The sequence below is a fragment of the Trematomus bernacchii genome, unplaced genomic scaffold (genome assembly GCF_902827165.1).
Source record: "Trematomus bernacchii unplaced genomic scaffold, fTreBer1.1, whole genome shotgun sequence".
Lineage (NCBI taxonomy): Eukaryota > Metazoa > Chordata > Actinopteri > Perciformes > Nototheniidae > Trematomus > Trematomus bernacchii.
The window spans coordinates 19176946-19234821 of record NW_022987648.1 but is presented as its reverse complement, the minus strand read 5'-3'; the positions used below and the strand labels follow the sequence as shown (position 1 = coordinate 19234821).

Below are 57876 nucleotides of genomic sequence, written 5' to 3'. Positions count from 1 at the left end.
CTGTCACCGGTGTGATCATTCTATAATACACCATTTAAGCCCGGGGGAGAAATGCTAACGCTAACGCTAGCATCGACGATCTTCTCTACTTCATGCTATCTGCACAAATGGTTGACATTAAACATTAAAACGACCAGGCAGTTCAGAGAGAATCAAAGGAAGGCAGGCAGGCAGCTTTGCATGACATTCTTCAGGACGTGTTTCATTGTGGTGATAGTGAGGGTAGTCAATCGTTTTGTTGACAAGACAGTAGTGACGGCCATCTTGGTGATGTGTGTTGTTGACCAGAGATGTAGTTCATTGAGTGTTTCACACAAACAAATGTGTTACTTCACAGTTTTACGACACATTTTTTTTTTTTTGACTTGCAAAATTATCTTTTAAATTGACAAACATCATATGTGTAATTCGTGGCACAATTCAAACGGGATCGAAAGATAATCTTTCTCTCTCCATTGACTTCAATACATAATTTTTCCGAAATAAGGTCCCATGGAGGTCCACCGGAAGGGGAGGGACTTCGCCACTCTATGGTCATTGGAGCGAGGGGCGGGGCGAAACTCACGAAAGTGATTTCAAAACAAAAGCACTCGTGTGCTCGGAACGATGATAATATTATAAACAAGGGGAAACTAGGTGAATTTAGCGATCACAACGAAAACGGCCAAGACACATATTGAGCCCAGAAAATGAATGTTATTAAGGGCTGTAAATATAATAAGTCTGTGTCTAAAATGGACAACATCGTTAGGAGATTTAAACTATACAGCGATTCTGCACTGCGGCCAATTCAGCCGTCTCTCTCTTTTGTCAATTCAGCTGCTCTTCATTTTTTGTCCTGCTATATTTGATGATCGATACAAATATTTGTTATCATAAGTTCTTACTAAAACTGACACTGTTGGACTCGGTACTAGTTTGACTGCTACCAGAAATAAAATGATCACTTTTACTGTGTACTTTGGAGTCCCCCTCCATAGAACATAATGCATGTTTTCTGCTATCTTTGAGGAATGATACAAATAAAATGTTACCATTAGTTCTTAATGATATTCATACTGTTTGACTGTGTATTAGTTAGCCTGCTACTAACAATACATTGAAGTACTTTTACTGTGTATTTTTTTGAGTAATCCTCTGTCAGAGTCATACTGTACATAATGCATGTTTTCTGCTATCTTTGATGAGTGATAAAAAAAACATTTTACCATTAGTTCTTAATGATTTGATACTGCTGGACTCAGTAGTCTTACATCTACTACCACAATACAATGAATTACTTCTAGTGTGTTGTTTAAAAAATCCTCTGTCAATGTCCCCTCCTGAGAACAAAATCAAGCCACTTCTGCTAAGTTTGATGAGGGAAAAAAAGATTTTTGCCATTAGTTCTTCGTGAGATTGACACTGTTGGACTCAGTACTAGTGAAACTACTCCCACAAGTACTATGAAGTACTTTTACTGTGTACTTTTTGAGTAATCCTCTGCCAATGTCCCCTCCTAAGTACAAGATTGCATGTTTCTCTGCTATTTTGAATCAGTGTTAAAACACCTTTCTTCATGAGACTTATATTGTTGGACAGAGTATTTTAAGAGGATATGACATGATATCAGCAATACTTCCAGTCAATACTCCGGCAGCAGCATTTTTACACCTTGGAAAGTCTTCAGAGAATGGCCTTCAGCAAAGTGACAAACCCTTGTGACTCTTGTTGGCCTCTTATGACAATGCTGTCTTTTAAATAGGACTATTTCTCTACTCCTAGTTCATTCCTCGCAGATTCTTCCATCAGTCCCAGTCATTGCATGTCAGTCAATAGAGATTCGAAATATGTGTCCAATTCAACAAAATGTTTTTTTGTGAGTGAAGGCCAGAGCTAAATTATAGAGTGTTTGATTGTGTGACAAGGTGAGAGAAAAAAATTCCACATCCTCCTATGAAACGTATTTTATTTACTTTTCCACTTATACTTACTTGTAATAAAACATTTGCATGTTGAACTGCTGGATATCTTCCCCAGCCTCAAGGAAACACAATAAAATAAATGGATTCATAATTTTTTTTAAATGATAAAAATGTATAAATGAATAATGTTGTGTGCCAACATTTCAAATTTAAATATAAAATGAAAAAAAAGTTTACTTTTCTCACAAAAACCTTTCTAAATTAGAGTAAATTGTAAAAAAAGGTTTTAGTCAATAAACGTTTTTCTGCCTAAAATAGTTGAAATTGAACGTAAACTATATCTAACACCACATGCATGGCAATTAACCCATTTTTGCCTGCTATTTAAATTGACTTTGGTTGAAGTTAATAACAATATTGATATTATATAGATATATATATAGATATATAGCATACCATTGATGCAGTCTTTCTGAACACTTTTAAAATAAAATACTGCAAATGAAGAATATTTGTAATGTTCTGCACAGATAGTGCCTTAACTTGAATTTGAAAACACGTGGCAACTTTATTAATACAGCAGATGAAAAGATTTGTGGAAGGATAAATTCTTCATGGGCTTCAATGGCTCTCTAGATAAAGGGCATTTTATGGTTGCTTGTATTATCCTCAGATAGTGGTTTGTTTAAAAAACTAGTGACATTTGAATAAATATTGAAAAAAGGGCTCCAAAAAAGGCGCATATATCCTGGCCGGCTTAGCCAGTCTGTATTTCTTCAAGCACCAAGATTCATAGTTTATAAAGTAAAATTCTGGGCCATTGATTGTGTAATTTCTCCAAACACATACAGTAAAAATGCCTGTTTTGAAGCCTTCAAATGGTGCAGGACAATACTTTACATTGGGTTATACTTCAAGTTGGACTATTCAGTTAAAAGAAGAGAAAAAAAGGAAAGAAAATTGTTATAATGGGTGATGTAACATTAATGACAGACATAATATGAGGTCCTTGGCAGTCAGACTCTAGAGGGGTCATTTTGTGATCATGGGGCATCACCCTTACAGCATCAGGACAATATAATTATGGAGTCAGACACTGGAAGTGTGCTGGAGGCTGATGCGTTGACTGGGACTGATGAAAGGATAAGGCTGATGAGACTGAAGAATCTGCGAGGAACGAACTAGCGGCAGAGAAATAATTATATATTAAAAGACAGCAACATCATAAGAGGCCAACCAGAGTCACAGAGTGTGTCACTTTGCTGAAGGATATTTGTGACCAGCTATCCAGGCCAGTCTCTAAAGACTTTCCAAGGTGTAAAAATGCTGCTGCCAGAGTACTGACTCGAAGTATTGCTGATAATATGTCCACCATATCCTCTTAAAATACTCTGTCCAATAATATCAGTCTCAGGAAGAAAGGTTTTTTAATGCTTATTAAAAATAGCAGAGAAACATGCATTCAGGAGGGGACATTGACAGAGGATTACTGGAAAAGTACATATAGTAAAAGTACTTCATAGTACTTGTGGGAGTAGTTTCACTAGTACTGAGTCCAACAGTGTCAATCTCACGAAGAACTAATGGCAAAAATCATTTTTTCCCTCATCAAACTTAAAGGGGACCTATCATGCAAAATGCACTTTTGTACGTCTTTTATACATGAATATGTGTCCCCGGTGTTCCAGGGAACTCACCAAGTGTCAGAAAACACAACCCTCTCTATTTTCCTCCATACCCAAATCTCTAAAAAAGGGGCTGCAACGGATCTGATAAAAACTGATCCAGATTTGAACACTGTCCTGACGTCAGGACAGTGGCGCTATAGAGTGGCGAAGTCCCTCCCCTTCCGGTGGACCTCCATGGGACCTTATTTCGGAAAAATTATGTATTGAAGTCAATGGAGAGAGAAAGATTATCTTTCGATCCCGTTTGAATTGTGCCACGAATTACACATATGATGTTTGTCAATTTAAAAGATAATTTTGCAAGTCAAAAAAAAAAAATGTGTTGTAAAACTGTGAAGTAACACATTTGTTTGTGTGAAACGCTCAATGAACTACATCTCTGGTCTCACAGAACAACACACGTCACCAAGATGGCCGTCACTACTGTCAACAAAACGATTGACTACCCTCACTATCACCACAATGAAACACGTCCTGAAGAATGTCATGCAAAGCTGCCTGCCTGCCTTCCTTTGATTCTCTCTGAACTGCCTGGTCGTTTTAATGTTTAATGTCAACCATTTGTGCAGATAGCATGAAGTAGAGAAGATCGCTAGCGTTAGCGTTAGCATTTCTCCCCCGGGGCTTAAATTGTGTATTATAGAATGATCACACCGGTGACAGTACTATTCAAAGGGTTCACGAAATATGACTACTACTCTTACTGTTTAACATGTTGGGTTACTTCATGTTACTTCATGTTAAGGCTAGTAAAAATGACACGGCTGTAATGCTAACTAACGTGCTAGCTACTAGCTAGCTTGATCCAGACACTCCTAGTCCTTTCATCAGACGGGAAGCGAAAGAATGAGCAAGACCCATTGCTGGTATGATAACAACCTGGTACTAAGCACACAGGCATCTTGTTAAAGTTATCTTATCTTAGCCGCGCCATATAGATAGATGATATCTATATGGCACTGATCTTAGCTAGTGGAGGAAAACAATTGTGACATCACTTACGCGACTCTGGGATTTGTAGTCTTTCTAGTTGCGTATTTTTCATAGTCTTATATTTCAACAGTTTTACGACAAACTGTGACTTTTTTGACATGGAAATTATTTTTTAAGATTGACAAACATCATATGTGTAATTCATGGCACAATTCAAACGGGATCGAAAGATAAGTTTTCTCTCTCCATACACTTCAATACATTATTTTTCCGAAATAAGGTCCCATGGGGCGGAAGTAGATGGGCGTGACTTCGCCACTCTATGGCTATTGGGCCAACTCCACCAATCAGGAGGAGACAGCCACGGCCATTGCCGTTCGAAAGCGCTGGAGACGCTGTAGTACATATGCCAGGCCAGTAGATGGTGCTGTTCTCACTGAATCTGCCCTTGCAGAGCAGAGCTAAAAAAAAGTGCAAATTGAGCGAAATGAGGCATGGCTAAAATGCATGATCTGTTTGGTATTTTGAAAAGAAAAAAGTATAAATATGCCTTATATAGGTATGGTCCTACACTATATTATTCAAATATAGCATGATAGGTCCACTTTAACAGAAGTGGCTTGATTTTGTTCTCAGGAGGGGACATTGACAGAGAATTTTTTTTAAACAACACACTAGAAGTACTTCATTGTATTGTGGTAGTAGTTGTAAGACTACTGAGTCCAGCAGTATCAATATCATTAAGAACTAATGGTAAAATTGTCTTTTTTATCATTAATCAAAGATAGCAGAAAACATGCATTATGTAGCCTACTATGGAGGGGACTCTGGCAGAGGATTACTCACAAAGTACACAGTAAAAGTACTTCATTTTATTTCTGGTAGCAGTCAAACTAGTACCGAGTCCAACAGTGTCAGTTTTATTAAGAACTTATGATAACAAATATTTGTATCGATCATCAAATATAGCAGGACAAAAAATGAAGAGCAGCTGAATTGAAAAAACAAACGCGAGAGGCGGGGCAGTGCAGAATCGCTGTATCAGTGGCGAGCCGTGAGCTTTATACCTAGGCCCTCTGACCCCCACCCCTTCCCTCGAAAAAAAGAAGAAAAAAAGAGTTATTACGTCACAGCGTATACTTCAGCGGAATATCAAAACAACGGCCCAGGGTGCAAAACGCATCAATGACAGCGACCCTCTACCACACAAAACAACACCTGTGAACCCAATTTGTGTTCTTTGACATTGAAAATGATATTGCATTGTGTTTGTTACTTTCGTTGCAGTTGTATGTCAGTGTAATTTGGCATGCTTTTATTTTGAAGGCGAGTTCACACTGTTGACAGGAAGTTGTTGTTGCTATGGAAACAAGAAAAGTTTCACAGCGGGCGGAACTTGTCATAAAGTCCGCGATTATAAAACCCACCCATTTAGACGCCGTTTACACAGGAGAAAACTGCTTGTATCTGCATAGTTTCGCGTGCGTATAGCCCTATTATTTACACGAGGCCGATAGAAACTGACCCCACAAACGATAACGGGTCCCAAGGTGGATAGATTTGCAAACGAAACGCTCTGGGGGGTCAACCGAGTCCGTGTAATCACCTCTATACGAATATTTCCTGAAAAAATAGCGATAGCCCCACCTCTCCCCACCTCTCCTGCTCACTGCTGTAGCAACTATCAAAAATAGCTGTGTTAATTAAACGCACAAGGGGTTCTTGAATGAAATAATATTATAAAAGGCAAACCAGAATTGTTAACGCCCAATATACTCCTTAAACAAAATAAACAGAGTCAGATTTCATGCATTGATCCATTATATTGACAAAGGAGGATCTCACCCGGTGTTTGTAGAGAATATCTCTCTTTCTGAGCCGTCCTCTCCACAGAGACGTGCTTCTTGGTCGGTCGATGCAATATCCACAGATTCGGTTTCTTTCAGTTAACTTCCCCGTTGCATTTATCCATATGCTGAGGAAATTACTATATCCCGCTGAATACCAGCAATCGCCACACACACTTCCTCCTGTCAGTAGCTACTGCTAGTGCTACTGCTACTGACCATGCTACAGATATTAGTGCAAAATCTACAGCTCCTCTACCACAACCATCAGCAACAAGTGGACATGGAGAATTACATGAACTACATGTTGCTAAATACACCGCGGGGCATAAACAGAAGGGTAGCCATGGCAACATTGTTGCGGGGCTGCTCGGGCTGCTCTTCTTCGTTGCTTTTGGTGTATTTTGGCGGAAGTTACAGCGCCACTTACAGTCCCGGCATATGTACTACAGCGTTTCCAGCGGCCTCGTTTGAACAGACACGTTAAATGAAACGAATGCATGTGAACGGAAGACTTTTTTGAATACGCATACTGTGCATAAACGCAAACGTTCCCGTGTGAGCGGGGCCTTAGAGGGAAGATATGATTGGTCAATTGTACTGTCATTTGACATTACTCTCTCGTTGAGTTACTATAGCGGGCCCTCTGTGAATCGCAGAGAGGGCCAGACGAGCTTCTTTCATGTAAACCCTTCACATTCAAACAGAGACTGAACAGGCAGATTCGAAGGATTTATTTCTTTGGAAATGTTATTTTATTGAATCAAGTTTTCGGTAAAACTAATGAAAAATATAACAAAAATAATATTAAAAAAATATATATTTAAAAAAGTTTTTTTTTTAATGTTTTAAAAAAAAAAAAATTGTAATATCTTAGGCCCTCACAGAGGGCCTAGAGGGCCCTGACGGCTCGCCACTGCGCTGTATAGTTTAAATCTCCTAACAATGTTGTCCATTTTAGACATAGGCTTATTATATTTACAGCCCTTAATAACATTCATTTTCTGGGCTCAATATGTGTCTTGGCCGTTTTCGTTGTGATCGCTAAATTCACCTCGTTTCCCCTTGTTTATAATAATATCACCGTTCCAAGCACACGAGTGCTTTTGTTTTGAAATCACTTCCGTGAGTTTCGCCCCGCCCCTCGCTCCAATGACCATTAGACCATTTAGTAAAGTAAAAAGCAAAAAGCAAAAACGTCTCTCAGACGCTCTTCCGTTTACTTGTTTAATAAAGAAAAACAATTGGACGGTAGATACACGGATTATTGAGGGGTACTTGGTACGTTGTACTGTCTTACGAACTGCTTTTATTGATTTTCCTCAGAAAAACGTAGTAGCAGAGCGTCTTTCCGTTGCGCTGCGACTGCACACTTGTTTCAACCTGTTTAGGGGGTTATCTTGATATCATATATTTCTATAAAGAGCAAAGCATATCGTTTTAAGACAGCACTTTGCCTTAGAAATCAAGACTGGAGTATTCGCTTATCGTTGTAGGCGCTCCCAGCTGCATGCTCCCCTGTGGGGCACTCCTCTGCAGGACACTGGATGATAAACTAACGCCCACTCTGCAGGGCGGGGTCACGCTCTGGTAATGCGCTTATATACAGTCCATGGCGTTAGTTTACTGCTGACAAGGAAGCGACACCTGGATGAACCACCTGAACGTTACTTTAAGAACCACTTTATTTTGCTAGCTAACGGATATTTCTTAGTTTTTCTCCCGGTTTCACTGTTGCAAACTGAGGGGTCAAAATGAACTCCATTGACCTGGAGAAGCTGAAGATGACGGGAGCTGGTCGAGCCATGGCAGTGTTGACCAGCGGTGGAGATGCACAAGGTGACTTTAAATTACTTTAAACAAAACAATCCGTGTATCTACCGTCCAATTGTTTTTCTTTATTAAACAAGTAAACGGAAGAGCGTCTGAGAGACGTTTTTGCTTTTTGCTTTTTACCTTACTAAACGGTCTAATGGTCATTGGAGCGAGGGGGAGGGTGAAACTCACGGAAGTGATTTCAAAACAAAAGCACTCAAGTGCTGGAACGGTGATAATATTATAAACAAGGGGAAACTAGGTGAATTTAGCGATCACAACGAAAACGGCCAAGACACATATTGAGCCCAGAAAATGAAGGTTATTAAGGGCTGTAAATATAATAAGTCTGTCTAAAATGAACAACATTGTTAGGAGATTTAAACTATAGGCCTACAGCGATTCTGCACTGCGGCCAACTCAAACTGCTATATTTTATGATCGATACAAATATTTGTTATCATAAGTTCTTACTAAAACTGACACTGTTGGACTCGGTACTAGTTTGACTGCTACCAGAAATAAAATGATCACTTTTACTGTGTACTTTGCGAATAATCCTCTGAGTCCCCTTCATAGTAATGCATGTTTTCTGCTATCTTTGAGGAATGATACAAATAAAATGTTACCATTAGTTCTTAATGATATTCATACTGTTTGACTGTCTATTAGTTAGCCTGCTACTAACAATACATTGAAGTACCTTTACTGTGTATTTTTTTGAGTAATCCTCTGTCAGAGTCCCCTCCATACTGTACACAATGCATGTTTTCTGCTATCTTTGATGAGTGATAAAAAGAACATTTTACCATTAGTTCTTAATGATTTGATACTGCTGGACTCAGTAGTCTTACACCTACTACCACAATACAATGAATTACTTCTAGTGTGTTGTTTAAAAAATCCTCTGTCAATGTCCCCTCCTGAGAACAAAATCAAGCCACTTCTGCTAAGTTTGATGAGGGAAAAAATGATTTTTGCCATTAGTTCTTCGTGAGATTGACACTGTTGGACTCGGTACTAGTGAAACTACTCCCACAAGTACTATGAAGTACTTTTACTGTGTACTTTTTGAGTAATCCTCTGTCAATGTCCCCTCCTGAGTACAAAAATGCATGTTTCTCTGCTATTTTGAATCAGTGTTAAAACACCTTTCTTCATGAGACTTATATTGTTGGACAGAGTATTTTAAGAGGATATGACATGATATCAGCAATACTTCCAGTCAATACTCCGGCAGCAGCATTTTTACTCCTTGGAAAGTCTTTAGAGAATGGCCTTCAGCAAAGTGACAAACCTCCTAGTTCATTCCTCGCAGATTCTTCCATCAGTCCCAGTCATTGCATGTCAGTCAATAGAGATTCGAAAAATGTGTCCAATTCAACAAAACTTTTTTTTGTGAGTGAAGGCCAGAACTAAATTATAGAGTGTTTGATTGTGTAATTACAAGGTGAGAAAAAAATTCCACATCCTCCTATGAAACGTATTTTATTTACTTTTCCACTTATACTTACTTGTAATAAAACATTTGCATGTTGAACTGCTGGATATCTTCCCCAGCCTCAAGGAAACACAATAAAATAAATGGATTCATAATTTTTTTTAAATGATAAAAATGTATAAATGAATAATGTTGTGTGCCAACATTTCAAATTTAAATATAAAATAAAAAAAAGTTTACTTTTTAAATGATTTCTCACAAAAACCTTTCTAAATTAGAGTAAATTGTAAAAAAAAAAGGTTTTAGTCAATAAACGTTTTTCTGCCTAAAATAGTTGAAATTGAACGTAAACTATATCTAACACCACATGCATGGCAATTAACCCATTTTTGCCTGCTATTTAAATTGACTTTGGTTGAAGTTAATAACAATATTGATATTATATATATATATATATATATATATATATATAGATATATATATATATATATATCTATATATATATATCTATATATATATATATATAGATATATATATATATATATATCTATATAGCATACCATTGATGCAGTCTTTCTGAACACTTTTAAAATAAAATACTGCAAATGAAGAATATTTGTAATGTTCTGCACAGATAGTGCCTTAACTTGAATTTGAAAACACGTGGCAACTTTATTAATACAGCAGATGAAAAGATTTGTGGAAGGATAAATTCTTCATGGGCTTCAATGGCTCTCTAGATAAAGGGCGTTTTATGGTTGTTTGTATTATCCTCAGATAGTGGTTTGTTTAAAAAACTAGTGACATTTTAATAAATATTGAAAAAAGGGCTCCAAAAAAGGCGCATATATCCTGGCCGGCTTAGCCAGTCTGTATTCTTCAAGCACCAAGATTCATAGTTTATAAAGTACAATTCTGGGCCATTGATTGTGTTATTTCTCCAAACACTTACAGTAAAAATGCCTGTTTTTGACACCTTAAAATGGTTCAGGAAAAGGACTTTACATTGTATTATAGTTAAAGACGGGACTATTCAGTTAAGAGAAGAGAAAAAAGGAAAGGAAATTGTTATAATGGGTGATGTAACATTAATGACAGACATAATATGAGGTCCTTGGCAGTTGGCACTCAGACTTTAGAGGGGTCATTTTGTGATCATGGGGCATCACCCTTACAGCATCAGGACAATATCATATGGAGTCAGACACTGGAAGTGTGCTGGAGGCTGATGCATTGACTGGGACTTATGGAAGGATGAGGCTGATGAGAATGAAGAATCTGCGAGGAACGAACTAGCGGCAGAGAAATAATTATATATTAAAATACAGCAACATCATAAGAGGCCAACCAGAGTGACAGAGTGTGTCACTTTGCTGAAGGATATTTGTGACCAGCTATCCAGGCCAGTCTCTAAATACTTTCCAAGGTGTAAAAATGCTGCTGCCGGAGTACTGACTGGAAGTATTGCTGATAATATGTCCACCATATCCTCTTAAAATACTCTGTCCAATAATATCAGTCTCAGGAAGAAAGGTTTTTTAATGCTTATTAAAAATAGCAGAAAAACATGCATTATTGTACTCAGGAGGGGACATTGACAGAGGATTACTGGAAAAGTACATAGTAAAAGTACTTCATAGTACTTGTGGGAGTAGTTTCACTAGTACTGAGTCCAACAGTGTCAACTCATCAAACTTAGCAGAAGTGGCTTGATTTTGTTCTCAGGAGGGGACATTGACAGAGGATTTTTTAAACAACACACTAGAAGTACTTCATTGTATTGTGGTAGTAGGTGTAAGACTACTGAGTCAAGCAGTATCAATATCATTAAGAACTAATGGTAAAATTGTCTTTTTATCATTCATCAAAGATAGCAGAAAACATGCATTATGTACTGAGGGGACTCTGACAGAGGATTATTCACAAAGTACACGGTAAAAGTACTTCATTTTATTTCTGGGAGCAGTCAAACTAGTACAGAGTCCAACAGTGTCAGTTTTAGTAAGAACTTATGATGACAAATATTTGTATCGATCATCAAATATAGCAGGACAAAAAATGAAGAGCAGCTGAATTGAAAAAAGAGAGAGACGGCTGAGTTGGCCGCAGTGCAGTATCGCTGTATAGTTTAAATCTCCTAACAATGTTGTCCATTTTAGACACAGACTTATTATATTTACAGCCCTTAATAACATTCATTTTCTGGGCTCAATATGTGTCTTGGCTGTTTTCGTTGTGATCGCTAAATTCACCTAGTTTCCCCTTGTTTATAATATTATCCCCGTTCCAAGCACACGAGTGCTTTTGTTTTGAAATCACTTCCGTGAGTTTCGCCGCGCCCCTCGCTCCAATGACCATTAGACCATTTAGTAAAGTAAAAAGCAAAAACGTCTCCCAGACGCTCTTTCGTTTACTTTTTAATAAAGAAAAACAATTGGACGGTAGATACACGGATTCAAAACACATATTACACAGTTAGCTTATACAGCCATTATTTAAGTAAAAGTTGATATTAAGCTTACTTTTTGCAACACATGTAAACATTGGACATCGGCTCGTGTGTCAAAGGCATAGACTAAAGGTCAAAGGTCGTGTATGAGCAGCCTAAATAACGTAACTTACTAAGTATATTACCCAATTCCTGAACAATTTCACGTACATTTCTTGAGTACTAGAATGTTTTCCTACTTACATATTTCTTCTCCACTACAACTTAAAAATATAACTTGTTATACCACTGTATGCATTTAGTTACTGATAGTTTGCACATTAGGGGTAATACAACAAAATATAACAAACAAATGAATGATGGCACATAATCCTACTAATACTGTATAGTACTTTAACTTGTAAGTTTTCAAGCATATGATTCATGTGTGTTATACTTTCAATACAGTGAAATTAGTAATGCAGGACTTTTACTAAGTTGTAGCAGAATGTTTCTACACTGTGGTACTGCTACTTTATTTAAAATCAAAATCTTCTACCTCCTGTACCTCATAGAGTGTTAGGGACCGTTCAACTAATGCTTGTAGGACATTGTTACTATTTCCACAGAGTGGGTGGCACCTTTGCCCAATGAGAAATAATTAAGTCATATCCATTGTTTGATTGCACGGTTATTGTGCAAACAGCTTGTGTGTAATGAGAAACAGAGGTGAATCTAATCATTTCATTAAACTCTCCAGGGATGAATGCTGCTGTCCGAGCTGTGACCAGAATGGCCATCTATATGGGGGCCAAGGTCTATCTTATTTATGAGGTAAACAAGTTTCTTTAATATGACCCTAATAAAAATTGAGTTTGGTCTTTATTCTTGTTGACTTGCCCACATTGCTATTTTTAACAGTAACACACCATCGGAAATTACTTTTCAGGGATACCAGGGCCTGGTGGATGGGGGAGACAACATCAAACTAGCACACTGGCAGAGTGTGACCAACATCATCCAACTGGTGGGTTAAAACAAAATAATCAATCCCTTGACAGCAGTGGTGAATCTAGCTATAATTATTTGCAGGTTTCCACCTATCCTGCATTAATTGTATCTTGATTTATATTTTTTTCTATTCATTGTGGTTAAAATATCTCTCTTTTTCTCTTTTTCATGTATTTACTAGAAATGTTATGATTGAATCCATCTCCTCTCATCTCTTCTCTTCCTGCCTGTCTAATTCTGGTTATACCCTGGTAAGGGGCCTTGCTGCATGTGCTCTCAGCCTTATTAGTTGAAGAATTGGAAAGTTACTTTTCAAAAGAACATTATACGCTATCCAACTTTCTCCAAGTATCCAGAGACATGTATAAACTCTGTATTGCACTGTTTATTAGCTTGTGTGCTGGTGACCCCTTAGCAATTTTTCAATTTACAAGTTGTCTTAGGTTTGATGTTTATGAATTTTGAGCAGTTCAAACAAAGAGTAAATGTCCCCTCTTTAAGGCTGTTTCATTTGAATAACTTTTAGTGTTCGAAATTATCAATTTTTATGTAGCAGAATATGTGATTTTTCCTACTAACTATGCTAATTATTGTCTTAGGACCCCTTAGTTTATTATTGTGTCCCTTTTCCTGGGGGTCACCATCCACAACTTAGTAACCTCGCTGTAAAGCAGGTGGATGGCAGGTTTCACTCAGCATTAAAACACAAATATATCTGGAGTGACTGCTTGTGATCTAGCTCTGTTTCTAATCTTCCACCGCAGACATCTGATTCATCTAACAACACCATCAGGACGCTGAGCAAAAGGAAATATTTCTGTATCTTTGCAGCACATGATTTCAGTGACAGATTACTATGTCCTGTTAGTCTTGATTTTGTTTGTGTGTAATCTCCTCTGCAGGGTGGGACTGTGATAGGCAGCGCCCGATGCAAGGCCTTCACAACTCGTGAGGGCAGGCTGGCTGCTGCCTTCAACCTGGTGAAGAAAGGCATCACCAACCTGTGTGTGTGTGGCGGAGACGGCAGCCTCACCGGAGCCAACATCTTCCGCAGCGAGTGGAGCAGTCTGCTGGAGGAGCTTGTACAAAAAGGTGACGTGATCTCATTGTCCACTTGTCACTGTGTAGTTTTCCCTAATTATGTACTTTTACTGCATTCTGGCTACAGCATAGTAAATACAATTTCTATGCTGAAAAGTCCTATATAATAATTTAACATTTCCACAATAAAATGTCTAAAACTAACTCCACCTATGATATATATTCGGTTAAATTGTTATCTTATTCCAAATGTTTCAAAGAACCCTTAAACCTAAAGATATCTGTTATTTTAATTAAAGTAAACGGTCCGTTTCATTTGGTGGCCCAAAATGGAGACATATCACCTTTGGCAGGTGTTGTAGTTGTTTTGCCAGAATCTGTCCTGAATTCACTTTTTACTCAGTTGCAACCCACATATTTATATTTAAAAAGCTAATGGTTGTTTTTAAATATATTTTATCCAGATATGGGATTTTAAATACTGTGTTTTTAGAGAAACAAGCTGAACAAAGGTTGGCAGTAGCCAAATGTCCTCTGAAACAACACTTGATAGATACAGAAGTAATGATTTTATCTTGTTCTGGTGTGTTAAATTGTAAGCTGCTAGAATAACATCTATAACAATGCACGTGTGTCTCTTCAGGAAGAATCACAGACACTCTGGCCAAGCAGCATGACCACCTGAACATCGTGGGGCTCGTGGGCTCCATCGACAACGACTTCTGCGGCACGGACATGACGATCGGAGCCGACTCTGCTCTGCACCGCATCATGGAGATAATTGATGCTATCATGACAACAGCACAAAGGTCAGGCACCGAGTGACATTGAACAGTGGCAGCACAAAAGCAGCTGGTATTTCATCAAAGCAATTATAATGAGATCCCTTCTTACTAAATAAGTTATACAATATGAAGATGCAACAATAACGCAGTGGTAAATATACGGTTTATACTTATAGCTGTGATAGATGGTATCAAACTACAGCTGAAATAATTAATCGATTAGTCCCTAACATTTTTAGTTTGAAAATATTTAGTTGGTATTATAATATTAATATAAATAATTTCAAATATATAGCTCGAAATAGCAACAGTAGCTGTCTCATGAGAATGTTCAGACTTTATCAGACTTACCATAATATGTGTATGTACCTGCATGGTGTAATAAGTAGTGGAATGCAATCGTGTTCTATCCCAGTCCCATTCAAGCCTCTTTGGCATGTGATCTTGCCTGGACTTGCTCCCTTAGATCTTGGCAGGCTGCAAAATGTTTTGTTTCATTATAAATCTTTTGTACCTCTTCCAGCCACCAGCGCACATTTGTTCTGGAAGTTATGGGGCGACACTGTGGGTGAGTAGTAACACTTTGACCAATGTGTCTATCCTTCACATACTGCCACTGGATAAAGCTAATGATTGTGATATCCCTCCAGATATCTGGCCCTAGTGTCAGCACTGGCCTCTGGGGCAGACTGGCTCTTCATTCCAGAGGCTCCTCCCCAGGAAGGCTGGGAGGACCAGATGTGTGCCCGTCTAGAGGGGGTAAGATGAACGAAAAGGTCAAATCAAAAACAAACCGTATATATTCGCCCCAGGCACTTGTGTTTTCACAGGAGAGGGTTTTAAAGTAGGGGATTAATAAACATGCTCTTTGGTCTACAAGCATTTCAGGGATAAAGGCCAAATTGAAGCAGGATTGTGCTTACTGACCTACTGCTTGTTCTATTTTTCTTAATTTTTTACCTCAAGAGCCGCACAACGGGGTCAAGACTCAACATTGTAATCCTCGCAGAAGGAGCCATTGACAGAAATGGCAAGCCCATCACTTCAACTTATGTGAAAGAAGTAAGTTTAAAGATTTAAGTTTTAAGATCTCAGTGTTTCCCCTCAGTTGAGCTGCTCATTCTTCCTCCTGCCAACACACCAAATTCCACTCTCCAATGAAAGATTAACTAACATCAATATGTCTCAGTGCTCTCTCCACGTGAAAGGCACCAGTGCAACATTTCATCACTTCCATCAACCTTCACAAGGAACAATGAGGGAAAACAGCATCACTTATCTGGTTAAATGTAATATTGAAGATTATGAAGGCAAATTTAAACTGGAAGATATCAGTTTGTTCAAAGTTTTCTCTCAAATGTTTGTGAAGTACGATTATCTTCTCCGGTGTGAATGGCTGGTCAATGACAAGCCAACAACAAACTGAAATGCTTCCATGTGTGTTACAGCTGGTGGTACAGAGGCTCGGCTATGACACCAGAGTGACAGTCCTCGGCCATGTTCAGAGAGGAGGAACCCCCTCTGCGTTTGACAGAATACTGGTGAGTTGGACAACATACAAATGTACATGTAAATTGATTATGACAAAAAAACAAACATGTTTAAACAATTTTAAAGGTTATATTACTGCTTGTAATCCAAAATCGTAATGAGACAACCCAGTGTAGGCCTACGAAAACGCACATCAGGCACACAATACCTGAAATATCAAGTCTTCAGGAGGCCCCCTCTAACGGTATGGACTCTCTTGTGTTTCAGAGCACTAAGTTGGGGGTGGAGGCGGTGGTTGCCCTGATGGATGCCACTCCTGACACCCCAGCCTGTGTCATCGGTCTGTCAGGTAACCAGGCTGTTCGTCTGCCTCTGATGGAGTGTGTGGAGATGGTGAGTCAGTCACTCTTTTCTACTTTATAATTGATTTCATTAGACATACTCACAAGCATAGGGAGGTTGCTGTGTTTTTCAACTGTACCATTATTTGCAGACTAAGTTGGTGCAGACTACCATGAACGAGAAGAGGTTTGATGAGGCTATCAAACTGCGTGGAGGGTGAGATGTTTTTCATGTATATGAAATAGTTGGAATCATTTTAATTTAATGCAAAACAGCCTTGATGCACTGTAGATCAAGACATGTGCAAGTACCTTCTATACATTTAACATCCACTCAAATTATGTTTATCATACACAAGATATATACACACAGTATGTTGTTTTTCTGTGCAAATAATAAACATGTCCGAGCTAAAAATAAGGGTTTTGTTGCAGGAGTTTTGAGAACAACTGGAACATCTACAAACATCTTGCCTTCCAAAAGCCTGCCCAGTATGAGGTAAGTGTCTCACTAACACAAACACACACACACACATTCAGTAGTATCCTTACCACACAATTACAAAGGTTAAGCACAAACATGCTTATTAATATCCGACTCTTGTTGCCTCAGAGCAACTTCTCCTTGGCTATCCTGAACGTGGGGGCTCCGGCTTCAGGGATGAACGCAGCGGGACGCTCTGCGACGAGGCTGGCGCTCGCTAAAGGACACAAGGTCTACGCTGTCCACAACGGCTTTCAGGGACTTGCCAATGGAAACGTAAGGGAGTCTACCTCTACATCTACACCACACTGCAGCAGATTTTAACAACAAGTTATCTGTGTGGAACTGAGAGGAGACTGTTCTCTGCTGTCTGTCTGCAGGTTTTGGAGATGGGATGGCACAGTGTTGCAGGCTGGACAGGGCAAGGGGGCTCACTGCTGGGGACAAAACGGTGAGCAACAGAACAATTTCCGTAATTTCAACATATTACTGCAACAGATTCGTTTTGTACTTTCATTAAGTTCTGGGATTTTGGACATAGCAATATCTTTTTGAGCAATAATTGATGCAGGAGAGGCTTCAATTAGACAGTATTACAACGTACACCTTCTCACAGAATGTGCTATACTTCCAACTAACAAGTGTTCTATGACATGGACTTGTTAGAAGGCCTCTGAAGAGATTTTTCACCTCTGTTTTATGCGCTTTTTCAGAACTCTTCCCAACAATAACATGGAGGGGATTGTGGAAACCATCAGAAAGTTTAACATCTCAGCTCTGCTTGTAATTGGAGGGTTCGAGGTATAAGACAGAACTTCCAAAGACTGAACTTGTGTAATATGTTTTACTGACAATGTAACATCAAAGAGGTTTTTCATTCTATCTCTTGGTGACTTTTAAAGGCGTACGCAGGAGTGTTGCAGTTGTTTGAAGCCCGGGGTCTCTTTGATGAGCTCTGCATCCCCATGTGTGTAATCCCTGCTACTATCAGCAACAACGTCCCGGGAACGGACTTCAGCCTGGGAGCAGACACGGCCGTCAATGCTGCCATGCAGGTAATGCTGAGCAGGCAACAAATTAATCAATTCGATTTTTCAGGAGGATTAACACAAATAGAGACTGCATCAAGCCAGAACACCTCAAATATACAGTAATATGAGCTGCCATCCTTAGTACGATACATCTCAACTCTGTATTCTTTGTTTGAAACAGAGGTGACAGTATTTACACCTATAGTTTTTATCTTTAAACTTTGAAGGATAGGGAATCAGAGACACGCTCTAGTTACTTGCCAATGCCTTTTTATTGAATCAATAGCAAAGTCCACATTTTAGCACGACACATGGTAATTCATGTAAAAAATACTCTTCCACTACTGGTCTTTCTAGACGTTGCATGATGGGCTTTTAAACTGTGCACAGTATTGTATAGGTGAGGGTTATACAAATAAAATAAAAACTCCACTTCTACAATGTTGACCCTGCCTTCAATTGCTAATCTCTCCATTCACTCTGCCATTTTGATTTCTTACTCAGGGCTGCGACAAGATCAAGCAGTCTGCCACCGGGACCAAGAGACGGGTGTTTGTGGTGGAGACTATGGGGGGCTTCTGTGGATATCTGGCAACCTCCACTGGCATAGCTGTGGGAGCGGACGCAGCCTACATCTTTGAAGACCCCTTCAACATCCACGACCTCACGGTGAGTCTAAAACAAGAAATGCTCTGCTGTATTCTATTTTGTCAATAATGTTCAAATCTCTCCGTCTCTCTAATTATCTCTCCTTTTGACAGACCAACGTGCAACATTTGGCTGAAAAGATGAAGAAGGACATCCAGCGGGGTCTAGTACTGAGGTGCACAACATTAATTTAGTCATACAGAGACTATTATGAAATGAAGAAGCTAACCAAGAAAGTGTTTTTTTCACCAACTTAGTTTAACAGGTGTGCATGTTAATATTTGTCTAAAATAAAATACTGCTGAGGGAAAGTAGTATTCTTTTGGGCTGTACTAAATATTTCAAAGCTTCCTCGAAATATTGAAATGTTTTACTCCTAATGACGTATTCTAAGAATGATTGGTTCTCAGCTTTTTTTTGCAAGTGGATTTAGTTTGAACCTGTGTCCTGAGGCCTGTACTACGAAGCCGGATTTTCCTAACCTGGATATGTTTGAGTTAGCCCAATCCAAAAAATCCTACGACGCTGGTTTTCAAGTGGATCGCTCAAGCCAGCCGTGTCCTATCTAGTTAGGTGCGCGTTCACATGAAAGGGGTGGTATTTGGAGCATTCGACCAATCACAAACATGGACAAGCGTACTGACAGCGCAGCGTCATACTTCCTGAATGAAAAGTGAACTTTAATATTAGTCAAATATGAAGAAGTTAAACTTTAAACATCCATGACTTAAACACTTTATCCAGGATAAAAGCCACATAGCTGCACCTGCAAGGTGAATACAGCTGGTAAAAGAAAAAGCGTTTGAATGCGTACATTAACAGGTTTATGATATCACTGCCCCGTCCAAGACACGAGTGGATCTGACTTTAATTACATTTGACTCGAGTATTTCGTCAACTTAATGTGTTGTTTAAAATAATACTTCTGCATACAGTATGTGACACTGTAAGTGTTGCACGGCCAGATACGGCTCAAGAAGCTGACTCAAATAAGGAAATATATGATACATTATGATGTGATATGATATGAATGATAATGGGAGACATCGACGTCTGCACTCACAGTGCCGCGGACTGTACTTAATGTTACTCTGATCCGGTTACTTATGTTGTGGCAGATATTTAAGTAAGCTTTCTTAACGCTAATGTTATAATAGTCAGATTGCTCTGAAGATGGGAGGGGATATTCTATTAATTTTCACGTTCACACAGTCAGTTGATTTTTGCCGGCCGTCTTTCCTGCAACGGCAGTTTTTCTGTATTTCCTCTATCCTGTAATATGACTTGATAGCTTTAAACTCCGCACACGGAGCTCTGATTAGTCAGCAGGCGGTGCTTTCACTGAGTTGATCTCTTAGCCTGCAACCTAACCTCCTCCCGAGGAGGTTAGCCGCTCAGCATAAGTTACCATGGAGATCTAGCCCGCTAAAAAGAGAACCAGCGTCGTAGGACCGGAAAGCCCGAGTTTTCCCTGAAGTCAGCCGGCTAAGCGAAAATCCGGCTTCGTAGTACAGGCCTCTGCTCTCACTCTGTTGACAATAAAGGAAAGAGAGGAGGTTTGGTCGAGACAATCAGATTTTTATTTGACTATCCTAGTCTTTCCTGCTAAAACATAACAGGCTCTAACAACAATAAACGTAAATATCCCCCAGTGCCCTGAGGCCGCTCTGTTTCGCACATGTTCCTCCTTCCGTCCTGCAAGAAACAAAAAGTAGGATACCAGCATAATTATATCATTGGTTTATTACCTGATTCTGCGCAGCTTTATGATCTCAGGCTGGGTTCCTCCTATCTTTGCACCAGAGCCGGCGCTGTATCCACACTCCACTGCTGCAACCAGTGCAGTGTTGGACAAAAAATAGGCTACAGATGTGTTAATGGTATTATACTATTTGTAGAAATAGGATGTTTCCACCTCGAGTGATACACATTTTCCTTTAAACTCATGGTAATGTGGATAAGATAAATGTACTCATTTCTTTATTTTGCAAATAGCCTTACAAAATAATTGTTATTGCGGTGGAAAAACTGATTGCTCTGCTGCTTGCAACATACAAAGGGAAGAGTTTTATGATGGGTTTCAATAAAATGTGATAAAAAATGTACCTACTAAAAAAACATCCTCATAAAACTTGACTAATGATTTATTTAAATTGAGGATTGTTTTTGGTGATGTTATAAACTATGACCGATATCCCAAACTTCCTCATAGAACCTCCATAGGAGCTGCCAAATGTAAATAAATATATTTTTCTCTGGAACAAAGTACCATCCTTAGAGCCACACAAGAAGGGGAAAATACTATAGATATATATATATATTTTAACTTCAATCTTAAGAACATACTGTACTGTGTTTATGGAACAATGTCTCACTTCATGAAATACTGTCAGAACAAGTTTTTCCTTTGTTGATAATTTTCTCTGTCATAACAGGAATGAGAAATGCCATGAGAACTACACCACAGATTTCATCCATAAGCTGTATACATCAGAGGGGAAGGGCATCTTCGACTGCAGGGTCAATGTGTTGGGACACCTTCAGCAGGTACAAGAGCCATCCACCAATGACTTCTATTACAGTGGCAATATAACATATCACTCATATCCTGGGAAGAGTCTTGCAACATGTATTCTTCACTTGTGTTTGTAATTCAGGGTGGAGCACCTTCCCCATTCGATAGAAACTTTGGCACTAAGTTGGGCATGAGGGCAATCGAGTGGATTTCAGCGAGATTAACTGAAAACTACCGACAAGGTAATGCACTATATAAAGTCAGTTTATAGTAACAATTGCTCAGAAACCCAAAGTTAAAACGCCACAATTGAATCATTCCACTGTTTTTCCCCACCAGGACGCGTGTTCGCTAACTCCCCAGAAACAGCATGCGTGCTCGGCCTCAACAGGAAGGTGATCTCCTTCAACCCCGTCACTGAACTCAAGGATGTGACTGATTTTGAGTAAGCAATCTCAACACTTTCATGTCAAATAACAGAAGAGTTCATTATGATTCAGTCTTAATAAAAACATGTGGTTTATTTTTTTCAGGCACCGGATGCCCAAGGTCCAGTGGTGGATTAATCTGCGGCAGATGCTGAAAATGTTGGCCAAGTACCAAACCAGCTTCTGTGAATATGTCCCAGGAGAGATTCAACATGTGAACCAGCACTCCATCAGCATGGACTCCGGGTTCTAGACTCTCTGAAACTACAGTAAACTCTCTGCGCTAACCCTTATCTGTCCTGCCTTTCAAGGCTACTTTCAATTTCACAGTTGTTCATGTTAACAATACTGAATACTTTTAAGACCAGCATTGATTGTCAGTCTTGTCAGTATCACAGTAGCTACAGTACATTAAATGTAAAGATGAAATTCAGGTATTCATTTATTGCAGATTGTGTTCCTCTTTGTGCCAAACAAACCTTTTTTTGTAGTCAAATCACTGCCATTAAAAGACAATCAAGTGTGCCATACAGTAAAACTTAAATGAAGTATGTTGAGTTTAAGAAATAATCTGATCAGGAACCTTAAGTAAAATAAGTATGTACAGTATGTTCATGTTATCAAGCTCAAAATGAGATCTTCTATCATTTGCACAAACATTTACTAATCTGTCCTGTTTGGTTTGAGATTCTGAATCAAGTTCAAATGAAGAATAGGGCTACATGCTTAACCGACAGATATCACCTTTAGACTTTCCGATTGGATTACCTAATTATTTTTGTATTTAAGTTTTCTGAAGTATATGTTTTTAAAGTTGACGCATTATATTATTTAATAAATAATTTGCAGAACAGAAATCTGAACATTGGAATGGAAATATGACAAACAAATGTGGGTATGAAAGTGGACATGTTTTGCCCGTAGTGTCTTGCCTTAACTTCCCTAATGTCAGGAAGTGCAAGTAACATTTAATTTATACATTTCTGAAGTTTATTTCAACATGTAACAAACTTCACAACTACTGTACTTACAATATGGAAAAGGAATATGAACACATTTGAGTATTATTTTGATATTGCTTTTTTCCATTAAAGGTCTATCAACAGTTAATACTGTTATAACATGTTCTTGTGTGAATAGTTATTAAAATAAGGTTTTAAGTTGCATTAAAAAAAAAAAATACATACCATTTAACGTGGTGGTTTTAAACCATGAACCTTTCCTTAAGCTTAATTAAAAACAATATAGGAACATTACAGAAGAAAACGGGTAACAAAGTGTTCTCAGAAACACCATTTTCAGTGTTTCTACACATCTCAAAAGTTAAATGAGAACGGAAACTCATCCCTGGTTGTATCTTTGTTCGTTGTCTGAGGGCTGTTGGAGCTAAAGCCAAAATGGAAGTCTTCACTTTGCTCTGGTTGGCCGAACAGAAACTCAGGACCTGCAAAATGATACACATACATGTAGTTCAAAGCAGGTTATACACATCTCTAAATGAAAGACATTTGATTTGAGACTTACCAGGTGCAGACTTTGTTTCTGTGGTTTTCTGAAAGAAGATACACATAGTTTGATATTTTAGTTTGAGTAGTATTGTATAAAATATAGTTGGATAAAAGTACAAATGCAGTACCTTTTCATTAAAAAAAGGGCTGGTGAAAGCGAAAGATGAGTCCTGTAAAGAAACAAGATGTAATAAACAAGTAAGAGAAGTTATTTCTGTTAAATCACTCTTTTTCTTTTGCCCACTCCTCACCTCTTCCTGTGACATGCCCACGTCAAATCCAAACCCAGAGAAGCCCGGGGTGCTGGGGTCAGAGTGCAGAGAGAACAGGAAAGCTGGAGATTTGGCATCAGTGGAGCCTGGCTGTGGGCAGGCGGCAGGGCTAAAGCTGTAGTGAACAAATGAAACATAGTTTTTAGTGGCAGTCTTGACAATATTTCAAAGTATTGGACAATTCAAAAAGCCTTACTTAAATGGGAACGCTGGGGTGGAAAACACAGCTGTCCTTTCTGCCACGGAGGACTGAGGATGCGTCTCTGTAGATGTCTGATGGAAAGCACCAAGGTCCTCATTGTCGCTCGGTGGCTGCTCTTCATCTGAAGAGTCCTCTTTCCCCACATCAGCCTCCACTCCTTCCCCCACATCCGACACATTGGTTTGCTGTTCATATGCAGAAACATCTCTTTAACGCATAATATGATAACTGTTAACTGTATGTGATTATCCTTGGTATTTATTTATTGATTGAGATTGATTCTTGAGAGAGCCGTTGCCATTAATCTATTAATAATACTTTTAGTTCCTATTATGCCACAACATGACAGTGTTGTTTTTAGGGGTACAAAGTATTATAGAAAAAAAAAACCTACCAAGACCTGATCCTCTTGTCCAGTTTCCTGCTCCTCAGTGTGCATCTCATCTTGCGGTATTTGTTCTGAAGAAATAAATATTTGTTGATGGGTTGATGGGTGTTGATAAATATGCAAATGTCGCATATAGTGTATAAAGTGTTTTTATTAATTGAAATGCGTAGGGAGCTTTAATCTACTTACCATCCAATGGATGAGATGACCACAGCTCATCATTTTCTTTCTCTGGGGAAGAGCTGCAGGTCGTCGTATACTGGACCTCATTTTCCTCAGAAAAGTCTTCATCATTTGCCTCTACTGACGTTGTATGGCCAGACTGCAATCAATCAATAATGCAACACTATTTACATAGCACATTTCGAAACAAATCATATGCACTTAAAAAGGTTCTTTACAAGCAATTGACCAAACTAAGAATTTCAAAAGTAGTGAATCTTAATAAAATATAGTAGAATAGAATTATAATGATCTACAAAAATGTTGATCCAACAAAAGGGAGTTAAATTAATACTAAAGATGATAATAGAAAAGTATAAATAATACAATTATAATCACTACCTAAAAGTGGCATAATGTGTGCTCTACCTTTTGTCTCAGTAAGGTTCATGATCAAATGCACGATGTGTCCAGGTTTTTGTTAGTGGCTATAGGACCTGTTTCAACTTTTACATTTGATAATTGCTAGAATTTGGTCAGCTCTAGGATTCCGTACTGTTGTTTGATGTATCCAAGTACCTTTGTCTGGTTGAGATGAAGAGAGGAGATGTCAATGGAAGAACTCTCATCCTCTGCCTGAGGATCTAATTGTTTCTCTGCTTGTGCTATGGGATGCTGGTCAGAAACACTAGAAGGAAAAATGAACTAAATCTGAGAAAAACTGAACTTTTCTTTGCTTTGGCTTTTTGTCATTGTGATATTTATAAGATTCACTGAAAGATACCTGTCTGGTAATTTCTCAGGGGAAGAAGAATCAATTACTGGACCTGGTCAGGCAGAAATTCAATTAACTGTATCAGGAGCTGTAAATATATCTTACCAGAGCACGTTATGATATTAAAAGTGTATTACCAGTGAGATGGTCCAGCTGCTTCTGTTTCATTGTTATTTGATCATCAGAATCCATGATCCTAGACTCAATCTCTTCTTTTTCAGCCCGCAGCCCAAGGAGTATTTGAGCAAGAGGATTTTGGTAATAATATTCTTTGTGTGACTGGAATATCTTCCTGTAACTTGCAATTCTCTGTTCGTAGACTTCTCTTTTTGGGATACAAATAAAGAACAATTCAGCTTGGTTTATTATGGCACCCCAACAAATTAATTAAATGCAAACAACATAGTTAACTGAACCCACATGTCACGGTTATAGCTGTCTTTTCCGTTCTCCAGTTCTGTTTTGAGTGACTGCTCATACTGAAGAAGCAGGCTGTTAGTTGCCTTCATGCTAAAGTTACATGGATGACAATCAGAAATACATTATATCCACACTTCCCCGCACTGCTAATAATAATAAGTTATATGTACATTTTGGTTAAGTATCAACTTGGTTCATCATAGTTTGTCTCATGCATTACCTAGTCAACATCATACCTTTTAGCATTAGCCTTATTATGTATCACAGTGCTCTGCTTCACCCTGATTCCCTCCTCAAGTTTCTGGATTTCACTGTGGATTGTTTGAATGCAAGACCTCCTCTCAGCAGTGTCAGCTCTGCAAACTGTTCACAAAAATGTAAGCACTTCAAAGATACCATTTCAAAACAAACACTATATTGTAAACTAAGTGTTTATTTGTTAGCATTAACCTTACTTTTAATTTGTTGTTCGATTTCATTCTTCTTTTGGGAAAGCTCCCGAGTTTGAAGAGCTATAAAATACAAACAATAGTTACCTTATTTAAAAATGACAATTATCCTTTTCACTATTATTATGAATAATTGTAATTATCACTTCGATTGAATTTGCTCTGGTTTACACCAACACCAAAACTGGCTTTCTAGTGAAATCCATTAGCAAAGCAGCTAGCATTAGATAACTTTAAACTTGCATGCTAATGACATAATTTGAAAACAAAACCACAACTTTTAACATACAATTAAGTTCAAATATAAACTCACCGAACTGAAAGAGGAGGCTGTCAATATTATTAAGTGAATATTGGTCGTTCATTTTGACACCAGGCTAATGTTAGTGGTTAGCGACGTTAGCTCACGCGGGGCGGGCTGCTGCTGTCAACGGCTCAGACGTTAGGAGACTTCAGCTGCGCACGGTTCTTTGAGCTCCTTCCAAGTAAAATACAAAGTTTTAAATAACTTGGTCATTGAGGAAAATACCTTACATTCATTCTGTGGCCTCAGTTAAGATCGGTTTGGGAAGCCAGATTTAAAATAATGTAGGCCTACTAAGCGAACCTAAAGATACTGTCAGTCATTCAAATTAAGCTGGCTACCTTTAGTTAGCTTTGGAGTGGACACATTTAAGCTAGCAAACGTTTTCGGGCCATCATACACGTGCCCATGGCTTTATAAAAAACACTTAATTAACAATGTATTGTACATTTTGCTTTAAGTGAAAGTTAGTGACCACCATAGCGATACTGCTATACATTTCTTAATATATATAATATATATTTTGTATCCAAAAAATGTATTAAGCCAAGCCTATGGCCTAGTTATATGTTGTGTTGCATTATACAAGTATTCATAGGCTAACGTTTTTAAACTGACGCAATACATATTCATAGTGTGTACAATAGGTTATTATATAAGATTATTTTAATCTATTCATTTTGAGGGTTATTATTTCCAACGTTTTAAGGGCATACATACGGTGCTTAAAATAGTGCTTTCAGTATGCTTTTCCTCCATCATTTTCCACATGATGTCAATCAGGAGGAGCACGGATCAGGATTGGTGGGACAGAGGGCTGGAGGCTGGAGGGGCGGGTTTAGTGCTATTCTGGAAATCATTTTTGCGTAGCGCATCTGTATGATGTGTATCGGCAAAAATACAGCCTTGTGATGTGTGGGGTATTCCAGTGATTTATCCACACACGGTTACGTTTATTTACCCGGCTCTTGTCTAACATTTTAAAGGTAAGAAGATTACATTTGAATTGCACTTCTATTTAGATTACATGCTGTTCGCCGGCTGGCGTCTGCAGACAAAAGAGCGGACATGGGTGGGATTTAAATGGGAGGGGATCAGCTGTGTGAAGAATGGGTTGTTTTTTCGATTCCACCCCCACCAATGAAATTAAGCATTTGTCTCGAAAACCACTCTATCCGTCAATTAATTGTGTACTTTTTCATTTTGTCTGTAAAGGAAACAGGATGGTGTGTAAACAGATCAAGCTCGCGGTACATTTACTGAGAGTAGGATATCGTTGTGCTGTCAGCCTGTCATGCAAAAGAATGACAACCCCCAATTCATTTAAGCCTCGTTTGTTATCTGTATTTCGTCTGTCTGGTTCTAGATGCATAATTCCATATCAAAGATAATGTGAGATTTTGTATATTTGGTACATATGTAAAAAACGCCTCTGCAGAATCTAGGCCAGGCTCACTCTACATAGAGGAGTGTATTATTGTGACAGTAAAAAACCATGGCTGTTCTTTAATGCCTCTCTCTGTTTGTGTGTGTGTTTGTGCTTTTTCATCCAGCCTGAAATCTTCCCTAGATTGAACTTTTGAACATAATGAGTAGTCTGTGCTGCTCAGATCTTCAATATTAGTCTTCATATATAGCCCATCATAAAGTAGCCGTAGAGTCAAAGAGTTTACAGGATCAGGGGAGAGCATGGCCCATCTAGAGGAGTCCCAAACTGAGGGAGAAGGCAGCCCCCAGATGATCTCCTTAAGATCAGAGATGTCAGGGAACCATGTGGCCGATGGAGAAGTGGGAGCCCCCATAAGGAGGAAGAGGAGGAAGAAGAAAGACCAGCGTCCAGAGTCCATTATTGTTTACCACTCTGAAATGGAGAGGGGCTCTGGAGAGGACCAAGGCAGTGAGGAGGGAGCAGAGAGGAGCACGGAGGAGGGAGCTAAATTCCTCTGCACACCTACAGGAGAAGGTGAGAGACTTGTCTTTTAATATCAAGAAGTGCCATTATTATCACAGAAGGAAAGTTAGGTGATGTGTTTAGTCTACTGTGCCATTTACACCATGCATATTGACTACATAATAAAACAAAAGAACAATTTATGTATTTGTTATTAGCATTTGGCCATTTTAAGGATAACATAATTTGACAGGGAAAAAAGACTAAGGCTGCGACCAAGCACATGCTTGCATCCATGCCTCTTTCTTGTAGGCCACTTTCCCTGCAACATCCATTTAGCTAATTGGAATGATCATAAATATACACTCATACCCCCACACACTTGAAGCATTACTTAAAACTCTTAGAGCGGAAAATTGCGGCAGGGAAAGGTTAGGCATATTTTGTGAATTGACCTATATAAAGGATGGTTACAGCTGAAGAGCAAGAATGTGAGTTTACCACATTTTCTTCTTGTTGGCTTTTCATTTTGCTGTTTGTCATAAAGGTAACTGTCTCTTGTTTCATAATCTCTTAACAGAAGAAGGGTGGAGCCTTCCTCCAGACAGCCGCTACGTGACGCTGACAGGCACCATCACCCGAGGAAAGAAGAAGGGTCAGCTGGTGGACATTCACCTCACTTTGACAAAGAAGGAAATCAGGGATCTGGCTAAGTCCAAGGAACGTCTCGACGCAGAATGTGAGGCAGGGGAAGGCTACAAACGCAACTGCGGCTTAGGCGTGTGTCAGGGACCCCATGTCGTCCTGTGGAGCCTCTCCTGCGCTCCTGTGATTTTCCTCCTCTCCTTCATCACTTCCTTTTACTACGGCACTCTTACCTGGTACAATGTCTTCCTGGTGTACAATGAGGAGCGGACGTTCTGGCACAAGATTACAATATGCCCCTTCCTCATCATCTTCTACCCCATGCTCATCATGCCCATGGCGCTGTCCCTGGCTCTGTACTCTGCCGTGGTGCAGGTGTCCTGGGCCTTCAGTGAGTGGTGGCAGGACGTGAGAGATATGGAGAAAGGTTTCTGTGGCTGGGCCTGTGGGAAGCTGGGACTGGAGGACTGTTCCCCCTACAGCATAGTAGAGCTTCTTGACTCTGATACTGTTTGTGGCACTCTGCATAGCAAGGCCCCCAGTGAACTTGCCCAGACATCATCAGTGTGAAGTGGTGGTATGCTGAGGTGCAAGGCACATATAGGAGTAGGCCTAAATCCAAGTGATACGCAAGAAAGTTAGAGTTGCTTATGGGGAAGTACTTGAAAGCTTTTCTGTAATTGATGATCAAACACTACCTGAACAGTTCCGAAATTCAGATCTATTATGCATCATGGGATCCAGGCCACTATAAATTATTCCTCTAAGCATGCGAGTGGTAATTTTTGTTATTTTTAAGTTGTTATGGTTATCCTCCAACAACTGAATCCTTCTTATAACTTTTTGATATTTTAAGGCCTCAGTGCCTCCTGTAGTGAAATTTGGATAATCTCACCTTGTTCACTGCTACATATGTTGTTGGAGTCCTGAAAGTTACACCAAGTTCCACTTCATCTGTAAATATCTGTAATTAAATGTATGTGCTCACAGAGCTGCGCACTGACGTAAAAAACTGGATGCATTTCAAATGCTTGTATGTAAAGTCATCATAATCTGTGAAGTTGTATTTGAAGTAAGGCTGGATTACTAACCGGAAACAGTGGGTTCAGAAATTACTTTATTAAATGTGTTTTATTACTGATTGATCTGGGTGTATGCACCATCCACAACAATATTGTTCAAATAATGAGCACTTGGGGAAATACGACAACTTTCCCCTTTACCCTCACTAGCATTTCCTTTAGTTACTGTGGTTCCGCTAGTTCTTTTATTTGGGATAGTGACCGCAAATAATTGACATTGCTTGTCTTTGGTAACTTGGGATAGCTACCAGGAAAAAGAGAGATGCATCCTCTTCCTGTTTCTTTGTGCTTCTTCCTGTTTCTATTGGGCAAATAACATTTATTGTACAATTGATAGGAAATCCTTATTGGAATGATCAGTCCAGTTTTTTGGGGGGAGAGTTGGGGGGGGGGAATATCAAACCATCTTAATCCATTAATAAATACCTGTATTTTTAGGATGATATTGTTTTAAATGGTGCATATTCCTAAAACGTTTTGCATTTCGTAAAGGAAGTTGCTGACACGAGTACTTACTAGTGTCTGGGCATCTAAATGTTGCTGCTTTTTGCACACATTAAGTACATAGTGTTACAGTGTTCTGACAGACAGAAGAACAGGGATCAACAGCAGGTTAATCCAGCCATTTTTTTGAAGCCATAGTCAGAAAAAGCTGACAAATTAGGCATTTCTCTGGTGTAGTCATGTGTTTTCATTGTTATTCTTGGCACCATCAACACAGATGTGTGTGATCTTAAACTACATGTGTTGTCTTCACAGTTTTGTTCCACACACAACTTAAAAAAGTAGTAATTTTCCAGTGTTCATGTTACATTTACACCCAGTTATATTTGAATGTTGATTTAATTTATTTTAAGACTACTCACTTCCTGTCTTTGTTGTAGCTATTTGTTTTATACTCTGGCACTAAATGTATTGCAAATGGTTATCATGAACAGATTTTGTTGGTTTAAATTGATCAGATAGTTAAAATATTTGTTTTAAAAAATATTTATGATCAGTCCTTGTTTGGTTGTATTATTCAATTTTGTTTCAAACAAACAGTGACATTGATCAGTGGTTGTGTCTTTATTCCATGTTACATGTTGTGAGACCACAGGATGCAAAGTAAAGAAGTACACAAATTAAATAAAGTCTTATGTCATTACATCACAACTTTATGACATTTTGGGGGTAAAACAAACAAGACACTGTTTTATGGGAGGTTGATAATGTCTTGAAAAACAGTCAGTTTACAGTGTTTCCCTGAATGGTGACAACAGCTAGCTCCCTGGGGTCAGTAAAGAAAATCCATATGCTCCAAAACACACATTAACCAACAAGGCCAGTTTCAAAGTCTGATTGTGGGGAGTCCTCCTGGAAATGAAGAGGTTTAGGTATTATGTGTAAAGAAAGTTTAAGCAGCATTTAGACCTTAATATAGGAAAAACATTTGAATAAACAAAGACAAAAAAAATTCTAAATAATTCAACAGTTTGAGGGGAGAAGGTGCTTTATGGAGACTTTGAGTATTTGGTTTATTCATATTTTATTTATTTCTATTTGTATTATTAAATTTTTTTTGGATCTGCTTTAATTCCCAAGTAAGCATGTAACCATTCCGGGAATTTGATTCCAGTTGTGTTTTTTTCTAAACATACATGCACAGAAATAGACATACAGCTAAAACAAGACTAAACAAAGGTTAACAAAAATATTTTACTACCATAAACATTTCACTACTAATATACAGTGTATAAAAACAACAAAATATCACTTTAACAGTTACACAGTGGTATGTTGCAAAGTGCAAATGGTGCTGGAATAATAATGATAGGTTGCTTTATATATATTTGCATTACTAGTATTTCTTTATTATGTATTTAGTTATTTATACTGATATAACATTTATAATATCCTGCCTACCAGTCTATTAACACAATAAGCACAGACTATGGGACACACATTGCAATGTGCAATGTACAACGCTGGAGGGCGTTTGACCTACATCCTATGATTACATTTCATTGCACTCTTCTCGGGAACAGCACGACACTGTATCCACTTTATACAAGTGCGGTATGTTTCTTAAAAAAGTACACCTAAATACTGATTTTACATTAGTATCCAACAAACTCTACCACTTCGTAAAGTGCTGTCTGATATCTGAATGCGGCACCATTATACCTGGAAACTGGAACCAAGTTATTGTTCCTGTAGTTCACTATTTCTCTCCGGAGCCATAACAGAGTGACACGCAGTCTTAGGAAGAGGGAAAAAAGAAGATGGCAGGTTCCAAAGTAAGTTCATTTTTCTTTCTTTTCTATAAGTAATCTATTAACTTAATGTAAAGCGTTGTTAGCCTGTGTTTTCTGTTTAATTCTGGAGGTTTGCAAACACAAGAAAAAACATTGTTTCTCTTTTTCTGAGCTTCAGAAGTTACACGGCGTGACCAGTGTTTGGCGGCGATATGTTCAGACATGTTGGTGCTAACGCTGTCACGCCCCCTATTGATTGAATACAAAACATTACACAACTGTACTGGTTTGACAGAATGAGGACCACGTTATGCCTTTAATGAAATACACAATATGTTCTTTTATTGTTTGTTGTCTGTAGTCAGCGTTGGTGTTGTGCATGGATGTTGGGTTCTCCATGTCCAACTCCGCCCCGGGTGAAGAGCCTCCCTTTGAACTTGCCAAAAAAGTCATTCAGAAGTTTGTCCAGCGCCAGGTAAATGTTTACTACACGTCTTCCTAAAACGAGGAACAAATACCATGAGGATCTCTGTCATATTTGACACACTATGAACATGTCGTTCACAGGTTTTTAAAGAGGCCAAGGATGAGCTGGCTTTAGTTCTGTTTGGCACAGACGCCACCAACAACTCACTGGAGCAGGACGACCAGTACCAGCACATCAGCGTGCATCGTCACCTCATGGTGCCTGACTTTGAGCTTCTGGAGGAAATAGAGAATCAGATCCATCTAGAGAATCAGCAGGCTGATTGTATCCTTTTGCTCAGTACTTTAACCCCAAAATTAAACCTGTATAAAGACTACAACTTATAGTACTTTACATTGGAAGAATGTTTAGGTAAAAGTAAAAAAAGAAGAAGAATGTCATTCATGTGTAACCACATTGAATAGTGATTTTGTTAATTGTATTTCAGATCCAAGGTTAGTTGTTGTTTGATTGGATTTGTTTGTGATTGTTGCATCAATGTGAAATACTTAGTTTTAATGTGTAATTAAGGTGGCACAAGACACAATATTTGCTTTAACCTATGTTAAATGTCAAGTTGCATTATGTAATGGCTATTCTATGATGTGAGAAAATATGTTACCTCCTTCACTCCGATCTACAGGGCTGGATGCTCTTGTTGTGTGCATGGATCTCCTCAAGAAAGAAACACAGTAAGAAGCTCCTTGTATCACATTCTTAGTTTTCACAATTCAAAGAAAAAACTAAAATAATGTGTATCCATTAAAATGTTTATTTTGCTGATGGTATTGTTGGTTTTTCATTGTGTTGGGTTTTCTTTTCAGGGGGAAAAAGTGTGATCGTCTCAACGTTGTCCTCCTGACTGACCTCAACACACAGGCCAGCTCAGAGCAGCTCGATGTCATTATTGAAAACCTGAAACAAGCCGACATCACCCTGCAGTTCTTGTAAGGTTCAGACCCACAAACTATGTGTCATTTTAAATTACATATTATATGAATAGACCCAAAACATTATACCAATAAGGTTAAAGAATAATGATGATTTGTAATGTATTTGTGTTCATCAATACTTATATAAAATGGCAGACATCTATTCTGATAAAACCTTCAATGTTAAATGTGTCTCTTGTAAAGAACATTGAGTGTAGTTAATAACATTGTATCCTTCCTCGGACCAAACCCTTTTCAGTTTGCCCTTCCCTGCGGAGGAAGATGAAGAGGTTGGAGGAGATGCTGGCGAAGGCGGCCCCGGTCACCCAGGCACAGGAAAAGGTCTGTCCAGGGAACAGCAGAGTGGCCTGGACATGGTGAAACACATCATGCTGAGCCTGGATGAGGAGGACGGCTTGAATGAAATTTACTCCTTCAGGTCCGTTAGCTCATATTAAACACACAACATTTCCTAGTGTATACAGTCTATGGATATTTCTCTTGTCTAATATATATATATGTTTTTCTCTCTGAACCACATAGTGATCTCTACACTCAAAAGTTGTAAATCTCTATTTGGATAAATTCATATGACTTGGCTTTCCATGTGCTTCACTCACGCTGTAGGAAAGCAATCGAGCAGCTGTGCATGTTCAAGCGCATCGAGAGGAAACCCATGGCCTGGCCCTGTCAGCTGACCATCGGCAGCTGTCTGTCTATCCGTATTGTTGGATACAAAGCAGTAAGTCTACAGTGAAGACAACTGGATAAATATGTACTATATGCACATTACACAGCTCTTTGACTGTAAACATATTGAGTTCCTTTCTGGGAAAAGTGCTACTCCACATGTTATCATGTTACTGTAAAATCTACTTTGTGAGACCTTGTACAGTAGCAACATGTATTCCACTTATTTCTTACTGCTATTAATGTCAAGATTGTTATCTTATTTGTATTATTATAACATGAATACAAATCAAGTTTTTCCCAGTATGTATCTTTTGACTCAAAGTCATTTTTAATAGTACTGTTTTGTTATGAGTTAATGTGTAGTTTTGATGTATGTTTTGCTCATTCACTTAGTGAATTTGAAAGGAATCTGACATTTCTTTAACCTCCCTTTTGAGTAATTTAAATACACAGATGACAGCCTGTCAGTAATAGTCACATGAAGGTTATCTCATCAGCAACCACTACTTACCATATTCCAGGTGACAGAAGAGAAACTGAAGAAGATATGGGCTACAGTCGATGCTCAAACAAACCAGAAGGAGGACGTGAAGAGAGAGACTGTCTACTGCCTGGATGATGACAATGAGACAGAGGTGCCAAAGGAGGATACCATCCAAGGTGAGAAAGTTATTTTCTAATTAAATAACTCAATGTTGAACTTATCACTTAATAATTCCCAAAACATTGTTTTTCTTGTCCACAGGTTTTCGTTATGGAAGTGATATTGTTCCCTTCGACAAGATTGATCAAGAGCATATGAAATACAAGCACGACGGGAAAAGCTTTGCTGTTCTCGGATTCGCCAAACAGAACATGGTATAATACGTTATGCTACTGTGATCTGCTATCAGGGTTTCTTTCTTCCCCCATCTTAAGTCATTTTAATATTGAGTATCATTTTAGACATTTCCTGTCACAAATTGTTAAGGTAAAAAGAGGCTAGGGTTCCTACTCAATACATCCGATACTTATCAGTTAAAATATACTAGTGATAAGGAAATCCCTACTTTAATACTTAACTGGTTTTTCAATCTGTTTGCAGATACGTCGCCATCAGTTCATGGGGAATCAAGTCATCAAGATTTTTCCTGGCAGAGATGATGAGGTGAGAATGGAGAGACCTGACATGTTGCTGGTGACTGCACGTTGATACTGACCTGTCTGTGTTCCTACTGTTCTGCAGCATGCAGGAGTTGCACTATCCGCTCTCATCCGAGCACTAGATGAACTCAACATGGTGGCCATTATACGTTACGCGTATGACCGACGCTGCAACCCTCAAGTAGGAGCAGCCTTCCCGTGCATCAAGCTGGACTATGAGGTGACGTCACAGAATCATGAAACATGCTGTTTTTATTTAATCTGTCATATAGCACAGAGCTAATGATCTGTCTCTCCCCCTCAATAGTGCCTGATGTACGTCCAGCTGCCCTTCATGGAAGACCTGAGACAGTATACATTCCCTTCCCTTGAAAACAACAAAAAGTTCACTCCGTCAGGTACAAAACGCCTCATAGAATTAACCGATAACTCACAAAACTGACTGCAGATTCTCCACAAGAGGGAGCTTTCTGATCATGATCACAGCAGCAGCTAACCTATTTAGACCTGCGGGTCTGAACATGACATTGTTGCCCCTTCAAGTGAAAAAACTGCTGTTACATTGTGTAACGTGATCGACACTGTGTACATATATTTTTTAATCTAAATCATTTTGACTACTTCAGTGAGAGATGCAGGAATGGACTTGAATGTATTTCTGTGTGTTATGTGATTCCCCTAGACACCCAGTTGTCTGCTGTGGACTCTCTTATTGACTCCATGATGCTGGTTGAGAAGGATGAAAACGGGGATGAAAAGGATATGTACAAGGTCCATAACATTCCCAACCCTTCCTTCCAGAGGCACTTCCAGGTACTGCACTTTGTATTGGAGAGATACAGTACATCTATTACCTTCTCGTTCTGAGGTTAAGTTTTGAAGAAGAGAAGTCATTTTTTTCATGACCTCAAAAAAAGATGTGATGTCTCTGACTGGAGCTTCACCAGCTAGAAGCTGTTGATACTCAATGTGGATTTATTCTTCCTCAGTTACTGTCTGTCTCACCCACCTTACCGACATTTCCTTCAGTGTGTGCATCATCGGGCAGTAAGTCCCGGCACCCCGCTTCCCCCCATGGAGCCGTGGCTGAAGGCTGCTCTTGAGCGCCCTGATGTCATTACTGAACGCTGCCAGGCTCCACTCGAGGAGGTGAAGAGGAAGTTTCCTCTCACAGAAGTGGAGAAGAAGAAGAAGGTCAAGACTAGTGCACAGATATTTGGCAAAGAGTAAGTTGAATTAAGTGTGGTGGTGGGTATTTGATGTTACAGACAGAGCTGTTAGTCATGGAGTGAAAAGTATTTGATCTGTCAAAATTACTCATTATTATATTACAAGATTATGTAAAATGATCAAAAACAGTAGTGTCTGTGCCAAGGTTTTACAGATTATAAAACTATTTTCACTATTCAAACTGCCCCAACTGTCAAAATTGCGAAGAAAATACATGTATTTGTGTTGTTAGACCTTTATCAGGCCATTGTGAATGAGAAGCCCTCTTAAATGGGTCTGCAAAATAACCACATTACATTGTCTTTGTGCAATAGAAAGGCTTAAATACCATTAATGTATTCTATTAAGATCAACATTATCCTAAATGCTAGAAAAGTAAAACTCTGTATAGAAACAATCTCTAGTCTGCCTCAAACTGCTTGAATTAAATGGGCAGATTCCGTACTTTTTGCTAGACGGAGTGCAAGTCTGCAACCTTTAAACTACTCGTCCCTCCCCTGTCTGATGAAATAGATGTGTGAAGTGTTAATTGATATGATATATTTTTCCCAAAGTTTTGGAAAAGTCATGGAAATGTAACTAAAGTTGCATCAAATATAATTTATATTTTATCTAATCGCCGAAATAGTAATACTATAACGATAATAAATACTGTATCGTATACAGTAGTAATGAAACGTAAAATGGCGTTTAACTGTCGAAGTATTTTGCTGGTGAGAGATTTTTACAATCACGCCCTCTAGTCTACAGTGGCTTTAGTCTGTTGGAGCTAGTAAGCCTACTATTTGATTTGTTTTAGATAGGCACACCATGTTTCATATGCAGACCTTATTTTCCGGCTTACCATGTTAAAATAAAAAATGTTCAGTGGTACCGCTGAGAATGAGTACTTTTTTTGGTCATGGAAAATGAGGTAACGGTCATGGAGAAGTCATGGAAAATCATTGGTGAAAAAGTGTATGAACCCTGTGAGTTATAATGACCCCTTTGGCCGTTTACAGCCCTGAGGAGCCAGGTGCCAAGAAGGCCAAAGAGGAGGAAGACGAGGAGGATTATAGCCTGGCTAACATCGCTGAAGGCCCTGTTACTTCGGTGAGAATCAGGGGAGCTGGACTGCATAATAATCCTAGAGAGACAACCACTTTTTAAAAACATCAGCTATTCTTAAAGGAGTACTTCACCACTTGTTTGAACCAGCATACTTTACAATTTCCATTTCACTTCAGTCCTCTGTCATTTTCAACACTTAACTAGGTGGGAAGCGTGGATCCAGCCAGAGACTTCCGGACTCTGCTCAAGAAGAAGAGTCTTTCATTTGGAGAGGGTGAGGTCAAATTCTTCCGTCTTTTTTTCCCGATGGAGCTCGACTGATAAAAAATGTTTCTGTTTATATTATAAACTGCCATGACTCAAGTTCAGCCCTTGTAATTGTGTTTATGTTTTTGTTTGCCTGTGGTGACCCCCGTGTCCTTCCCAGTCTGTCAGCAACTGACTCACAGGATAGAGCAGTTGCTTGGCAACAAGAACACACACTACTACATGAAAAGCATCACCTGCATCGAGGCTTTTAGAGAGCAGTCTGTTAAGGTAAACAAACGTTCCCTATCTTCCATTTGTGGAAATGAATGATTAATACGAGAGTCTGTGTGGAACAAATCGGAACGCAACGTTTTGGTTTTTGCTTTGGAGATAATGAGCGAACTGTCGAAGATAACAATGAGTAAGTTGAAATCTCGCGACTTGAGCCGAGGCCAGCACTTGTGTGAGTTGTGTTTTTAGGAGACTCATAAACAGATCATGAATGATGCATGTCTTTCGTTATTCAGCTGGAGGATGCCAGTCTGTACAATGGCTACCTGCAGTCCCTCAAAAGAAGCATCCCAAACCGAGGGCTGGAGGTCTTCTGGGACCTGCTTGTTCAAGGTATGATAAGCCTCTTTACTCGCAGCTGCAGGATTTCTTGTAAAACCTTTCCTCCCTTGAGGTGAGAAGACAATTCTATAATTTAACTGCAAAAACAATTGATACAAAAGTTGGAACTGATTTATGCTTTAAAATGAGCCTGAATATCAAGTTTTCTAAAAGTGACTTGATGTTTTTGACTTAATTCTTGCTGTTGATTGGCAGATGCCATAACACTGATCAGCAAGGACGAGGTTGAAGGAAGCACTGTGTCCAAAAGTGAATCTAATCAGGTGACTCCCCGATTTAAACCATTGTGAGGTGTTGAGTAAACAAACCCTGTTTTACATATTCAAAATGGTGGCCGTCCTACTAACTGAAGCTTATTTTGTCCTCAGTTTCTGGTTACTGAGGAGAAGAAGGAAGAGGCAGCTGCACCTCCTGCTGAAGATACTGGAGATGTTGATGACTTGGCAAGTTTGATTGTTGTTTAATTCTGACTTTTCAGGTTTTAAATATTTAACTGCAGTGCCCAAAACCCACGTTAGAGCCATTTCCTGTGTATTTTGCAGGATGGCCTGTTGAGACGTTTTATATAACTCTCCAGTCTTACTTTTTTTTTTTCTCTTCCTACACAGCTGGACATGATGTAAGAAAATAGGGAAGGTCTGCAGCGGACATGCAGGGAAACGAGAAGAATGCATCATTCAGCAATCCAATTCAGCCGTCCATTGTTCTGCTCCAACTTGGGGACCCCTGACGTATAACTGGTTATACTGAATTCAGAACTGTGTTGAGGGCTTTACATGTGTTTGTCTTAAAAATCAAAATTATTTTATACTGAGTTCTAATTTCAATGTTAATTATCAGTAATGTCGGAACAATGAATGTTTAAAATCTCAAGATTTTATTTGCACTTCAAACCCTTTGTGACTTTACAAAAGAGAGCACTGTCTTGTCCAATAAACTGCTGGTTTAATATCTTGAAGCTTAATGGTTGATGATGAATGCTCCACTTGTGTAATTTAAAAAATATATATAACAAACCATTGCAAATTAATACAGTTTTCCTGACAAATGTAGTAAAGCACAATGGCATGTTGTCATTTGCTAATTGAACAGTGCAAAGTAGAATCTCAGTGGCCGCTCTTTAACACACCCACTGGACGAAACGGTCAAACAAACTGGACTGGGACATATCCGCAAAGTCTTTTACTTTAAAGATGGCGTCCCGGTCGTCCATGGCCAGCTTCATTAGGACTTTTTGGTCAACGTCACTTCTTGTGGTTACCACTGTGGAGACCACCTGTGACCCGCGCATCGCACTGACTGCCTCGTCCAGGTTTTTGCTGTCAGTGACGCCGTCTGTGATGAAAACAAATGAAACCTCTGCGTTGCGTCTTGTCAGGCGAGCATTTCTTTTACCCAAGACTGTGTCGATGGTGTGGATGATGGCCGGCCCTACGCTTGAAGAAGAATCCATATATAGCAAGCGTGCTATGCCATCGGCGATAACAGTAGGGTCGTGTGTGAGAGGGAAGGCCTCGAGGATCTCGTTCTCCTTACCAAACTCTATCAGTGCCAAGCGAGCTCGCATTCGATCAGTCCTGCTCGAAGCCAGACTCAGTCGGTCTGCCGCCTTTTGCAGAAATTCACGGACATACCGGAAGTTCTCCGTCCCCAGGCGTTCTGAGCCGTCCAGTAAAAATACCAGATCCACTGGTCGCTCGAGACACGGAGCTACATCAGGTTCTGCAAATAAATAAAATGAATAAATCACTGAGCTGCAATCCATTGTACCATTAACAAATCATCTAGCCGTGAATAACACCTACCGCTTTTACAGGGAAGATCAGGGCACACAACCACAGGATCTAGAAGTGAAATAAATGGATTTAGGTTAGAAAACGGGTAAGCAGAACCTGTATACTTGGTGCAGAAATAAATCATTAAACATGGAAGTAAGCATTTTAGGACTTCTATTCGCTTGTCTCAAAGTCAAACATTTTTAAATGGGCTTTTTGGTTAGATGCCTAAGAATAAGGTCCATGGTTTACACAAGCTTAAGGGATATGTCATGAAATATCGCACTTGAGAATGTCTGAAACTTCAATGTGCCAAACGGGGGTTGCTAACAATGGGCTTCAACTCTATTGTCATTCTGCTGTGTGTAAGGGTACAGGACTTACTGGGACAAAGCACAGTCTCCATCGTCTGTATAAAGTCCTCAGCCACCAAGTCAGCGTAACGCCTCATCCCAGTGACGTGTTCCTTCTTGTTGCACGCAATCGACCCCAGGATCTCATCATCCTGTGCCTTCTCAAACATATCACCAACCCCAATCGCATTCACCACCACATCGTCATCGTTGCAAAGGTACTGCAGCAGATTATCATTGTCGCGCGGGTCAAAGCGGCCATCTGTGATCACCACCACAGATACTTTGGCCTGGGCTCGCTTGCCGTCCCTGATGAGGTTGTCGTAGGCGAACTTGAGGGCTGAGGGTGTGAAGGTGCCCCCGGCAATCCACTCTAGGTTCTTCACTGCTGTTTTAAAAGCAGACATGGAGTTGATTTTGGGGTCATTGAGACGAATGGCTTCAAAGGTCCCGTTGTGACTGAATTGTACAACTCCGACTCTTGTGCCTGAAAGAGGGAGACAAGTCAAGTGGTGCAGATCAAGCTGGCTTTGCTCTATTAGTTGTTACTCTCAACAAATCACAGGAAAATTAACTAGTTACACTTTAGATGGCTGAAAATGTATAAATCTGACAATCATAGTCTGCCGGTACTGTCAAAAACGAGTGTAGTGCCAAAGAGGGTTACTGTCATTTTGTATTCAATCCAATATGTATATTGAATTTGGATTTAGTGATTCATTCTTTGGAAACGGTTAATCTTTAATGGCAAACTCTACTTCTTGGCACTTGAAAATGTGTGTGCAGAGAGATTTGCAGGGTGGTCTGGGCTGCGGTTTTGCTTCACTGTACCGGTTAATGACGCAGGATCGTTTGCCATAGATCCCAGCCTGTTGATGGTGTTGATAACAAAGTTCTTTTCCAGGGTGAAGTTTGTCAGCCCCACACTCTCTGAGCTATCAATTATAAATACAATGTCCAGAGGTCCACAGTGCTTCTCACAGTCTGAGACAAAACACAAGAACAGGATCAGTAATTCAAAATAAATAAAACGATGTAGCTGTGTTTGATCGGTGGAGATATTTACCACAACAACCACACGTCTCCCTGATGTAAGTCATGACATCACATTCCTGTGGTGACAGGTGTGCATGTTAGATACAACCAGGCAAATCTAATTATTTACGGATTATTTACTTTTTTAAAGTTGACTCACATTGAGCCCAGGATCGCCCACTGGTCCTTGGTCGCCCTACACACAGAGAGAGAAAGTGCAATTGGAGCTCAAATTTGCACGCATGGTCAAGTCATTATTTGAGTGTTTGTGCTGGTGTTTACATCAGATCCAGGGTTTCCTCTGGGTCCTCTCTTTCCTGGCTCACCCGGCTGACCTGGGTCCGCCTGCACAGAAAACATTTTAAAATGAAGGTGACTCATTTTTCTTAAGAAGTAATATGTTTCATTAATGTCTGCATCTGATTAAAGCCAATACTACATTTTTCTTCAGAAGATTAGCAGAATGTTCCTCATAACATTAATGTAATGTGTTTTCAAAGTGTTTTCAGCCTCCATGTACTGTAGGCACGTTATTGCTTAACAAAACATCCTAATGCATCCCTTTGGACTGTGGGTGTGTTTCTAAAGGAGAAACTGCACCTGGTACAATATCGAGTGACGTCTCAGCCATCTGCTTCAGCTAAACGTAAGCATCGCATGTTTTAATGTTGTCTTTTCTAACTATCAAATTCAACTTTTTAAGTTATTAATCTTACAGGCCCTCCTGGTGTTCCTTTGTTTCCAAGTTCTCCTTTGGCCCCACAATCACCTCTTCCCCCAATGGGTCCTCTTCTACCGGGATCCCCTCTGTCTCCCTGGAAAGATCAGAGGTACTTTAGACTCAGGTATGCAACATATGCAAGAATATTGTGTGTGGTAAACAGAAAACCGTACAGTGGATCCTCTCGATCCAGGGTAGTTGAATCCTGTTCTTCCGTTGTCACCCTTTAAAATAAATACATCATTCACAAAATGTTAGAGCATTTTAAAAGATGCCATATTGAAAGTGAGGAACAGAATATTGTTACCTACTTTTGGTCCAGGGGGCCCAGAGTCTCCCCTTGGTCCTAGATCTCCTTGATTTCCAAGGCTGCCCTGAAATTTACAGAAAAAAAGATATTTTTTCAAAACTCAAGCTCCAACAATGAGCAGTGTTGATGATGATGAGGGTACAAACAACATACGTTTCCTCCGGGGCTGCCTGTTTCTCCGGGCTGACCCCTCGATCCTGGGAGCCCTAGATCTCCCTGGAAGAGAAAGAAAACGTTATCACTGGGCATCACCTCGACTCCAGAGAAAAAACTGACCTACTTATGTTGATGTGAATTTGGCAATGCACACTACTTTATTTTAAAACGCTTGTAAAAAAACAAAAATACCAGAAAAAACCTGTTTTTACAATAACAGTCTTCACTCAAGCTTTTTTTGGCAGCAGTCAGGACATTCAGTTCATTATTGGTGGTCTGAGGAAGACTTGCAGATTTCTTAGGGAGCTGCTGAGTCATCCCTCTGCCAGAATCCACCCACAGCACAATCCCCTCACCTTAGCGCCATTTAGTCCATCTTCTCCTGACCGGCCTCTGAGTCCCTCTGGCCCGCGATCGCCCTGAAGAAGTAAATGATTGAGTCAGGATCTACAATGAAACATTAATCATCAAGTAATGTTAACAATATGCAACCGAGAGCCATTAATTCTATATCTGCAGAATGTGGGAGGAACTGAGAACTTGGTTAGAAAAAGCCCCAAAACAACTCCTCAAACAGGACAAGGAAGTGTTTAGCAACGTTATCTGGACTAGACCAAATCCCTGCAGAGGGATTTGAAACTTGTGGGAGTTGAATTCTCTTGTAAAGTTCACACACATCCGTTGTTTTGTTAATGTTTCAAAATAAGCTGTTATTTAGCTCTCATATCACCAGCACCAGCATTTTCTTCCCACCATGTTCGTCTTTGCATGTTTCTTTTCAAGCATGTTACACTTAGTTTGAACTTTATTACATTTAATTAAGTCATATTTCAGAGGAATATTTATAGATTTGACATTTTTGCAGCTTTACGAGGTTGGTTTAAGAATCTTTTTTTTTCTTTTCTGGGCGCTGGACTTACCTTCTCTCCCTTTAGCCCATCATTACCCGGCCCTCCTTTTGTTCCAGAGTCTCCTCTCCTTCCCTGTTAATATTTATTTGATGATTATTAAAACCAACTAGGGTACATTTTTATAATGATAATGTATATTTTGATAGTTGAGATACCCTTTCGCCTCTTGGTCCACGTGTGCCAGGAGGCCCCTGCAAGAGATGGTGGTTTTATATCAGACTCAGCTTTGTAACATTAACTTACAGTTATATATAATTCAAGTAATGATCATGAAAAGAAAACTTGTTCTGTACCGAAGGTTGCTTTTCTCCAGGCAGCCCTGGATTTCCAGCATTTCCGTCTTCACCCTGACACACATAGATTTCAGGGTTTGTTTTGCAGTTCAGGAACATTTTCATTTTTTTCTGACTGTGTTTTCTCTTGTGTTAAATTTAAAGTGTACCTTTGGTCCTTGGTCACCACTAGGGCCAGAGGGACCTGACTTTCCAGGAAGTCCTCCGTCACCCTAAACAAACAAACAAACATACAATACTAAAAATCTACTAATACATATTTGCAATAGTTAAAACATGCAGAAAATGGTGGAATGCTTTTCCCGCTGGAGGTTGAGACCTTTCCTGTCGTAAAAATGTGTTAGAGACGAGACAGATCCCAGTTTTGGTTTCACACAGACCTTTGCTCCGTTGTCACCATGTGGCCCAGTGTCACCAACATCTCCATGGTAACCATCTGGTCCCTTTTAGGCAGAAAATCCGATGATAAGATATTTCAGTAAACCAACAAATTATTCTTTATAACTGTATATCTGATGGATTGTAAAATGAATCATATTTAATCTAATAATTAAGTTTGATGGTGGATTAGCACTGGAACATTAATAAAAACATTTCACCTTATTTGAAAACATTAAACATTTCAACACCAGCACTTTAGGGCAACATTTTAATTAATTCACCAAACTACTTGACTTACCTTGTCACCTGAATCCCCTTTGCAACCAGGAGCTCCGATTCGTCCCATTTTACCCTAAAGACAATAATATTATATCAGTATAATGAACAGATTAATTAATGTACTATATATTTTACTTTGTTGTCGTAGACTCACCTTTTGACCATCTGTTCCATTCATGCCAGGTCCTCCTGCCACACCCTGAATATTTAAACGTCGGAGAAGACAGTTGATTAACAACTGTATGCAAACACTGACATGGTCTAATATAAAATATGTGCGAGCACAAACTATAACCATTATTTACCTTTGCTCCACCTGATCCGATTTCCCCCTGACGATGAACAGCAAAACCATTAATTTAACAGCATTTCATTTAATTTGACAGATAAAGCTGGGATATAAAGATGTATCTCTCACCTTGTCACCATTTGAACCAATCTCTCCCTATATCAGAGCAAAGAGGGACATGTTAGTGAAATTAAGAATAACAATAACATAGTACATAACATCATCAATAAGGGACCTCAGCAAACCTTTGAACCAGGTTGTCCGATTGGACCTTCAATGCCAGGATCGCCCTGTAATACAAACACACTCAGAATTAAAACAATATAATATTGATTTTACAGAATTCCGAGTGTAATAACAATGCAGACTTCTTCCTACCAGCTGACCATTCGCACCGCTTGGCCCAGTATGACCTCTGTCTCCTTTCATACCCTAGAAATAAGTGAAAATATCGGCATTTCAACAAAACAAAGTATAGTCAAGCAGAAATATACATTATTTATATAATTTAGATTTTATTTTGTATGTCTATACTCACCTTTGGACCTGTTGGCCCTTTCGGTCCATGGATCCCAGGAGTTTGAAAGCATTTATGTTCAAAACACTACACGATCAAAGAGTACAAAAAACAATATTAAACCTACTAACGCATGAAAACTGAGAACACCAGAGCATTTTTGAAGACAAACATTTAATTACTTGTCTTGTTTAATATATCAATAATAATGTCAAGGTTTTTCCTACCTGTAAGTAGGCTTGATATTTCTGCAAAGACAAGACAACAGTAAGTGAAAAGTACATAGCAATGATACTGTCATTTAATCTGAAAAAAGTATAAGCATTCAAGTTAGGGGTGACACTGTCTACCGGTATTGACGATAACCGTGATATTTAAATGTTTTGATTTAGATTTCACATTAATAAAACACATTATGATATTATCATTTTAAGATAAAGCTCTTCTTAAATCATTATTGTTTGTGCCTTAATGGTTACATCATCTCTCTTAACCTAAAAAAAGAGACAAATGGCACAAAAAATCGCATTATTATCATTATTTCAGATTTTCGTATAATATAATGTCATAATAAAGTAATCATGAATTATTTTGCCCATGATAATCCTGTAGTGAAAATACCCTGACAGTTCTTATTCAAGGTGAAAAAACGAAAACGTTTAGAACACCATGATTTGTATGATACGATCGATGGACTGCGTCTTTATCTCTGGTTTCCCGTCAGCGATGTCCACGGCTATGTAGTCGTCTCGGTACAGTTCAGTGGGAGAGCCGGCGATATCCCTCAACCCCAGCTCATCGACGCTCCTGGACGCGGCCACTGAGAAAATCTGGATCCCTTTCTCGCGGGCTTTCTCTGCCTCCGCCTTTATCCCTCCACACTTCTCTGCTGTCACATGCCCGTCGGTGATGACCACCGAGAAGAGGACGGCCTTCGTCTGGGAGTAGTGGGTGGTCATATGGTGAGTCATTCTCCTGATGGCGCAGTCTGTGTACGTGCCTCTGCCCTTGTATATAATCCCGTTGAGGTTCCTGATGAAGTTCTCCTTTGTGGTGAACTGACTGAAGACATGCTGCGTCTCGGAGAAGTTCAGGCCTCCTATGGACCAGGAGATCTGGATCTGACCTCTGTACTCCTCGTCGTCCAGCTTTTGGGCAAACATCTTGGTGAACTCCAGGACTTTTCTCACCAGGCTCCCAGGCGGGGACTCCTGTAAGGCGATGCTCTCCGAGGTGTCCAGGGTGAAAAACAGCTTGATGGGACACTCAATTATCCCAGCTGGAGGAGAGAAAGTGGCAACAGTTAACTGCTCTGCTGCACTTAAGGTGTAATTTGTTGCACTACTAGACACATGTAGGGGTGGAAAGCAACAATGTGCTTGTACTCAAGTGCTGTGTTTATATTCAGGTTTGAGGTATTTTTTACTTCACTTGGGTCTATTCTTTAGTTTAGTTTTGAGTTTATTCTTCCTCTACTTTTCAGAGGAACATTTAGGGTGCACTATTTTCTTTACGAATTCAGAACTTTGCACACAAAACATAAAAAGAGCTTTTAAAATATGATGCTTTGTAAACATTAAACTAAACAAGTCAAGTGGAGCTGAAAGGATGATTCAATAAACAGATAAATCAGTTGACATTATTTGGCAACACTTTTATAATTGTTAGTCATTTCACAACATTTCATGGTTCAAGCTTCCAAAATGGGAAGAATTGTCATCTATGATCATTTAAATAATTTCAATTTACTTTAATAAGTAGGAGGTTTAAGCTATTAATTGAACAAAACGTATAAGTATATAAGTAAATCATCTAAATGCATCTTCCACGACTGGTTTCACGTTTTTTTCTTGACCTAAACTCATCTACATTACACAGGGAAATATAGTTTTTACTTGACTACATATTTTTACCCAAAGCTATTTGCTGGTTACTTTCCAGATTGTCATTGTTCATACAAAACAAAATATCAGTTTATGATGTATTGTTATAGATTCAAACCCCCAAAACCTATAGAGCAATAAGAATGAACTCCGCCTTGACCAATACAACATCTGAGCATACCTCTTATATATTAGGTTCATCAATACAAATCCTCCATAATGGTTCTCATTCTACATAATGGGTTACTTTTCATAGTTAACATTTTGTTATCAATACTTATATTATAATATTTTCAGAAATGTAGCACTTTTATGGTAGTTGTATTTTTCTTGAGTTAAGGACCTGAGTACTTGTTACACCATGAAATTGCCTTAACTTTTAGGGAAATAACTATTAAGATGTTCTATATTTAGCTGAAAGGAAGTGGTTTGAAACTCACTGTCACAACCTTCAGGTCTGGGTATGGGCGGCAGAGGAGGAGGAGTCGGTCCTGGACTGTCCCCTCGCCCAGGTATCGGCCTGGGTCCCCGAGGCGTCAGATCCTGAGGGACTGCAGCTTGGAGCATGCACAGAAAGATGAACCCTGAAATCAACCCCATTTTTTCCTGCAATAAAAAGGCAGAGAGCAGAGGACAGTTGTTGAAGGCTTACTTTTAACTCCAATGCTCTTTTTTTTAAATGCAGGAAATAGCTGTCAAACAAGTGAGTCTTCACAGAAGGCGTCTTCACAGAGCGCAGGAATGTTTATCAATGTTTTAAACAGTGTCAGTGAATGACCACACTGTGGAAAAATAGCACAATATTTAAGATTGTAGCTTAAATCCAAATTTCAGTTGTTACATCCCACCTGTTTGGTGAAGCATCCATGACTGCGTTCCCAAACTATTTCATATCAAGAGCAATAAAACATAAAAAAAGACAAGAGAGGAGTTTGTGTAAATATGGCCCTGAGCTAAAGAAGACATGTACTGTTTGGATAGGACAGCTGTGTGCTGTAAGTGAGGATTACGTTTACTAATCACACACAATAAACATCAGCAAATACAAATGAATAACACTCAGACTAAACTTTTGTTTTAGTGTAACACCAATCCACATTTTGGGTTCCCAAAACAAAGACAATGGTAGAATTTTACTGAAGGAAATCTAATCTAAGAGGTTTTTCTTGTACAGTGCTTGAATGTAAGTTCAATTACCTAAGTACTTTTTGAGGTACTTGTACTTTTCTTGAGTATTTCCTTTTCATGCAGCTTAATGTCCTACTTTACTCAAACCAAGAGGGAAACATTGTAGTTTTAACTCGATTACATTACTGTCTATTGTTATTTGCTCACACATTGATATTTTACAAACCAAAAAATGTGTTCTTATAAAATCGAACCAATAAGAAGATACTATTTGCTCCACTGGACACACAATTAAAATGCTGTTTTCAAAGGGGAAATTCTGCAGTTGTATTACCACAGTGTAAAACATGTCGAATGCAATAATGTTGATGCATTATTTTAATCTAAAACTGGTAAAGGCAGGGCTATTCTTGGTTAATTAATTTACTTTATTTGCTGTGAATTCCCTCCAGGGTTCAATTAGGTTAATCTTAATCTGCAATACATAATTGTTTACTTATTGTTTGTATTTAATATTATATTTTGAATGTGCATACAGTAATTTAAGTCATCGGTTAAACGTAGTGGATTGAAAAATAACCTCCAAGATATGCCTCAGAATAAAAGCAGAAACTAACCATAGTCAACAAGTACCTCAACAACGTCCACCTTATATCTAAATTAATTTGCGATTTTGGTCCAATTTGTGATAAAATAATATTAAACTCTGAACAGTAAAGGGCCCATACATACTTTTACTATTGATGCTTAAAGCACATTGCTCTCTTATTTAAACTTTTACCAGACTATACTTGTCATTTTACTTTCCTTACTTTGAGTTATTTTGTTTCGAAAACACACGTCAGCTGCAACGTTAAGCAGGCCTTCATATAATCGAAACACTACTATAATAAAAATGTTCCGATACTTATCTGGTATGTGCTTTACACACCTTACCTCTCTAAACCTTCAGAAAAGTAGAAACAAATGACTCACCGCGGCGACTGTGCGGACAAGGTGAAATCTGTGAGCTGCACCTCGACTCTGTCAGGAATTCAAGCGTTTTCCAGAGACTGTAAACTTCCGATGTTCATCACTGCGGTCAAGCCAGCCTCCACTTCGGAAAACACAGTCAAGCCAGCATCCGCGTTGTTTTGCGGTGCGCGAATATCCTATGCATTACGGTAGCGGTCTGGAAAAACTGATTGAAAGTGCTTACTCGGTCAATAACAATTATACCAAACATATTAAAATATGTACTATATAGGCCTAATGTGATCAATAATAATGTAAGACAAACTACGTATAACTACCACATTATAACTGACTGAATGTAAAACTTAAAGAGTTTCAAAATAAAAGACCTTTGAAGTCTCATATATGAGCTATCATCCCTCTGTTTTTAGATGAGAATAAAACAAAAACTGTCCAGTATCAAATACTAATATCACTTCAGGGTGATAGCAGGACACCCCATCTAGTCACTCAGGGAGAATCAGGACAATCTGATGTGCAGTTTCAAAATAAAAGATCTTTGAAGTCTCATATATGAGCTATCATCACTCTGTTTTTAGATGAGAATAAAACAAAAACGGTCCAGTATCAAATACTAATATCCCTTCAGGGTGATAGCAGGACACCCCATCTAGTCACTCAGAGAAAATTAGGACAATCTGATGTAGAGTTTCAAAATAAAAGACCTTTGAAGTCTCATATATGAGCTATCATCCCTCTGTTTTTACATAACAGTAAAACAAAAACTGTCCAGTATCAAAGACTTATTTCACTTCAGGGTGATAGCAGGACACCCCATTTAGTCACACAGGGAGAATCAGGACAATCTGATGTAGAGTTTCAAAATAAAAGACCTTTGAATTTTGAGACCAATTCCATCAGATTAATGGTAAAAACTTAGAGGACATTATTCAACTTCTGAAATCCTCCTCCTGCTGCCTTGATATTATTCCAACAGGATTTTTCAAAGATGTTTTTCCTTGCATGGCCTCAGATCTACTTCATATAGTAAACACATCTCTTCACTCAGGTATTTTTCCAGAGGCCCTGAAAACTGCAGTCATTAAACCGCTCTTAAAAAAGAATAATCTAGATGCCTCAGTAATGAACAATTACAGGCCAATATCAAACCTGCCATTTCTAGGTAAAATCATTGAAAAAGTTGTATTTCAACAGTTGAGTAACTTCTTGCATTTAAATAACTGTTTGGATGTGTTCCAGTCAGGATTTCGTCCAAACCACAGCACTGAGACTGCTCTTGTAAAGGTCTTCAATGACATCCACTTAAACACAGACAGTGGCAGAACTTCAGTGTTAGTATTATTAGATCTCAGTGCTGCGTTTGACACTGTTGACCACAACATATTACTAGACCGACTAGAAAACTGTGTGGGACTTTCGGCAACAGTTCTAAATTGGTTTGAGTCCTACATAAAGGACAGAAAAAACTTTGTTTCTATAGGTAAATACACATCTGAGTTGACAAATATGACATGTGGGGTACCTCAAGGCTCCATCTTGGGGCCTCTTCTCTTTAACATCTACATGCTACCACTGGCTCAGATAATGAAAAACAACAAAATAAGTTACCATAGCTATGCGGATGACACACAAATTTACGTAACAATTTCACCAGGAGATTATGCTCCAATTCAAACACTGAGTAAGTGCATTGAACAAATCAATGACTGGATGTGTCAGAACTTTCTCCAATTAAACAAAGATAAAACTGAGGTAATGGTTTTTGGAGCCAAGGCAGAACGTATAAAAGTTAGCGCTGAGCTTCAGTCTGCAATGTTCAAAACAACAGATAAAGCCAGAAATCTAGGTGTAGTCATGGACTCTGACCTGAGTTTCAACAGTCACATTAAAACAGTTACTAAATCAGCCTACTATCACCTAAAGAACATATCTAGGATTAAAGGACTAATGTCACAGCAGGATTTGGAAAAACTTGTCCATGCTTTTATCTTCAGTAGACTCGACTACTGCAATGGTGTCTTTACAGGCCTCACTAAATAATCTATTAGAAAGCTGCAGCTAATTCAGAACGCCGCTGCTCGAGTCCTCACTAACACTAAGAAAGTGGATCACATCACTCCTGTTCTGAAGTCCTTACACTGGCTTCCTGTGTGTCAAAGAATAGATTTCAAAAATATTGTTGCTGGTTTATAAAGCTTTGAATGGTTTAGGCCCAAAATACATGTCTGACCTACTGCTAAATTATGAACCATCCAGAACTCTCAGGTCTTCAGGGACTGGTCAGCTTTCTGTCCCCAGAGTCAGAACTAAACATGGAGAAGCAGCATTCAGTTATTATGCTCCAAACATCTGGAACAAACTCCCAGAAACCTGCAGGTCCGCTGCAACTCTTACTACTTTTAAATCCAGGCTGAAGACTTTTCTTTTTGCCGCTGCTTTTAATTGAACTATTCACATCTTAAACTGCACTGTAACTTTTAACTTTTATCCATGTATTTTTTCTTTTAATGTTTATTTTATTATCTTTTCTTTTTAATGACTGATTTTAAATGCCATTTTTAAAATGTCTTCCATTTTTGTAAAGCACTTTGAATTGCCTTGTGTTGAAAGGTGCTATATAAATAAACTTGCCTTGCCTTGCCTTGCCTTTGAAGTCTCATATATGAGCTATCATCCCTCTGTTTTTAGATAAGAATAAAACTAAAACTGTCCAGTATCAAAGACTTATTTCACTTCAGGGTGATAGCAGGACACCCCATCTAGTCACACAGGGAGAATCAGGACAATCTGATGTAGAGTTTCAAAATAAAAGACCTTTGAAGTCTCATATATGAGCTATCATCCCTCTGTTTTTACATAACAGTAAAACAAAAACTGTCCAGTATCAAAGACTAATATAACTTCAGGGTGGTAGCAGGACACCCCATCTCGTCACTCAGATAAAATCAGGACAATCTGATGTGCAGTTTCAAAATAAAATACCTTTGAAGTCTCATATATGAGATATTTTATTTTGAAACAATATCTGAGTGACTAGATGGGGTGTCCTGCTATCACCCTGAAGTGAAATAAGTATTTGATACTGGACAGTTTTTGTTTTATTCTCATCTAAAAACAGAGGGATGATAGCTCATGTATATGAGACTTCAAAGGACTTTTATTTTGAAACTCTACATCAGATTGTCCTGATTCTCCCTGTGTGACTAGATGGGATGTCCTGCTATCACCCTGAAGTGAAATAAGTCTTTGATACAGGACAGTTTTTGTTTTATTCTCATCTAAAAACAGAGGGATGATAGCTCATATATGAGACTTCAAAGGTATTTTATTTTGAAACTCTACATCAGATTGTCCTGATTTTATCTGAGTGACTAGATGGGGTGTCCTGCTATCACCCTGAAGTGAAATAAGTATTTGATACTGGACAGTTTTTGTTTTATTCTCATCTAAAAACAGAGGGATGATAGCTCATATATGAGACTTCAAAGGTCTTTTATTTTGAAACTCTTTAAGTTTTACATTCAGTCAGTTATAATGTGGTAGTTATACGTAGTTTGTCTTACATTATTATTGATCACATTAGGCCTATATAGTACATATGTTAATATGTTTGGTATAATTGTTATTGACCGAGTAAGCACTTTTATTTTGAAGGTAGTTTTTCCAGACCGCTACCGTAATGCATAGGATATTCGCGCACCGCAAAACAACGCGGAGTGGAGGCTGGCTTGACCGCAGTTAATCATCTCAATCAGAAAGACTCCATATCAGCCAGGGTCAGCTCGTGGTCGAGGAGCCGCCCGTTTAATCTCGACACACGCACGAACTCGTTTGGGGCGCGCGCACACACACGCACGCGGAAGGGAATTTCATTGGAGAGCTGATGTTTAGATGAAGTCTGAGTTGGACAAATCCACTGAAAGCTTCAGAGAGAGCATTCTGGACAATACGTTTTAAATAAATACAACATGCCTTATAATCTATGTATCTGCCGGATTAGACAGAATGAATGTTAGTCACGAGTTGAATCTGTCCAAACACTCCTCTGCTTCACATCCTTACATGGAGAGAGCTCTCAGTGTGTTTAGATTTCAAGACCTTACAGCACCAGACATGGCATGTTGGAATTTAACTGCTGTAACTATCCAACTGTTTGTTCATAACGTAGTTGATGAACAGAAAATGTGCCAAACAGTATATTTACATGATTGATTCATCAAATTATTATTTATTTCTTTAAAGCAAAAATGCCAAATATTATTTAGTTCCAGCTCGTCCAATGTGAACACTTGCTAACTCTCTGTTTGTTCTCTGGACCCAAACATCTGCAGTGGCTAACATATACATGTACAACTACAAGTATGTACATGTATGCACTTTTTGAGGTATACTGCTACTTTACTTTTACATTCTGCACACCTTGCCTTACAGATTGAGATTTTACATACAAAACCTACACAAGCTGTTAAAACTGTATGCATTGTTATAGAAATCCTCAACAATGTATAAAATATTAATCTTCCTCCATTTGTATACAAATAAAATAATACTGAAGGGGCCCTTTTTCTGCATAACATTGACTATTTTCTTAAATCTGGCATGCACAGTGTTGTTTTTCCACGCTGGTGGTTGTACATGAAATTGCAACAGGAAGCAGTTAATTAAAACACGCTTTTTAAACTATTCTATATATAATGACACATTAGAACAGCAACCAGATGTCCTGAACCACTTTCTTCTCTGTGGGGCTTTTCAACACTTGCCCCAAATGACCCTGGCCCACATGTAAACATTTGTCTACACAGTCTGTGTGTGTTACTCACCAACACGCGTTGTGTGTATCCTTGAGGTCTGACAAACATGTTGAATGCATTTTCTTTCTCTAAAAGCTTTTTCTCAAATGTTTGAATTGTATTGCAAGCCTACTATGTTTACATCCATCTTTACTTAGCAATCTTCTTCTTCACTTCTGACACCTTGCTGCTTTGGGGCATTACTTTCTCCTGTGCATCAGTGGAATAAAACCATAATCTAAGATTAAAAGTATATTAGTGGTCATAAACTCAAGGCGCCTTTAAGTAAAGACTATTTCAACCTCTATCTCAATTTTAAGATTTTACATACAGTTTTTACATTTTTTACATTTTTATCATAGACTTTAAAGGTCACCCACATTTATTTTCAATTTCTTTTTAAAGGGGACCTATCATGCAAAATGCACTTTTGTACGTCTTTTATACATGAATATGTGTCCCCGGTGTTCCAGGGAACTCACCAAGTGTCAGAAAACACAACCCTCTCTATTTTCCTCCATACCCAAATCTCTAAAAAAGGGGCTGCAACGGATCTGATAAAAACTGATCCAGATTTGAACACTGTCCTGACGTCAGGACAGTGGCGCTACGGCTATTGGGCCAACTCCACCAATCAGGAGGAGACAGCCACGGCCATTGCCGTTCGAAAGCGCTGGAGACGCTGTAGTACATATGCCAGGCCAGTAGATGGTGCTGTTCTCACAGAATCAGCCCTTGCAAAAACAGAGCTAGAAATTGTCAAATTGAGCAAAATGAGGCATGGCTAAAATGCATGATCTGTTTGGTATTTTGAAAAAAAAAAAGTATAAATATGCCTTATATAGGTATGGTCCTATACTATATTATTCAAATATAGCATGATAGGTCCACTTTAAGTTGTTTCATTCTTAAACAACCTGAATATCTGCTGTAGAGAGAAACACACACAGGTCCTCTGGATTGGATGGCACTCTGCAGCGGGAGCTTTGTATGCACTGCCAAGAGACATACAATCCATTTTTCATTGTCTCCTGAAGGACGTTTTCCCTTTGAGACGCTTTAGATTATTACAGATGACCTGCCTGTCTTTTCATGCCTCTATGATTTTATTCTGTTCTTTTTTTAAATATAAATCAAGGACAGAGACGTGTCCCCTCTGCAGTAACTGGTGAGGTCACTAAGTGGCCCTGATGATTGAAACTGTATGCTTCGTTTAACTTTAGTATTTAAACGCAAGTACAGATATGCTTTGGTGGAAATGTTATTCGAGGCACTTACCAAACTCAGGGGTGTATAACTTCACTGTAAGTGTTCCCATTGCTGACCAAGGCACCATTATGAACCAATTATGTTTTTATAATGCTATGCATTAAGTGCTTGGCTTAATCTAACCAATGGAGCAGTCTCTTTAGAAACACAATAATTAAGGAAATGTATACAATCATAGTTTTTGTGACCAATAAATGTTCCATATGCAAAAACACAATTTCTTTCTGCAATTTAGGGGGAAAAAACTAACATCGAAGATTTGCATTTTATTGTTGAACATAACATCAATCATCACGACGAGATTTTACTTTCAGGCATGTTAAACAGGAACATTTTGGACTACTGCCCTTTTGGGACTGGACATTTAGAGGCATTTGCCCTAGTTTGAGATCAGGTCACACTCTGACGCTATATATGACAATCAGCAGGAATGCTTTAGGGCACAAGCAGTTTGCTTATCGACATTTAAAGGAAGTATGCTCAGGAAGTCCCTCATCAGGGGCTCACTGAGAAACGCAGTGGTGCTGCTATTAGCTGCTCACAGTGGCCTGCTGTGTGTGTGTGTGTGTGTGTGTGTGTGTGTGTGTGTGTGTGTGTGTGTGTGTGTGTGTGTGTGTGTGTGTGTGTGTGTGTGTGTGTGTGTGTGTGTGTGTGTGTGTGTGTGTGTGGGGGGGGGGGGGGGGGGGGGGTAGGTGGGGGTGCATTTCCAAAGAGATGCTGAGTGAGCAAATGAACGATTAAGAGAGAGGCAGGCGATCTGAGAGTTTTCCTCCTGGGCAACACTCTTTTGAAACGCCTGCTGCATGCAGATGAACTCTTACAGGTAGAGCAGCTGTGCAGCGTGAGAAGCAATGATTATAATAACCTCCATAAACTAGGGCATACAGTGTCTTACCCAATTCAGCTTTGACACCCTTAACTGTTTATGCTGATACGATATAACTAATTATTCTATGGCAGAAGAACATTACATTGCTTAGCACAACAATGCACATATTTTTTATTTTGGATTATTATTATGTATTTACACAGTATATTCAATCACAACTACAGTATTACAGCTCATGGAGGTGGAGCAACCTTTTTGGTTGGATTATTCCTTAACATTGAATCATATTGCATAACATAATCACATACTCAAATCTCAAAAGCAAAGGGTGTACCTGGTCCATGAGGACACACATGAGTTAATCATCTGTGTTTTTCTTTGTGAATTTGTGTGGGGGGAATTCAAAGAGTACATGTATTTAGTTACTTTAAAACAGTAGAGATGACTAAGCTGTGTATCATGATGGTTCAACACAGAAAAGCTAAATTATTTAGTGAGCAGGGGGATCTATGCTCTATGTTCACAGACACAAGACATTGTTCTCCTTCTTTACTTTTAAATGCATTATAGCAACTGTACATCAGACTATATATAGCAATGTTAAAAGCGTATTAACCCATGCCTCTTGACCTTAAATCTCTGCCCACATCCCAAATGTCGCCACTCCAGTGTGAATACAAAGCTGATAGTACTCAGAGTTTTATAAGTCCTCAAGAGCAGTTCACCAATGAGCCACCGGGGGGAGAACACAGGCTACAAAAACCTATTGCTAAGAATGATTTATATATTACTGATGATCTTTATTGGACAAGGATGCTTTTTATCTTTTCAATTGTTTCTTGCTTGTATAAGTATTTGTAATGCTGTGAACTTCCTGTTTGGAGTTTTTTTCCTGTGTGTGTGTTTCCTCCCGCGTCTAAGAAATGCTGATTAGTTATCTGGAACCTCTGATTTGACCATGTTGTTTTTCTTTTTAGGATAATTTAATCAAAAGATTCTGCCTCAGGCTTTAGTCTCTGAATCTAATAAGCTATTAGTGTGTATATAAAAAGGACAAATAGGCTAGGTCTGCTTTTAAAAGAAGAAGAATCTGACCATAAGTGTTTAGGCTGCCTCTCCAGCCTTGTCACTGAGCGTCTATGCTTCTACCATCATTTCATCTCAACTCAACAGCACTTCAGAAATGTTCCTTTTCATTTTCAGAGGTATGAGAAGTTGCAGGAAATGAATACAATGCTTCCAGCCTGTCTGATTCAGTCTTCAGATGACCTGCATAAATAGCACATTTAGCTGTATGCAATTTACCCAGTTTCAAAGGTTCACTGTTGTATATAGTCTGCAGAAAAACCTTTTTGGGTCAATTTTCTGCAGATGAAAGCAATGCGTACAATGGTTTTGTTACAACCCACCAGGAGAA

At 38.9% G+C, this 57876-nt stretch overlaps 5 protein-coding genes across 10 annotated transcripts; 3 read left to right on the top strand and 2 right to left on the bottom strand.

The window, feature by feature from the left end:
* Window positions 1-7581: 7581 nt before the first annotated feature.
* On the top strand, window positions 7582-22938 carry pfkla (phosphofructokinase, liver a). The gene is made up of 22 exons (XM_034134413.1): window positions 7582-8211; window positions 12817-12890; window positions 13006-13083; window positions 13970-14159; window positions 14752-14917; window positions 15417-15461; window positions 15544-15652; window positions 15860-15955; window positions 16342-16434; window positions 16652-16777; window positions 16878-16942; window positions 17161-17224; window positions 17339-17485; window positions 17590-17660; window positions 17923-18010; window positions 18112-18264; window positions 18745-18909; window positions 19002-19063; window positions 21324-21435; window positions 21546-21645; window positions 21743-21848; window positions 21937-22938. The coding sequence occupies exons 1-22, from the start codon at window positions 8127-8129 to the stop codon at window positions 22082-22084; spliced, it is 2343 nt and encodes a 780-aa protein (XP_033990304.1). The 5' UTR covers window positions 7582-8126; the 3' UTR covers window positions 22085-22938.
* A 110-nt stretch (window positions 22939-23048) lies between these two features.
* On the bottom strand, window positions 23049-27095 carry LOC117485744 (protein SIX6OS1). Of its 5 annotated transcripts, XM_034134419.1 has the most exons (15): window positions 27032-27095; window positions 26321-26485; window positions 26014-26070; window positions 25795-25921; window positions 25559-25648; window positions 25276-25463; window positions 25148-25190; window positions 24943-25051; window positions 24391-24523; window positions 24208-24272; window positions 23808-23998; window positions 23591-23726; window positions 23468-23509; window positions 23356-23383; window positions 23049-23275 (listed from the first exon to the last, which is right to left on the bottom strand). In XM_034134419.1, exons 2-15 carry the CDS (start codon window positions 26370-26372, stop codon window positions 23148-23150), a joined length of 1389 nt encoding a protein of 462 aa, XP_033990310.1. In that variant the 5' UTR covers window positions 26373-26485; window positions 27032-27095; the 3' UTR covers window positions 23049-23147. The 5 variants fall into 5 exon arrangements, with proteins under 5 accessions (XP_033990310.1, XP_033990305.1, XP_033990307.1 ...); XM_034134414.1 differs by having other exon boundaries at window positions 23356-23509; XM_034134416.1 differs by having other exon boundaries at window positions 23356-23509; window positions 24214-24272.
* A 117-nt stretch (window positions 27096-27212) lies between these two features.
* tmem169b (transmembrane protein 169b) lies at window positions 27213-31053 on the top strand. The gene is made up of 3 exons (XM_034134192.1): window positions 27213-27297; window positions 27865-28274; window positions 28783-31053. The coding sequence occupies exons 2-3, from the start codon at window positions 28001-28003 to the stop codon at window positions 29415-29417; spliced, it is 909 nt and encodes a 302-aa protein (XP_033990083.1). The 5' UTR covers window positions 27213-27297; window positions 27865-28000; the 3' UTR covers window positions 29418-31053.
* A 911-nt stretch (window positions 31054-31964) lies between these two features.
* Window positions 31965-39515, top strand: xrcc5 (X-ray repair complementing defective repair in Chinese hamster cells 5). Its single transcript, XM_034134250.1, has 21 exons — window positions 31965-32208; window positions 32528-32641; window positions 32734-32917; window positions 33276-33324; window positions 33457-33579; window positions 33824-34003; window positions 34192-34306; window positions 34779-34917; window positions 35003-35115; window positions 35342-35404; window positions 35483-35620; window positions 35708-35798; window positions 36083-36213; window positions 36430-36626; window positions 37632-37722; window positions 37885-37954; window positions 38108-38217; window positions 38457-38553; window positions 38758-38825; window positions 38931-39005; window positions 39171-39515. Exons 1-21 carry the CDS (start codon window positions 32194-32196, stop codon window positions 39183-39185), a joined length of 2178 nt encoding a protein of 725 aa, XP_033990141.1. The 5' UTR covers window positions 31965-32193; the 3' UTR covers window positions 39186-39515.
* LOC117485640 (collagen alpha-2(VI) chain-like) lies at window positions 39419-49726 on the bottom strand. 2 transcript variants are annotated; one of them, XM_034134248.1, is made up of 28 exons: window positions 49569-49726; window positions 47906-48071; window positions 46251-46861; window positions 45810-45830; window positions 45604-45669; window positions 45444-45497; window positions 45311-45355; window positions 45195-45221; window positions 45082-45108; window positions 44931-44975; window positions 44796-44849; window positions 44497-44559; window positions 44266-44328; window positions 44117-44170; window positions 43979-44014; window positions 43833-43895; window positions 43269-43331; window positions 42910-42972; window positions 42758-42820; window positions 42620-42670; window positions 42442-42540; window positions 42008-42070; window positions 41886-41921; window positions 41757-41802; window positions 41522-41674; window positions 40722-41177; window positions 40368-40406; window positions 39419-40284 (listed from the first exon to the last, which is right to left on the bottom strand). In XM_034134248.1, exons 2-28 carry the CDS (start codon window positions 48063-48065, stop codon window positions 39683-39685), a joined length of 3123 nt encoding a protein of 1040 aa, XP_033990139.1. In that variant the 5' UTR covers window positions 48066-48071; window positions 49569-49726; the 3' UTR covers window positions 39419-39682. The 2 variants fall into 2 exon arrangements, with proteins under 2 accessions (XP_033990139.1, XP_033990140.1); XM_034134249.1 differs by having other exon boundaries at window positions 47915-48071.
* Between the last annotated feature and the right edge of the window lie 8150 nt (window positions 49727-57876).

Bases quoted from the DNA above. Each gene is read 5' to 3' on its own strand.
- LOC117485640 (XM_034134248.1), bottom strand. From the start codon at position 48,065: ATGGGGTTGATTTCAGGGTTCATCTTTCTGTGCATGCTCCAAGCTGCA. The intron at 42,071-42,441 runs GTAAGATTAATA...TTTTCTGTGCAG, and splicing joins AAGGAACACCAGGAGGGCCT to GCGGACCCAGGTCAGCCGGG. The intron at 40,285-40,367 runs GTAGGTGTTATT...ATTTATTTGCAG, and splicing joins TGATCTTCCCTGTAAAAGCG to AACCTGATGTAGCTCCGTGT.
- LOC117485744 (XM_034134414.1), bottom strand. From the start codon at position 26,372: ATGAACGACCAATATTCACTTAATAATATTGACAGCCTCCTCTTTCAG. The intron at 25,922-26,013 runs GTAAGGTTAATG...TTTTGTGAACAG, and splicing joins AATCGAACAACAAATTAAAA to TTTGCAGAGCTGACACTGCT. The intron at 25,052-25,147 runs GTATCTTTCAGT...TTTTCCTTCTAG, and splicing joins CCTGAGAAATTACCAGACAG to TGTTTCTGACCAGCATCCCA.
- pfkla (XM_034134413.1), top strand. From the start codon at position 8,127: ATGAACTCCATTGACCTGGAGAAGCTGAAGATGACGGGAGCTGGTCGA. The intron at 15,956-16,341 runs GTAAGTTTAAAG...TGTGTGTTACAG, and splicing joins CTTCAACTTATGTGAAAGAA to CTGGTGGTACAGAGGCTCGG. The intron at 16,778-16,877 runs GTGAGTCAGTCA...CATTATTTGCAG, and splicing joins TGATGGAGTGTGTGGAGATG to ACTAAGTTGGTGCAGACTAC.
- tmem169b (XM_034134192.1), top strand. From the start codon at position 28,001: ATGGCCCATCTAGAGGAGTCCCAAACTGAGGGAGAAGGCAGCCCCCAG. The intron at 28,275-28,782 runs GTGAGAGACTTG...ATCTCTTAACAG, and splicing joins CTGCACACCTACAGGAGAAG to AAGAAGGGTGGAGCCTTCCT.
- xrcc5 (XM_034134250.1), top strand. The intron at 33,580-33,823 runs GTAAGGTTCAGA...AACCCTTTTCAG, and splicing joins GACATCACCCTGCAGTTCTT to TTTGCCCTTCCCTGCGGAGG. The intron at 35,799-36,082 runs GTACAAAACGCC...TGATTCCCCTAG, and splicing joins CAAAAAGTTCACTCCGTCAG to ACACCCAGTTGTCTGCTGTG.